This window comes from Gossypium hirsutum, chromosome A02 (genome assembly GCF_007990345.1).
Source record: "Gossypium hirsutum isolate 1008001.06 chromosome A02, Gossypium_hirsutum_v2.1, whole genome shotgun sequence".
In the NCBI taxonomy this organism is placed as follows: domain Eukaryota; kingdom Viridiplantae; phylum Streptophyta; class Magnoliopsida; order Malvales; family Malvaceae; genus Gossypium; species Gossypium hirsutum.
In genome coordinates this window covers 33052605-33124693 of record NC_053425.1, presented here as the reverse complement: position 1 = coordinate 33124693, position 72089 = coordinate 33052605, and the positions used below count along the sequence as shown (strand labels likewise).

At 37.6% G+C, this 72089-nt stretch overlaps 1 protein-coding gene across 1 annotated transcript; it reads right to left on the bottom strand.

Annotated features, from left to right (window-relative positions):
• Window positions 1-43956: 43956 nt before the first annotated feature.
• On the bottom strand, window positions 43957-46821 carry LOC107963318 (uncharacterized). The gene is made up of 6 exons (XM_016899870.1): window positions 46755-46821; window positions 45209-45531; window positions 44881-45145; window positions 44532-44797; window positions 44322-44483; window positions 43957-44208 (listed from the first exon to the last, which is right to left on the bottom strand). Exons 1-6 carry the CDS (start codon window positions 46819-46821, stop codon window positions 43957-43959), a joined length of 1335 nt encoding a protein of 444 aa, XP_016755359.1.
• Window positions 46822-72089: the final 25268 nt, after the last annotated feature.

Here is a 72089-nt window from a genome sequence, read left to right as displayed (position 1 = left end):
GAAGAATGAACCATAGCACAAAAGAGAAGATGGATTCAGAAAAGAAATCAAAAGTGGTGGAGAGAAAGTGACAGAATTTTGGCAAAGGGGGAGAAGAGAATGAATGTCAGTTTTTCTCGAAAAAGGAAAATTTTGAAAAAATAATAAAATTCAATTATCCCCAAATCCCCTAATTTTACTCCCACTAACACACTACTCAACCTCCTCAGAATTCTTGTTTGATCGGAACTCTCTCAATCAAACAAGTAAAAATAAACTCCCACGCTCGTGCAGGGATTCGAACACAGAACCTCCATACGACACACAGACTCCCTTATCATTTGAACCAGCAGGCTTATTCTAACATGGTACTACAGACAATTTAATATAAGCCACTTGAACAGGGATTGGGCTTAAATCTAAAAATAAAAAAAAAATTGCTACAGCTAAGGCTTGAACTTGGGACCCCTCACACACACCCAGAACCCTTAATCACTAAAGCAGATAATCATTGTGTTAAGATCTCACAGAAATAAAAATAGAAATATTGAGGCGTTACAACTCTACCCCCTAAAAGAAATTTCAACCTCGAAATTTACCTGATCAGATGAGGATACTGCTGATGTACTGAGTCCTCAGGTTCACACGTAGCCTCCTCAGTGCTACGATTGCACCACAGAACCTTTATTAATGGAATGGGCTTCTTCCTCAAAACCTTAACGTCTAGCTCCAGAATCTGAACTGGCTCCTCATCAAAGGTCAAATCCAGCCTAACCTTAATATCCTCATTCGAGACAATGTGAGATGAGTCAATGGGTACCATCTCAATATCAAAACGTGAAAAACATCATGGATACGGTCCAATTCAAGGGGCAATTCCAACTGATAGGCAACTGGTCCCACACATTTCAGAATCCAATACGGCCCAATAAACCTAGGGCTTAGCTTGCCCTTACGACCGAACCTCAGAACCTTCTTCCACGGAGAAACCTTAAGAAAGACAAAGTCCCCTACTGAGCACTCAGTCTCTCGCCTTGTAACAACTTGATCTTGGGCTTAGTCAGAACAGTGGTTTTGAGACCATAAATCTGAAGTTGGGAAAATTGTTTTATTAATTTTTTTGAGGTTATAGCATGATTATAAGGGTGTATGAAAAATTTGGTGAAGTAATTTTAGCGTTTGAGGGCTTAATTTCGAAAAAGGACTAAATCGCATAAAGTGCAAAAGTCCTATTTTAATAGCTAAAGGTGCCAAATAGCTAGGGAACCTAATTTTGGGGTTTTAAAAAATAATTAGACCCTATAGTACATGGTCGGCCATAGGAGACATTTTGGTCAAGAAGTCCAAGTTTGGTGGGTTTGGTGGCTAATTTGACTAAAATAGAAATAAAATAAGAAAAAGATGATATCATATTCTCATTTTCTTCACTACCACTGATTTTTTAGCAATTTTTAAGGGTTTTAAGCTTAAAAAATTTTAGCAACTTGTTTCCCTTGCAAGTAAGTGATTTACATACTTTTTGTTGATGATTTTTACATTTTTGGACCCCTTGAAGCATAAGCCTTCTATTAAGGGGACTATTTTATAGAATGGTTCAGAGTTTAGGGTTTTGTCATGAAATCATATGTGTAATTTTTTTTGAGATTTTATGGAAGAATATGAGTATTAAATGTATAATAAACAACTTTTGTGAAGGGATTTCTCATGAAAACCCTAATAGGGACTATTTTGAGTAAGTTGAAAAATTGATGATAAATGGGTGAAATAGTGGAAATTTTGGATTGCTATAAGAGTAAAAAGGCTTCGGCTAGGCTTATGATATGAAGAAATTCGATGAAAATTTATTTTTGAGCATAGGGGTAAAATGGTCATTTTGTGAAAGTCTAGGGGTAAAATGGTCATTTTGCCCAATATTGAATTTTAAAGTGTCTAGATTAAGGTGCTGACAAAATGAGTGAATTTTATTATTATTTATCATGAAATTCAAAATCCGAACCTAGATCGGGGGAAGGCCAAGCAAGTAGATTAGACCGACTAATCGCCATATCTTGTAATCCGAGATAGTTGTATGTAAATAATACAACTACATTGTTATTATATGTTTTTGGATTGCTATAGCATGAGTTGCCTGATTGTGGAATTGAGAATGCATGATGATAATTGAGATATGAGACTCTCTCATTTGAACGATAGGAAATAAATCGGATATTCATGCCATGACGTATGGGTTAATATGAGCTAGTGTAAGACCATGTTTGGGACATAGCATCGACATTGAGACGAGAGCTAGTGTAAGACATGTCTAGGACATTCATCGGCCTCGAGACGTAAGCCAGTGTAAGACATGTCTGGGACATGCATCGGCTACGAGATGTGTCAGTGTAAGACCATGTCTGAGACATGGCATCGGCACGGATATGTGAGAGCTAGTGTAAGACCATGTCAGGGACATGGCGTCGGCCTCGATGACGATAGTCAGTGTAAGACAATGTCTGGGACATGGCATCGACTTGAGATATGAGCTAATGTAAGACCATGTCTGGGACATGGCATCGGCATTCTAACCCATGTTTGAGGCTTATTGATTATCCAGTAGTGTTCCAAATGGTTCAACGGTGAGAGTTATGGTTTAAGCTAATGAGAAACGTATAACCTTGTTGTTAGTGGTAAGGTACCGATTTAGTATGTATGAGATGTGAGCTCAAAATATGCTATATGATTTGTAATGGATAGTAATGAGTAAGTTGTGCTTATACCTTCCCTTGTACTATGAGCATATTGATGAATGGTAGAATTGATGTTATATTTATTTGCATGCAACTTACTAAGCTCTGTACTTACTTCCTCTCCTTTCCATTTTCTTATAGTGCCACCTAAATAGCTCAAAGACCAACTGACGTCAGAGCCAACGATCACACTACCAGTTGAAGCACTCAGTATAGTTAGATTACTTGTTTTGAGTATGGCATGTATAGGGCTTAGGCTAAAACTCTTTATTTTGTACAAAGCCTTAAATGAGGGCTAATATTCATTTTGTTATATATACATAAAATATGTTATTTTCCTGGATGAGTATATTTCATATGTGAAATGTTGTCTATTATGGCTGTTTTAGTTATGTGTATCATTCTTGCATTGGTGTTGATTGATTTTGTGTAGGTTATATGAGTAAGGGTGATAAAGAGGCTTGGTAGATAGCCTTGTTGTTACCCATACGGGTAGACACACGGGCGTATGTCTAGGCCGTGTGTGACACATGGATTTCCCCAGGGCGTATGATCCGGCCGTGTGTCCCCTGCAAGTAGAATTTGCAAGTCAGTATGCATGGTAGTAAACACATGGGCAAAGACACGACCGTGTGTCCCAGCCGTGTGAAGGACACGGCCCAGAACACGGGCGTGTGCCTTGGCCGTGTGACCCTTAAGAATTGCTGACGTCAGAGACAGAATGTCCAGTTTCTGTACACGGGCTAAGACACGGGTGTGACAGCCCAAAGTTGACCCTAGTCGGGAAGTGGTTTCGGGACCGCTAAACCGAGTCACCGAAATGTTTGAATGTGATACTTATTATCTAGAATATGTAATTAAGAATGTGTGAAAATTTCAAGCTTCAATTTGGTTGATTTCATGTGAATTTAGTCAATAGGACTTATGTGAGAAAATTCTAAAATGTGATAGGTCAATGTGTGAGGACCTATTAGTGCATGTGGACAAAGGGGGGACTTGCATGTCAAATTCCCCCCTAATGAGTAGTGGCCGGCCATGACAAGGAATGATGGGCAAAACATGTCATGAAACATGTTTTGTTAATGGAAGAATAAAATAAGGAGTATGGGTAATAAAGAAATGGAAACAAAAGAAAAAAAATGTGTGGTTGCCCCCCCATTGCCGTGAGCTAAAGAGAAGAAAGGAGAAAAATTTGTGTTCATCCTTTCTCACCTTCATTTAGCCTAAATTAGAAAGAAAAACAAAGAAAAAAATTTCTCATCCTTTGGTTCATCCTTGGCCAAAAATTTTAAGGAGGAAAGAAGAAGAAAGGTGAAGAGATTCGGCCATGCATGTAGCTAGGCTAAGGTATGTTTGATGATGTTCCATGAGATGCATGCATGTTTTAGTTGTTAGCTTGAGTTCTACCTAGCCCATGGTCTAAATCTTGCTATGTGATGGAAATGGCACTTGACCATGGATGCATCATTCTTGGTTGATGTTTGATGTTGTGGTGATGAGGCATGAGGATGAGTTAAGATTCGGCCTAGGTGGAGGTTGTGTTAATGCCATTGCATGCAAAATATAAAGCTTGTTAATGATGCATGTGATGATGGCTTGATGATTCTTGAACCTCCTTTTTAGCATATTTGTGTGAGCACATATGTGCATTGGTTGCTAAATGGAGAAGAATCGGCTAGCAAGATGTGTGCTAAGGCCGAATGTAACTTTGCATGTTGATGAGCAATGCATGTGTTAAATCGATGAAAAGGGGGAGGATGCTTTACTAGTGTGTGTATATGTGTGTATTAAGTGTTGAGATCGACCCCAAAAATAGACATGCATATTCGGCCAAGGGGAAAGAAATTAGCTAATATGTTGTGTTGATGCATGATTTTTGCATGTATGAGACTTTAATGTCTAATGTATAAATATGGGCTAAGTGCCTTGTGCTCATCTTTTTGATGCCTAAATGATGAAATCAATTTATTTGTTTGATTAAGCTCAAGAGCAAAGGGGAAATAAATCCGATAAAGGGAAGGAAAAAGTGGTTGAATAGCTAGCGGAATCGTTCGACAACACCCGAGGTAAGTTCTTGAGTAAGAGAGCTTAAATTACGATGTGATTAAATCATGCTCTATGTAAGGCTATTGAGCCGAATGTGCAAGGATGATATGTGCCTTGTGTTTGAGTTTCGCAAATGAAAATGAAATATGAATGTGCCATGAATTATTGTTAGATGTGCATGATTAATTGAATGCTGTCCGGGCTAAGTCCCGAAGGCTTTGTGCTAAGTGAATATATCCGGACTAAGATCCGAAGGCCTTTGTGCGAGATATTAAATCCGGGTTAAGTCCCGAAGGCATTCGTGCGAGTTGTTAAATCCGGGTTAAGTCCCGAAGGCATTCGTGCGAGTTGTTAAATCCGGGTTATGTCCCGAAGGCATTGTGTGAGTTACTAAAACCGGGCTATGTCCCGAAGGCATTTGAACGAGGAGCTATATCCGGTTAAATCCCGAAGGTACGTGATTTGGTAATGAATGAGCTTGCTGTAAAATTCCAGCGAATACTCGAAAAACATCCCAATATGGGGATATGTTACGTATGTGTTGAATTTAATCGAGCCCTTACAAATAAATGTTCGCTCAGTTGATAAACGAGCTACCGGCCTTCGGCTAAGTTAGTCTATTGTGTATGTACATAAGGGTTGTTAATGTTGTGAAGCAAGTTTGATATCGGTAAATTGCGTATTATGAAATATTCCATTTAGCTAAATGTGTGTTATTCTTTGTTTATGCTGGAATTCCTTGCTCAAAACTTACTAAGCATAAATTGCTTACTCGTTACACTGCTCCTCTGTTTTATAGATTTTTGGTTCTCCAGCTATCGGACTCGGGATCTTGAAGTCGAAGTCGCCCACACTATCAAAGGCTCTTTTGGGTACTATTTTGGTTGAATCTTGATATGGCATGTATAGGACTACCCATTGTTGTTTTCGAGTACTTTATGAAATGTATAAGTGTACAGCCATGCGAAAATGGCTTGTAGAAGTGGAGTATGGCATTAGACCATTCGTGTTTATGAATGTATAGATGGTTTCATGATGTAACTATAGTTGGAATGGAAGTGTTGAGCAAATGATCAGCCACTGGAATGGCTAAGTATGATCATATGTGGGCTTATGTATGACAAGGCCCTAGTTGGTCCATGAAACCCCAAATTAGGTAAGGTTTACTTTGAAAACAGAAGCTGATAGCAGCAGTGGTGTGGATTGGAAAAATCACAAGAATTCGTAGGAGTGGAATTAAATAGTGAATAAATTATGTAATCGAATCTTGATGAATCTACTTTCATATGGAAGTAACGAAACAATCATAGGAACAGTACAGTAAGAGATATTCGGGTTCTTGTGGAACAGGGCCAGAACAGTTTCTGGATTCCCTGTTCCGACTTTGGAAATTCACTATAAATTGACCAGAGATAATTAGGGGTCATACCATATATGTATGGATTCCTCTCTGAGTCTAGTTTCCATAGAAACAAACGGCATCAGTATTGAAGGTCTGTGCAGAGAGATATCCAAGTCGTAATGGGAAAAGGTCAGTGTAGTCGACCCCTGTAACATGGGAGACTTTGACTAATAAACTGTTCTAATTGGCCCGACCAAAAATTCTAGAAAAAAATAAATAGGTGGGGACATGAGTCTAGTTTCAGGGAAAAATCACAAAACTGATTTTCGAGTTGTGAAACTCAAGATATGATTTTTGAAGCGACTAGTACTCAGACTGGGCAGTGTCTGGAAAATTTTTTTTTCAAAGTTTGTTAACATCTCGTGTCCGACTCCGGTGTCGGTCTCGGGTTCGGGGTGTTACATTTTATTGGTATCAGAGCTACAGTTTAGTCGATTCTAGGACTACCGTAATGTTTTGGGTCTAGCTATACATGCCATTTTATGTGATTTCTTGATAGTGTGGTGATTTCTGACAATTGTAAATGTGTTTATTTATAGTAATGGATCCCGATCGTGACCGAGAGGTAGCTGATGATCTTGAGAGTGTAGCGCCTGCTCCCGCACAAGGGACAGTGCCGGCAGACTCTCAACCTAATGCTAGTAATCCGAATGATGAAGCTAGACAAGCATTCTATAGCGTGATGAATGATTGGTTTAACCAATACATTCGAACTAATATGGCTGTTCCACAACCTCCATTCCCGACAAATACTACCCCCGCACCTACAATACCACCGGTAACGGACCAAATAAGGTCAAATAAGCCCCCAGTTGACAGAATCCGAAAACATGGGGCTACTGAATTTAAGGCTATGGATAGCGATGATGCCGAGCAAGCTGAATTTTGGCTGGACAACACTATCCGGGTACTCGATGAGCTATCTTGTACACCCGATGAATGCCTAAAGTGTGCTATCTCCTTGCTACGTGATTCTGCCTACTATTGGTGGAGTACTCTGACTTCTATTGTGCCCCGAGAGCAAGTAACTTGGGAGTTTTTCCAAACTGAGTTTCGGAAAAAGTATATCAGTCAGAGATTTGTTGATCAAAAACGGAAGGAATTTCTTGAGCTTAAGCAAGGCTCCATGTCGGTTACTGATTACGAGCGAAAATTTGTTAGACTTAGCAATACGCTCGGGAATGTGTTTCGTCCGAAGCTATTATGTGTAAACGCTTCGAGGATGGGCTGAATGAAGATATAAAAATGTTCGTTGGCGTTCTTGAAATACGAGAGTTCGTGGTACTTGTTGAACGAGCTTGTAAAGCCGAAGAGCTTAGAAAAGAAAAGCAAAGAGTTGATGAGGGAACTGGAGAGTTTCGTAAAAGATCCTCGGGAAGGTCTCTTCAATAGACATCGAAGAGATTTCGAGATGATGCGGGCCAGTTTAGAGGCACTTCGGGCCTTTTTGGATGAGATCGTGATCGACCCCCTGTGGGTACACGAGGCACTTCGGTCGCCAGTGTTTGGAATGAACGTCGAGACAGGACGAAATGCCGATATTGCGGTAAATGGCATTCGGGGAGTTGTAGATTTCCTGACCGCTCCTGTTACAAATGCGGATCAGTTGACCACTTCATTAAAGATTGCCCGAGGTTGTCGGGACAGAATGCAAATCAGAGTGGGAGACCGGGTGCTACCATTGCTCGAGGTAGACCATCTGGAAATATGGGCAATGCTAGTGGTGGTCAGAGAGGATCTAGAGATGATATAACCAGATCCGAAGCCCGTGCGCCTGCTAGAGCTTATGCTATACGTGCCCGCGAGGATGCTTCTTCGCCTGATGTTATTACCGGTACATTCACTCTCTGTGATACTAATGTAATTGCTTTGATTGACCCCGATTCTACTCATTCTTACATATGTGAAACCTTAGCATCCAGTAAGACTTTACCTATTGAGTCTACTGAGTTCGTAATTCGGGTGTCAAATCCCTTGGGTCGTTACGTGCTTGTCGACAAAGTGTGTAAGAAATGTCCCCTGGAAATTCGAGGTTCTTGTTTTCCGGCGGACTTGATGCTTTTGCCGTTTGATGAATTTGATGTTATCCTTGGTTTGGATTGGTTGACCGCGCATGATGCGATTGTGAATTGCAAGAGCAAGACTATTGATTTGAGGTGCGCAAATAACGAAGTAGTCCGAATTGAGTCTGCGGACTTGGAGGGGATGCCAGCTGTAATATCAGCAATGTTGGCACAGAAATATGTAAGAAAAGGGTGCGAAGCATACCTTCCGTATGTACTTGATGACGAAGAATTAGAAAAGAAACTCGAATCTGTGCCGGTGGTTTGTGAATACCCGGATGTTTTTCCGGAAGAATTACCGGGTTTACCACCTGTTCGGGAGGTAGAGTTTGGTATTGAGCTTGTACCTGGGACTATGCCGATTTCGATAGCTCCGTATCGTATGGCACCAACCGAGTTAAAGGAGTTGAAAGCTCAGTTGTAAGAACTGACGGATAGAGGTTTCGCTCGACCAAGTTTCTCACCTTGGGGTGCACCAGTATTGTTCGTGAAAAAGAAGGACAGAACCATGAGGTTGTGCATTGACTATCGTTAGCTGAATAAAGTGACGATAAAGAACAAATATCTGTTGCCGCGCATCGATGATTTGTTCGACCAACTGAAGGGAGCCTCAGTGTTCTCAAAAATAGATTTGAGATCGGGCTATTATCAGTTGCGAATCCGAGATTCAGATATTCCCAAAACTGCCTTCAGAACGAGATATGGTCACTACGAATTCTTAGTGATGCCGTTTGGGCTCACTAATGCCCCTGCAGTATTTATGGATTTGATGAATCGGATCTTCAGACCATATTTGGATCGGTTCGTAGTGGTGTTCATTGATGACATTTTGGTCTATTCAAGAGACGAGACCGAACATGCTGAGCATCTGAGGCTAGTGCTGCAAATTTTGCGGGATAAGCAGTTATATGCTAAGTTCAGTAAGTGTGAGTTCTGGTTAAGAGAGGTTAGCTTCTTGGGTCATGTGGTATCCGCGTCGGGTATTCGAGTTGACCCGAACAAAATTTCAGCCATACTTGACTGGAAACCTCCGAGAAATGTTACTGAAGTTCGGAGCTTTTTGGGGCTCGCCGGTTATTACCGACGATTTGTCAAAGGTTTCTCGATGATAGCCACACCAATGACGAAGCTACTTCAAAAGGATGTTAAGTTCGAGTGGACGGAGAAATGTCAGAAAAGTTTCAACCAACTGAAAACTCATTTGACTGAAGCTCCAATTTTGGTGCAACCCGAATCAGGTAAAGAGTTTGTCATTTATAGTGACGCATCCCTACTTGGGTTGGGTTGCGTATTGATGCAAGAAGGTCGAGTCGTGGCCTATGCGTCGAGACAATTGAAGCCTCACGAGAGGAATTATCCGACCCATGATCTCGAACTAGCTGCCATCGTGTTTGCTTTAAAAATATGGCGACATTATCTGTTTGGTGAGAAGTGCCATGTATTTTCGGATCACAAAAGTCTCAAATATTTGATGACTCAACGAGACTTGAATCTGCGACAAAGACGTTGGCTTGAGTTGTTGAAAGATTACGAGCTTGTCATTGATTATCACCCGGGAAAGGCTAACGTGGTTGCGGACGCCTTAAGTCGGAAGTCATTGTTTGCTTTACGAGCGATGAACGTGCATTTGTCTGTTCTACCAGACAGTGTGTTAGTAGCTGAATTAAAAGCTAAACCATTATTGACTCACCAAATTCGTGAAGCTCAGAAAGTCAATGATGAATTGGTTGCAAAACGGGCTAAGTGTTTTCCGAACGAGGAATCGGAGTTTCAAATTGATGATGATGATTGTTTGAGGTTCAGAAATCGTTTGTGTGTTCCAAGGAATTCGGAACTCATTTCGATGATTCTGAACGAAGCCCATTGTAGCCGAATGTCAATTCACCCGGGGAGTACGAAAATGTACAACGATTTGAAACGTCAATTTTGGTGGCATGGTATGAAACGGGACATCTCCGACTTTGTTTCGAGATGTTTAATATGTCAACAAGTGAAAGCGGAACATCAAGTGCCTTCAGGATTACTCCAGCCGATCATGATACCCGAGTGGAAATAGGATCGAGTCACAATGGACTTTGTGTCCGGACTGCCCTTGTCAGCAAGTAAGAAGGATGCGATATGGGTTGTTGTTGATAGACTGACTAAGTCGACTCATTTCATCCCCGTACGTACGGATTTTTCATTGGATAAACTAGCTGAATTGTACGTTTATCAAATTGTGAGATTACACGGGGTACCTGTTTCTATCGTGTCGGATAGAGATCCGAGATTCACCTTACGATTTTGGAAGAAATTGCAAGAAGCTCTGGGTACCAAGCTGCATTTTAGCACTGCTTTTCACCCCCAAACCGATGGTCAATCCGAGCGGATAATTCAGATACTTGAGGATATGTTGAGATGTTGCATCCTCGAGTTCAGTAGTTCATGGGAACGGTATTTACCTTTGATTGAATTCGCTTACAACAATAGTTTTCAATCAAGTATTAAGATGGCACCTTACGAGGCTTTGTACGGTCGTAAATGCCGTACACCATTGTTTTGGACCGAGCTCGGTGAAAGTAAAATTTTCGGAGTTGATTTGATTAGAGATGCTGAACAGAAAGTAAAGGTAATCCGTGAAAGTCTGAAGGTAGCCACGGATCGTCAGAAATCGTACGCAGATTTGAAACGAAAAGACATCGAGTATCAGGTGGGAGACAAAGTGTTCCTTAAGGTTTCACCTTGGAAAAAGATACTCAGGTTCGGCCGTAAGGGCAAGTTGAGCCCAAGATTCATTGGGCCGTACGAAATCTCCGAACGAGTTGGTCCTGTTGCGTATAGATTGATTTTGCCCCCGGAGCTTGAAAAGATTCATGACGTCTTTCATGTTTCGATGCTTCGACGCTATCGATCTGATCCATCGCACATAATTAGCCCATCAGAGGTTGAAATTCAAGTCGACATGAGCTATGAAGAAGAACCGATGCGTATCCTAGCTCGTGAAGTGAAGGAGTTGCGAAACAAAAGAGTTCCGCTAGTAAAGGTGTTATGGCTCAAACACGGGATCGAGGAAGCTACTTGGGAGACCGAGAGCTCGATGAAAGAACGATACCCAAACCTATTTACCGGTAAGATTTTCGGGGACGAAAATTTCTTAAGTGGGGGAGAGTTGTGACAGCCCAAAGTTGACCCTAGTCGGGAAGTGGTTTCGGGACCGCTAAACCGAGTCACCGAAATGTTTGAATGTGATACTTATTGTCTAGAATATGTAATTAAGAATGTGTGAAAATTTCAAGCTTCAATTTGGTTGATTTCATGTGAATTTAGTCAATAGGACTTATGTGAGAAAATTCTAAAATGTGATAGGTCAATGTGTGAGGACCTATTAGTGCATGTGGACAAAGGGGGGACTTGCATGTCAAATTCCCCCCCTAATGAGTAGTGGCCGGCCATGACAAGGAATGATGGGCAAAACATGTCATGAAACATGTTTTGTTAATGGAAGAATAAAATAAGGAGTATGGGTAATAAAGAAATGGAAACAAAAGAAAAAACAATGTGTGGTTGCCCCCCCCATTGCCGTGAGCTAAAGAGAAGAAAGGAGAAAAATTTGTGTTCATCCTTTCTCACCTTCATTTAGCCTAAATTAGAAAGAAAAACAAAGAAAAAAATTTCTCATCCTTTGGTTCATCCTTGGCCAAAAATTTTAAGGAGGAAAGAAGAAGAAAGGTGAAGAGATTCGGCCATGCATGTAGCTAGGCTAAGGTATGTTTGATGATGTTCCATGAGATGCATGCATGTTTTAGTTGTTAGCTTGAGTTCTACCTAGCCCATGGTCTAAATCTTGCTATGTGATGGAAATGACACTTGACCATGGATGCATCATTCTTGGTTGATGTTTGATGTTGTGGTGATGAGGCATGAGGATGAGTTAAGATTCGGCCTAGGTGGAGGTTGTGTTAATGCCATTGCATGCAAAATATGAAGCTTGTTAATGATGCATGTGATGATGGCTTGATGATTCTTGAACCTCCTTTTTAGCATTTTTGTGTGAGCACATATGTGCATTGGTTGCTAAATGGAGAAGAATCGGCTAGCAAGATGTGTGCTAAGGCCGAATGTAACTTTGCATGTTGATGAGCAATGCATGTGTTAAATCGATGAAAAGGGGGAGGATGCTTTACTAGTGTGTGTATATGTGTGTATTAAGTGTTGAGATCGACCCCAAAAATAGACATGCATATTCGGCCAAGGGGAAAGAAATTAGCTAATATGTTGTGTTGATGCATGATTTTTGCATGTATGAGACTTTAATGTCTAATGTATAAATATGGGCTAAGTGCCTTGTGCTCATCTTTTTGATGCCTAAATGATGAAATCAATTTATTTGTTTGATTAAGCTCAAGAGCAAAGGGGAAATAAATCCGATAAAGGGAAGGAAAAAGTGGTTGAATAGCTAGCGGAATCGTTCGACAACACCCGAGGTAAGTTCTTGAGTAAGAGAGCTTAAATTACGATGTGATTAAATCATGCTCTATGTAAGGCTATTGAGCCGAATGTGCAAGGATGATATGTGCCTTGTGTTTGAGTTTCGCAAATGAAAATGAAATATGAATGTGCCATGAATTATTGTTAGATGTGCATGATTAATTGAATGCTGTCCGGGCTAAGTCCCGAAGGCTTTGTGCTAAGTGAATATATCCGGACTAAGATCCGAAGGCCTTTGTGCGAGATATTAAATCCGGGTTAAGTCCCGAAGGCATTCGTGCGAGTTGTTAAATCCGGGTTAAGTCCCGAAGGCATTCGTGCGAGTTGTTAAATCCGGGTTATGTTCCGAAGGCATTGTGTGAGTTACTAAAACCGGGCTATGTCCCGAAGGCATTTGAACGAGGAGCTATATCCGGTTAAATCCCGAAGGTACGTGATTTGGTAATGAATGAGCTTGCTGTAAAATTCCAGCGAATACTCGAAAAACATCCCAATATGGGGATATGTTACGTATGTGTTGAATTTAATCGAGCCCTTACAAATAAATGTTCGCTCAGTTGATAAACGAGCTACCGGCCTTCGGCTAAGTTAGTCTATTGTGTATGTACATAAGGGTTGTTAATGTTGTGAAGCAAGTTTGATATCGGTAAATTGCGTATTATGAAATATTCCATTTAGCTAAATGTGTGTTATTCTTTGTTTATGCTGGAATTCCTTGCTCAAAACTTACTAAGCATAAATTGCTTACTCGTTACACTGCTCCTCTGTTTTATAGATTTTTGGTTCTCCAGCTATCGGACTCGGGATCTTGAAGTCGAAGTCGCCCACACTATCAAAGGCTCTTTTGGGTACTATTTTGGTTGAATCTTGATATGGCATGTATAGGACTACCCATTGTTGTTTTCGAGTACTTTATGAAATGTATAAGTGTACAGCCATGCGAAAATGGCTTGTAGAAGTGGAGTATGGCATTAGACCATTCGTGTTTATGAATGTATAGATGGTTTCATGATGTAACTATAGTTGGAATGGAAGTGTTGAGCAAATGATCAGCCACTGGAATGGCTAAGTATGATCATATGTGGGCTTATGTATGACAAGGCCCTAGTTGGTCCATGAAACCCCAAATTAGGTAAGGTTTACTTTGAAAACAGAAGCTGATAGCAGCAGTGGTGTGGATTGGAAAAATCACAAGAATTCGTAGGAGTGGAATTAAATAGTGAATAAATTATGTAATCGAACCTTGATGAATCTACTTTCATATGGAAGTAACGAAACAATCATAGGAACAGTACAGTAAGAGATATTCGGGTTCTTGTGGAACAGGGCCAGAATAGTTTCTGGATTCCCTGTTCCGACTTTGGAAATTCACTATAAATTGACCAGAGATAATTAGGGGTCATACCATATATGTATGGATTCCTCTCTGAGTCTAGTTTCCATAGAAACAAACGGCATCAGTATTGAAGGTCTGTGTAGAGAGATATCCAAGTCGTAATGGGAAAAGGTCAGTGTAGTCGACCCCTGTAACATGGGAGACTTTGACTAATAAACTGTACTAATTGGCCCGACCAAAAATTCTAGAAAAAAATAAATAGGTGGGGACATGAGTCTAGTTTCAGGGAAAAATCACAAAACTGATTTTCGAGTTGTGAAACTCAAGATATGATTTTTGAAGCGACTAGTACTCAGACTGGGCAGTGTCTGGAAAAATTTTTTTTCAAAGTTTGTTAACATCTCGTGTCCGACTCCGGTGTCGGTCTCGGGTTCGGGGTGTTACAACGGGCGTGTCATGTCGCGGGAAATGGACACAAGCGTGTACCAGGCTGTGTGAAAACCCCTGTAGGTTCAAAATTGAAGTTAATTCCACACGGGTAAAGGATACAGGCGTGTTGCCCCTCTCATACGGGCGTGCGCCCTTGTGTCTACTGTTCTTTTTCAGAGTTCGTTGAAGGACCCGAATTGGTCCCGATTGGTTTTTAAATGAATGTTTGGAGTCTCGTAGGCCATATTGAAGAAGTTTAGACAAAGTTTTAAATTTGACCAGGTCTTGATGATTCAGAAATGTAGTAATGCATGTGTTCAAGGTAGGTAAAGTCTCGTATTTTGTCCCGGCGTAGGGTACGGTTGTGGGGTGTTATACACCTCTTTAGATCTGCATAAGACTGATACCTATCAGAAGCCACCTTCATACGATCCCGAATCAGCCAAACCTTATCCTCAGTCTCAGAAACCAACTCAGAACCCAAAAGTTGACATTCACCCAACTCAGTCCAACACAAAGGAATACGACACCTACGACCATACAGAGTCTTGTAAGGTGCCATCTGAATACTAGCTTGGAAACTGTTGTTGTAGCTGAAGTCAGCTAGAGGTAGATAATCCTCCCAACTACCTCAGAAATCAATCACACAACTCTAAAGCATATCCTCCAGTATCTAAATCACCCTCTCAGATCGACCATTGGTCTGAGGATGGAGCACAGTACTGAAGTCGAACCTTGAACCCTAAGCCTCATGCAATTTCTTCCAAAACCGAGAAGTGAAGTGAGGATCTCTGTCAAAAATGATCGAGACAGGAACCCCATGCAGTCTTACAATCTCAGAAATGTACTACTTCATTAGCTTCTGCAAAGAGTAATCAGTTTGAACCGGAATGAAGTGAGTAGACTTGGTCAATCGATCCACGATGACCCAAACAGAATCCTTCTTAGTGGGTGTTAAAGGAAACCCACTAACAAAGTCTATCGTCACTCGTTCCCATTTCCACAGAGGAATCTTAACTGACTGTAACAAACCCAAAGACAACTGATGCTCAGTTTTACCCTACTGACAAGTCAAACAACGAGCAATGTAATCAATAACCTCACGCTTCAACCTCGGCCACTAGTACAATTCATGAATGTTGCGGTACATCTTATTACCCCCGAGATGCATAGCATAAGGGATACTATGCGCCTCCCTCAGAATAGACAGCCTTAGATCCAAATCTTTTGGCATACAAATCTGACCTCGAAAACACAAGACACAATCACTATTCAACCCAAAATCAGAAGTAGTACCACTCTCCACCTGATGGAACCATACACCCAGAGTCTCATCCACTAACTGTTTATCTCGAATCTACTCAATCCAAGTCAGCTTAACATGCAACTCGGCTAACAAAATCCTATCATCAAACAGACTAAGGCGAGCAAACATTGCCCTCAAATCAGACATTGCTCTTTGACTTAGAGCGCCATGTTATTAGGGTGATTGTGCTAGTTGCATTGTAAGTGTAGTAATTAGGTACCCTCTGGTTAGGGTAACCAAATATTGTCTATATTGGTTTATTATATATATTTGCATTTACAAGTGTAGACCATTAATAAAGGTATTTTTGAAAGAGCGTGACACGTGTCAAGTTTCCAATGGGCACTTAAGTTATATTTATACGTATTCAGGCTAAAGAAAATGGGAGCTTTCTTCTTCCTTTTTCAAAAAGTACTGCTAACTAAATCTTAAGGAGCCAACAGTATTTTTTTCTCCTTTGAGTTGGAATTTAAGATCAGATCTAGAGTAGGAGATTTCATTATATCCTAAGTGAGTATTTTAGTTATACATGAAGAATCCCGAAGAGTAACTCTGTTAACTCTAGTGAACAGTAAGATTAAAGAAAAAGGGGCTTTGTATGGGGTAGTCAATGTTAGAGAAGAAGATGGTAAAATGTATGTGAATGATTTTTTATAATGTTTCTATGTTCTTTGAGCAGTGATTGTTACTAATTGCAAGTTAGATGTTTGGATATGGCATTCAATCTACTGTAAGTGAGTTTCCAAGTGAGTCTTTGCTATGACTCTTGTAGTCATACTATTCATTTTAAAATATATCTATGAACATGATCAAAATGCAAATTGAAAATCATGAAAAGCACAAAAAGAAAGTAACATGTATAAGATTGTAAAAATAAAGTTAGGTTATGAATGATTGATTGATATTAATATAGTTATTTAGGTATAATTCGAGAACTAAAGGTAAGAAATTATCTGGTGTATTAACAAGTATGGGTAAGTGAACACCGTGGTTAAGTTATCCCTGTGGAGCCTTTGGTAGGACAATTATTGCTAACCAAACTGGCAAGTCACAACGTGAATGAAATGAGTGACCATGTGGTTTTGACCTATGGCATCCTATGACAGGAAAACACTCATGGCATATCCTTTAGTAAATTAAAGACTCAATTGGTCAATCGTGATACATGATCTGTAATCAAATCCATGAGGTTGAGTCCCATGGCAGCAAAGAATATGAAATGATATGATAGAAATTATTCATGGCGTAGCCTTCAACATGAGAATCGAAATGGCAGATCGTGATACATGAATGAATACGTAAGACCATGAGGTCATAACCCATGGAAGTATATGAAATGGTGTTATGAATGGACCATAAGTATATGACTTTTTTTATGAAATCACAAAGGCTTGTTTCGTATCAATTCGTGATGGCGCATTCATTACAATGCTTCCTGGCATATTCTATAGAACCTTTTATAGCGTATTTTGTCTACTACTCAATGGCGCATTTTGATTGAATCTTCTGGCAACTTTTGTGAAGTGTGCCGGGACAGCAAGCGAGAGTCCGTATGAAGCTTGTATGGTATGTTTTGTTTGGATTGAGTGGTGCGATCTTTCATGAATGTTTGGTAAAATTTATATACCTATATTTTGGGTAAGATATGAACAAGTCAAATAGTTATGTAATAAGTATAGCTGAGATAAAGTATTATTATGCTCAAGTTTAAGGGTTGAGTAAGATTTGTGAATTAATCGAATAAGTTATCGAAACAAACCATGTAGTTACAAGATGGTAAAGGTATTCACCAAGATGATCTGAGATGGTTAGATATATATTCGTAAATGTGTAAGATTTAAGGATCTGTCATTGAAAGTTGTTTATATTATGATGAATGGTTGACTCAAAGTCATTTAGAATCTATTAACTTACGACTATCTAGGGTTTAATGACCTCTCTTGAAATCATAGAAAATTTGGAAAATGAGTATTCTGAATATACGTATCCTTGAAGAAATGGATGTGAAGTTCATCTGAATGGTCCAAGCACTATCTTATCAATGTCAATATGTGTGGTATATAATCAGAATAATGTTGAGTGTCATTTTGAAGGCATTCAGTTCAACGAAAGTATTCGCTGAATACATATATATCTGCTCAAGTTAAATGTCAGTGAATAATTGTTTTAAAAAAAAGAGTATGGCATAAGTGGATATGTGTTATTAAGAAATTATTATTGTGATAGTAATTTATGAAAGGTTTGAAAGGATTTCTCAGTTAACTAGATAAGGAAGATTTAGTTGGATAATAGCATGATAACTGGCGTATAAGAGAAAGATAAGGTTGTGGTAGTAATCGTTGGAATTAATGATGCAGAATAATGGGCGGTATACAGGAGTTCATATAGGGTAGCTAGGTATCCATCAAGGTATTTTTATGATCTATATTCTTGTAATCATGAAGAGTATATAAAAGATTGAATAAGAGAGTATGGATGTTATATAAGAGATTAGATGAGTTTGAATTGCATATTAAGTTGTGTATAGGTATGTATTATGTTGAAGTACATCTACTTGAATGTGTCTAGTATATGAAGCATGAGTTCTAAGGGTTGTATGATTGGGGATTAAAAATGTCTAGTATGAATCATGTCAGTGTATGAAGGACTGGTATGTAGGTTTGTGTCTAATCACCAAGGTTGAAAATAATCGATAGGCCTTAGACGTGTATTCTAATGGATAACCCAAGTGGCAGGTTTTGTATATAGCTATGGTGTGTCCAGTTTGGATCTTAAATGTAAGCAATAAAATTAGAATGATTTAATATATCTATTGATTATATGGTAAGTGCAGGACCAAGTTAAGACAGGACTGGAGGTGATGATCTAAAAAGACGTAATGGGAATATCTGAGAACATGCTCTAAAAATAAGTTGAAATCTGAACATTAGAAGAGGGTCTGTCAATAAGTTGTAACTTTAAAGGTTAGCTTGGGTTGAACTTAAGTATACCAATTGAGTTTTGAATGCCTTGGTTTCCAAAGGATACTGATAAAGGACCAAATAACTTAAGGAACAATTGAAGAGATAGTGGGATGGATGAACTCATATTGAAAGAATAAATCTAAAAAGGTTGCGTCTGCTAACTTCAAGAAGGGCATAGGTCTATAGATAGTGAAAGTTAATATTAGGTATGAGAAGAAATTTCAAACATTGGTTTGCAAAAATACGAGCAAGGAGCCATGATCAATATGAGTTGAAAGAGATTCTTGAGAGAACTATGTTAGTGATACACGACGATATTGGATTCGAACTACAATATAGCAGATAGAAGGAATGAACATGTTGTGTGATTTTTGTGATGCTCATCGTGATAGACAATTAATGTTGAAAGAAGAGAAGCTGGCACTTTGTGGAAACCACGATGAAGGTATAAGTGATTAATTTTCACTTAGTTCTTACGAACTTACATGAGTTGTATTTATTATTTCAGGTTGAATGAGAATTTGCGCCAGGAGGGATGATAACAAGACTACACTAAGGAAATGGAAAATCGATCTACTATGCATATAGAACAAGTTGGGGGTGTGTTCCAATTCTGAATATTACCCAAATACCCATAATTTGAGGTAACTAAGTTAGATTAAGATTTCAATTTTTATATCTCTGTAAGTAAATTATCATGTGTTGCAGTTGTAATTGCTTATTTCATAGACATAAGTAATTTAGTTTGAGTCGGTGTGTGGTTAAGTTAAAATAAATTGTATAAGTAGAATAAGTTTTATATGTATTAGCATGGTAATACACAAGACTCAGATTCGAAAAAATTGGACCGGGTTGGGGGTGGAACATCCTAGGTCTTCGTATAAGTTTAATTATGTGGACAAAATTAACTCTGAAGGACTTGGGCTCCACGTCAAGCCTATGTCGCACTATAGACATTGCATAGAGTGACACGACAATAAAAATGTGGGTTCTTGAGTCTGTGTCATACTTTTGTAGCTCAAGAAGCTTGCTCCATACTCATCCCAAGTTCCTATGTCCATTGGGCCTGGAATTGAACCTCCTACACACTTAAATTCATAGATTAAAACTACCTAAGGCCTGTGTTAAAAACACTAAAAAATATGTTAAAAACACTTATTTTATTAATATTTAATACTAAAATATTAAGCACTGAAAGTGCGATAATCAAATATAAAAGTACGAGAAAACAAGCTCTTTAAGTGTGAAAATATACTAAAATTACTACTACATTTGACGGTAGGTCAACAGTGTTATAAATATTATTTGTCTTGTACTGTTTTAAAAATGAGGATTGTAATAATGAAAGTGTTGGTTAAATTTGAATATGGAGTGTAGCACCCTATAGTCTGGATCTGGTGATCGGGTTGGGTATGGGGTGTTACAATATTTATATCAACAGTTGTTATTTTAACAACACTTGAACTGTTGGTATAGAAATTTAGACCTATTCCGGTGGTTACAATTTTCAGTTTAAAAATTCTATACCGACATTACATGTACCAAGGATTATGCTTTCATCGAAATAATACTTTTGACCGTCGATATAGAGTTTCAAGATCTATATCAACAGAATTTTTATTTTTAGTAACAATTTTTGAGCTGTCACTATATTGTAGTTTGTTTGTAGTGCTCAAACATGGCTAAAAATTTAGTTATTAAGAAAAAAAAACACCTATTTTTTGAAGAAAGGGATTACATCAGTGTAATCACAAAAGGAGCATTGTTTATTTAATCAACATTTATTTGTTAAACACTTATCCTTTCCGTTAAACTAAATATCTTAAGCATACTCAAGTTATTATTCACTAAAATTGGCACATGGGTAAAAGTTAAAAAAAATATTTAAAATACTTTGAAATGAAAAAATAAATATTGACAGTTATTTTATAAAATATAGGTTTGGTAGTATATCTTGTTAATTGTACTGGACACCACAAATAGAACAACATAAAGTTAACTTGTACAACACAATTGGTAATGTAGTTCAATTTAACCTATGTCTACGAGGTTTTTAGAGAAGCAATCCTCTAAGATAATCATAATACAAAGAAAATTATTTAAGCTCAATCTCCACACTCTAAGAATTTTCTCAACCTACTCTCAAAATTAGCAATATGTAACTTAGTTACATAAGAATGGAAAAATACTTAAAATACTCTCCAAATAAGCATGAGAGTCATTAACAATATCACACAAGCGTGCATTCACACAAACGTGCATAAAATTTCAGAAATAGATTTAAATTTAGACATCCTCAGTGTTTTTAATCTGGTGGTAAACATATGAATTTTTGACATTTTGACTTTAAAAATTCTTTCATGGTCAGTATCCAAAATGTTATAGGTTTCTAACTTGAGACTCAAATGGAAATCCCTCTAACTCCTATGATCAACTCTATTAAAAATAGAATACAAGGATTTAAAGTCATAATTGGCAGTTTTATCTTCTTCTACTGTCTAGCCTGCTTCAGGCTTTGAGGTTCTTTCACTAGTTTGAGGTGGATCCCTATGTAACATAACTTTTAATGCCTTTTCATCAATTGATTTGATGAAAGCTCCTATTCAATCTTTCTAGTAAGAGTATTGGATCTATCTAGTAGTGGATGTGTGGCCGAGACTCCTTTATTGTCTCCTTTGTAACTTACCAAACACATGATCTTTACCAATTCAATTAGGTGTCCACTTTGATGCCTAGTGAAAGTAAGGTTGACAATATGTTGTGGTAATTGCAATCGGAATAAGAAAAATGGAAAAAAAATATAAAGCTAGCTTGCACAACATAATTAGCAATACAATTTTGACTCAACTTATGTTTGTGATTGTAACACCCCGAACCCGAGACCGTCACCGGAGTCGAACACGAGGTGTTAACAGACTTTAAACCACTTATAAAAAAAATTTCCCAGACACTGCCAATCTGCGTACTAGTCGCTTTAAAATTATATCTTGAGTTCAGAAACTCGAAATCCAGTTCTGTAAATTTTCCCTGAAACTAGACTCACATGCCCATCTACATATTTTTTTCTAGAATTTTTGGTTGGGCCAATTAGTACAGTTTATTAGTCAAAGTCTCCCATGTTACAGGGATCGACTACACTGACCTTTGTGCATTACGACTTGGATATCTCCCTGTACAGGGCTTCAATACTGATACCGTTTGCTTCTATAGAAACTAGACTCAGATAGGAATCTATACATATATGGCATGACTCCTAATTGTCTCTGGTTTATTTATAATGAATTTCCAAAGTCGGAACAGGAAATCCAGAGACTGTTCTGGCCCTGTCTCACGAGAACCTGAATATCTCTTAACATACTGTCCATATGATTGTTTCGTTACTTTCCTATGAAAATAGATTCATCAAGGTTCGTTTACATAATTTATTCACTATTTAATTCCATTCCTACTATTTTTAGTGATTTTCCAAATCTACATCACTGCTGCTGTCAGCATCTGCCTTTAAGGTAGACTTTACCTATTTCATAGTTTCCATGAATCAACTAGCCCTTTTAGCATAAATAGCACAATTTATGATAGTGATTAACCATTCCCATGGCCAATCCTTCTTAAGCATATCCACACCTCTCAATAACCATATGCATACCAAATGATTATAACATTATACTCAAACATATATAAGCCATTTTCGCATGGCTATCCAAAATTATACAAGTCCAAAGGGTCCATGACCCCCAACAAAAAGGGTAGTCCTATACATGTCATTTCGAAGTTCAACCAAAATTGTACCAAAAGGGGGGGCTTTGATAGTGTGGGCGACTTCGACTTCAAAATCCCGAGTCCGATAGCTGGAGAACCAAAATCTATAAAACAGAGAATCAAGGAGACGGAGTAAGCAATTTATGCTTAGTAAGTTTTGAGCAAGGGATTCCAGCACAACAAAAGTATAGTATTCATGTAGCTAAACGGATAATTTCATATGCACAATTTTTCAATATCATACTTACTTCACATTACCAACCCTTTTATTCATACACAAAGATCAACTTAGCCAAAGGCCGGTAGCTCATTTATCAACTGAGCGAATACTTATTTGTAAGGGCTCAACTAATTCAAGCACATACGAAACATACCTTAATGTTGGGATGTTTCAAGCGTATTAACTGAAATTTTACAGCAAGATCATTCATTCCCAAATCACGTACCTTCGGAATTTAACCGGATATAGCTACTCATTCAAATGCCTTCGGGACATAGCCCGGTTATAGTAACTCGCACAAATGCCTTCGGGACTTAACCCGGATTTAGTAACTCGCACAAATGCCTTCGGATCTTAGTCCGGATATTAGTATCTCGCACAAATGCCTTCGGGCTTAGCCCGGAATTAGTATCTCGCACAAATGCCTTCGGGCTTAGCCCAGAATTAGTATCTCGCACAAATGCCTTCGGATCTTAGTCCGAATATGGTCACTTAGCACAAAGCCTTCGGGACTTAGCCCGGACATCATTCAAATAACCATGCACATTTAACAATAAATCATGGCACATTCGTATTTCATTTTCGTTAGCAAAACTCAAACACAAGACACTTATCATTCTTGCAATTTCGGCTCAATAGCCACACACAAAGAGCATGATTTTAATTTGCTTAAAACATGATCTAATCAAATCATAATTTAAGCTCTTTTACTCAAGAACTTACCTCGGATGTTGTCGAACGATTCCGATAGCTATTCGACCACTTTTTCCTTCCCTTTATCGGATTTAGTTCCCCTTTGCTCTTGAGCTTAATTAAACAAATAAATTGATTTAATCATTTGAGCATCGAAATGAGGAACACAAGGCACTTAGCCCATATTTATACATTAGACATTAAAGTCACATATGTACGGAATCATGAATCAAACTCAACATTTTGGCTAATTTTCCCCCTTGGCCGAATTTTCTAAGCCAAGACAAAAGCATCAATATGCTTGCCTCTGACCGAATACATGCAACACCAATCTCCTTCCTATGGCCGAATATGCATGTCTATGTTGGGGCTGATTGCAACACTTAATACATTCTACAAGTATGGTCACTTGTATGGACTAAACACCATTTTGTTTCAAGTTCAAAACTTGGCTAATACACACATATATACACTAGTAAAGCATCCTCCCCCTTTCCATCAATTTAACACATGCATTACTCATTAATATACAAAAATTATATTCGGCCTTAGCACACAACTTGCTAGCCGATTCTTCTTTATCTAGCAACCAATGCACATATGTGCTCACTCAAAAATGCTAAAGAGAAGATTCAAGAATCATCAATCCACCATCACATGCATCATTAACAAGCTTCATATTTAGCATGCAATGGCATTAATACAAAATCCACCTAGGCCGAATATCATCCCCATGACATAGCAAAGATTTGAACCATGGGCTAATTAGAACTCAAGCTAGCAACAAAAAAAAACATGCATGAATCTCATGGCACAACCTCAAATATACCTTGATCTAGATACAAGTATGGCCAAACCTCCTCCTAATCCTCTTCCAAACCAAACATGAAGCAAGAACTCCTTCCTCCTTCCTTAGAATTTTCGGCCAAAAGAAGATGAAAAAAGATGAACAAAATTTTTCTTTTCTTTTCTTTAACTCACGGCAATGGGGGGGAAACAACCACACACTTTTTTTTTGTTTTCATCATATTCCCTTTCATTATTTTATGCCCATGCTCCTTATTTTATCACACTTCCCATGAAACACTAACTCAACATGTTTATGACATGTTCTTGCCCATCACACTTGGTCTACCATGCTTGTCATGGCCGGCCACTACTAATTAGGGGGGAATTTGACATGCAAGTCCCCCCTTTTTATTTCATGCACTAATAGGTCCTTATGCTTTGACCTATCACATTTCAAAATTTTCTCACATAAGTCCTATTTGATAAAATTCACTTACAATTAACAAAATTCAAACACGAAATTTTCACACATGCACATGTACATATAATGAGCATCAATTATGACGGTTAATTATTTTTATGACTCGGTTTAGTGGTCCCGAAACCACTTCCCGACTAGGGTCAATTTTGGGCTGTCACAGTGATGCCTTGTCACAGTGATGCCTTGTCCAAAGAAGCAATCATAGTGTAATGAAAATGTTTTAAGCTCAACCTCTACACTCTATTTGCTACCTCACCTTTGTAATTCAAAGTGAGTTCTCTCAACAAATAGTAGCCAACTTAATCATATAAGAATGACAAAAAAATTAAAAAAAATAGTTCCTCCAATGAATATATGAGCTCCTCCCTATTTGCTATGTCCATTCAAGTTAGTATATGAAAATATATAAATAGCTAACAATATTCGATAATAAGTTTGATCTTTTCAATTTCCCAAATGATAAGAATTCCTTCAGATATTATATTCATCAATGAATTATATTTTTAACCTTATTACAAATTCTCATCTTGATCAACATAATTTTCTTATCAATTGGGACTTTTTAGCCGAACTTAATCTTACCATGTAAAAAGATAACACATTCAATCCAAGTTTATAAATGACATTAAAACAACATCTGAAAAACTACCAACTAATGTAATAGGGCTAAAATCTTAGTTTGACAAACCAAGCGGTCTTAGGCGATTTCTTTACTTCAAGTCCACCTAAGTCAACTTTACTCTCCAAAAGGAGAATTCACAAAGGAATTTATCCAAGGCACAGAAATAAAGTAGAAGCAACTTGGAAAGACAAATGTTTGAATCAAACAGGAAAGTCACAAGAAAATAATAACATACCAAGTGTTTAAGTAAATGCTCTCAAATATATTCTTTAAATTTCAATGGGATATAAGGGATGATGTGATTAAAAATCAGGGGGGCTCATCCAACGGTACAGATTGAATTACATCAATGCCTGATATTAGTATCTATCTACAATATGAGAGTCCTAAGGGATTTAAACTCCATACAATCTTATCCCTTAGTATTTACATTAACCATGGTAACTCTAGTTTTACTTGAGTGTTTCACAGGGCCACCAAGGCTTCAAGTAGATGGGTTACACAAATTGGGCCTGTAATGATCTGGTTTCCAGTGGTATCAAAAAATGCAGTTTAGGAAAACCTCGTTTTCATAAACCAAGCTTGCAAATATAAAATAGGGATATTTATGTAGTGTATAGATGAAATGAAAATTGATTAAGTAATTTAGCTGAACTTGTGGTTAATTAAGGCCTATGGACTAAATTGTAAAGTCCAATTACTACATATTTTTTATTAGTAAATGACTTGGGACTTAAATTGCAATTACCCAAAGGTATAAAAAGGTAATTAAACCCTTTATAATTAGGAGACAGCGGAGGGTACTTGTTAATTAATTAAGTAAACCAAGGTTAATTAAGATAAAAACATAATTAATTAAACTAATTAAAACTTAATCTAGGTATACATATTAGTGGAAGAAGAGATGAAGTATCATCTTCTCCAAATGGCCAAAGCATAGAAATAAGGAGGACGCCATTTTTGGAGTTTAAGTTATTCAACCATCTAATTCAAATAAGTCCCTAGCCATTTTCTTTGATTTTTATGGAAACTGAATCATGGGAGCTTGATTTAACTAGCCCATATACCAATTTTCTAGAACTGTTAAAGTTTTTGAAAGATGTCATTATTCAGAAATGGATGAATTTGGTGTAAATTGATAGAAATTAAGCTTAAATTATGAAAAAGAACTAAATTGTATTGTTTAATTGATAGTTTAGTACATTGGGGAACAAATTGAATAAAATGCAAAATTATTATGAAATTTTTATAAACTAGAAAGTAGAAGGTCCCTAATGAGTGTATGTAAGCTTTAGATCAAAAGTTATACTTGTTATGAGTTTAGGGGCTAAATTGAATAAATTACAAAATATGTATGAATTTGTATTTAATTGTGATTTGATATGGAATTTGATATTATATTATTTTTGAATTATCACTTGTAGCTAAAAATGACGCAAAGCCGTCAATAAAGAAAGGACTAAATTATTAGCCGTCACAATTAAATAATATAATATCATAGCTATTTTTCATTATTAGCTACAAGTGATAATTCAAAAATAATATAATATCAATCTCAATCATAGCAATTCAATTCAAATAATCATTTGTAGCTATTTGTTCAATTATATTATTTTTGAATTATCACTTGTAGCTAAAAATGACGCAAAGCCGTCAATCTCAATCATAGCAATTCAATTCAAATAATCATTATTAGCTACCTCTATGTCACTAGTTTGATTGATTATCAATATAGAGGACTAAATTGAACAAAATGAAAAATAGCATAGTTTAATGATTTATGGTGTTTTGTATGAAATTGAGTTGAGATGTGTTGTATAATTTGATGAATTGATGAATTGATAATTAAATGAGATTGATAGAATGTGAATTAAGCTATATGGTAAATTGGATAATTGGTTACCGTATTAACTGTTCAGAGTAGAATATAGTTGGCATGTCATATGAAAGATTGAGTACAGGCTATATGTCGATGAGCTAGGTCAAATTTTCCTTTGGACTTTAAAATAAGTGTTGGGCACAATTTTTACTTTGGTTATCCCGATGAGCACTGGGCGCAATCTAATTACTTCGGACGTTTCGATGAGGCACTAGGTGCCGAATTGGTGTATTGGTTGCGATTAGTGTATCTGTTCTAGTCCAAGTCATGTTAATAGGGGATATAATATTTGAATTGATTGAATGATATTGGAAAATGGTTAAATGTTACGAAGTTTCACTAAAGATACTTATATACGATATTTGATTATCGATCACATGTGAAAGATTATGCAAATCTGTTAACGAGCCTATAGGCTGATATAGTAAAATAATGAATGAATTGATTCGATTTTGTGATGAAATGTGGTATGTTCAAATGTTGCATATTGAATAGATATGCAAATATCATTGGCATTGAAATGTTGGTATGATATTTCTATTTAGCTTGGCTAATTGAAGTCTTGTATAGGTGATTCATATAAAGCATTTGGTATATTTGTGGCATATGTATATATTGATGTATTGGATGAGATTTAGTATAAGATGTGTTTAAATTGGTTGACCTTAGAAATCAAATAGGTTGTATGCAATTAATTATAATCTATGTTATATTGATTTGGATCATGAAAATACCACTGAGTTTTATCGCTTAGTGTACAATTTGTTTCTTATGCATAGGTTGAGGTACATCTCAAGGTCCTGAGCAGTGACTCCAGCATCCAGTCAAAGATCCTAGACTCTTCAATGTTTGTAAAGTTTCTTTTTGTTCGTTATACAACATGTACCTAGATTGAGTCGATTTTTGCATTAGGTGTTAATATGTAAGTTTAGGTAATATAAAGGTATGTATGATAAGTTATGCTAAGATTGAACATTTGAGAATAGCATATGTGACTGAATCGGTGATTGACTATGATGAATTTGTTTCCTAAGTGAGGCAAGTAGGTGTCATTTTGGCCATTTTCAAAATGGTAAGTCATGTCGTGATAACATCCTCCCAATGTTGCAATGAGATGAAGCAAAGAATTGTATTGCAATGATGTACATTCAAGGTCATGACGAGACCGGGTCAGTATGTGGCGTCGTAACGAGGAACCCTTAACGTCACGATGTCAACCTGATATTTTGAATTCTTTACATTCTGGTCCTAATTCGACCTTGAGTTTGGAATAAAGCTTTCATAAGCTCATATAAAACATAAAAATAGGTATATATTGTATCGTATGCATGTATTGCTTACAAATAACTATTTAATGATATAAAACAAATGTAATTTAACAGTAGTTGCTTCGACAATGGATATGACACCTTGTGTAACACCCCTAACCCATATCCGTCGCTGGAATAGAGTTACGAGGCACTATTGGATAACACACCTAATTCACATATACTTAAGCATTCATAATCGAATTTCATTCAAAACATTCACAGTGTCTATTATAAGGTTCTACTAAACCTTAAAACATGCTTAGAAAGGGTTTGGGACAAAACTGATAACATTTAAAAACTTTAGGAAATATGGAAAATTTTCAAAGATATAAGGGCCACACACCCGTGTGAACAAGCCGTGTGCCTCACATGGCTACCAGACACACCCGTGTCACAAGTCGTGTGAAAACAGGGCATACATACTGACTTGCACCAAATGACCGAGGACATGATCGTGTGCCATGGCCGTGGAAAAATTAGGGAGGTTACTGACTTGGGTCACACAGCCAACCACATGCCCATGTGCCAGCCCGTGTACCACACACGACCAATAGACACGTCCGTGTGTCTAGGCCGTGTTAAAACTGTAGGATATACTGACTTTAAATTGTAAGGTACCTTAGGGGACACACGGCCGTGTACCAAGGCCATGTGTCACGCACAGTCAAGCCACACGCCCGTGTGCTCAACCTGTGGAGTAAAAATATGTAACGTCCCAAAAATCCCGAAATCCAAAAATCCCGAAATCTTGAATTTTTCTTTTTGTGCTTAATAATTCCAGTTAAGTGCTAATTATGCAAAGGTAGGTATTGGTCAAGGTTTGAGTTCGAATTAAGGGGTAGAAGAAATTATAAGTTAATTATTAAAAGAATCAGGGTTGGCAAGTAGTTGGGCTTTTAAATAAAGATAGGGGAAATAGCAGCAAAAAGCCTAGTAGAGGAGTGCCTAAGTGACACCACTTAAAGTGTAGGGAGGTGGCGTTAATAGCTAGCAAGGAGATGAGAAGGGAGAAGTGATAGAGCCGAATGGGGAATTGGGCATGGGAAAATTCGAATATAATGTGATAGCCCTAATTTGACCCTAGTCGGAAAGTGGTTTCGGGACCACAAAATCGAGTCATAAAAATAATTAACTGTTAAATTATGTGTTTATTATATGTGTAAATGCATGTGTGAAAGTTTCATGCTTTAATCTGGTCATTTGTATGTGAAATTTATAAGATAGGACTCATGTGATAAAACTTGAAAGTGTGATAGGTAAATTTTAAAGTACCAAATAATGCATGAAATGATGACATGAGGGATTTGCATGTCAAATGGACCAATTTTGTTTAGTGGCCTGCCATAAATGATGGTTGATGTATAGTATATGTTTTATTTTAGTATTATAATAAGTGATGGCTTTATTTTTGAAATAAATTAATTAGTAAAACAATAAAAGATGACAAAAAAAATAGATGTTCATCTTTTATCTTGATTGCCGAAATTGGGGAAAGAAAATATTGAAGAAAGAAAAGGGGGAAGACTTTCGGTCATTTGAAGGCTTTAGAAGGTTAGTATGTTGTGTTAAAGTTGTGAAATTTTAGCTTGTTTTAGGTTAATCATCATGGTTCTTACTTAGCCCATGCTAAATTTTAAATTTTGATGGATGGATGAGCATTCGGCTATGGTTATCAAAGAAGGAATTTGATTATTTCCTTTAAGTTTTGATGAAGAATGTGTTGAGGAAAGAAATTGATCTTGCTAAAAATATGAATTTTTAATGCTCATATATGTAATAGCTGAAAATAAAAAAAAATGCTTGATGTCTTGAACAAATGTTGTTTCGATGTGTTGAATTGAGTAAATTAGATGATTGAACACCTAAGGATTCGGCATTGTTCATGATTCTTTTATTTAGAATGTGATTTTGAATGTTATGAGTATTGGAATGTAAGTATATGTGTGCTCGGTCATAGGAGTTTGATATGAAGCTTTGTTAGGTTTGAGTGATGAATGGCCGAATGAGCTATAGGCTATGTAAGGATGAATTTTGTATATAAGTTGTGTGTATGGCTTTATTAGTTAATAGCATTCGGCATTATTATTATTATTATTTTATATATATGTACAATCGGTCTTTGGGGGTAATAAGATGAAGTTAAAATGTTAAAGAATGTTTCTAAGACTTGTTAAGTCGTTGTGATCATTGCCGAATGTATGTTTGGTTAAAGGAAATTTTCAAATCGTTTATGTATGTGTATGTGAACTAAATATTTAATGAATATTCGGCAAAATGGGGTTAAGGGTTAAGTCATAAGAATTTTGGGTGGTATTAATATTTGGACGTTAAGGTTATATGTACTTTGGCTATGTGAGTTAGGTCTTAAGTAACCTAATTATCTTGATATGCATATTACAAGGTAACTATGTTTAGTTAATAATATGAATGTAAAGAGTTGTGAATTAGTACATTGTAATAAATCTGCTTGAGACAGCAGCTGTAATGTGATTTTGGAAAATCACCATAAATTGAGGGAAATGAGTTAGAAGCTAAATAAATTATGTAATTCAATATTAATGAGTCTAGTTTCTTATAAAAGAAACCGTGTAAGTAAAAGAATTTTCGATAATGAGATATTTGAAGTGATGTGGGACAGGGTCAAAATGACTTCTAGATCCTCTATTCTGTTTTTACAGAATCATTATAAATTGTAAAAAAATGGTTATAATATGAAGTTTACATGCATAGACTCCTTAATGAGTCTAGTTTCAAATGAAATAAACGAGAACATATTTTGAATTCTGTACAATGAGAAATTTGATTCGTAGTGTAGAGTGGTCAGATTAGTCAAACAGTGAAAGAAGGGAAACTTTAAGAAAAATTTGGTATTGATTAGCCAAACCAAAAATTCTGAAAATTTTATGGATAGAATATATATGAGTCTATTTTCAGGGAAAATTAATGGCAATTTATTTTGAGTTTCGTAGCTCCAGTTATAAATGATTTAGTGACTGCTGCTCAGGAAGACAGCTTGCAGTGAAATTATAATTATGTAGTAAACATTAACAAAAATTTGTTAATGAGTTGCTTATTGATTTCTTATAAGCTTACTATGATCTGTATGTGTGAAAGTTGAATAATGACTAAGTTTAAAATTGTTGAATTTAAGGTCAAGAGCATAGAGGGGCAAATTCGGAAGGGAAAAGAGAAAGTAATCGAATAGCCGTTGTAATCGTTCGGCAACATTCAAGGTAAGTTCTTAAGTGTTTAAGCTTGATTCCTTTTTATATGCCCAAGAGTTAAATTAATATGGAAAAGGGAATGTAAAATGTATTTAGTTAATGTGCCGAATATGTAATGATTTAAGGCTATAAGCCGGTTATGGCTATTATGCTTAAGTTGAATTGGATTTGGAAATTTGATGCACTAAATGAGTGTTACAATGAATAAACTGTGCCGTATATGTGCTGGTGGAGATATCACGATTTGTGATTATTAAATACCTAAAGGAAACCATGATGTGTATAAAATTATTATTATTAGTCCTTTGTGGTAGCCGAATATGGCTTGGCACTAAAGTGATTAAATGTAAACTTCGATGAGGTAAACTATTAAAAGTGTGGTGCTATAAGACTATGGGCTAATACGATATGTGGATTTGTTCCGTAAAGTAAATTATTAAGGTATGTGATATGTACTTATGCATGCTAAATCGATTGGAATTGAATCATGAATGTGAATTGCGAAGCATAGGTAAAAATGCCTATGACATATATGTGAGTAAGGGTAAAACCATCGTAAATTATCGATAAGGATGGGCTATGTGCGGAACCATCTTATAATTGCTAATTTGAAAGGTTGTGTGTGAATTAGTGAGCAATATGTATATATTAGATGAATCGTGACCTTTTGGTTCTACTTGAATTAAGTTGTGCGATAAATAATTTATGTATATGACTTATAGTCGAATGGTCACTATGGGTTAAGTTTGAATGGTGAAATGGATATGTGATATTTATGAATGACTTTTGAACTGAAATGTAAACGATGGTGTTCATATGGAGCTTATACCCGAATGTTGCAAATGACTACGAATGTGATATGTTGAATGAGATGTATTAATATATGATTAAATATGCATGATATTTGATGTGTATTCAGGTTAAATCCCGCAAGCTTCGTGCTGGTATTATATCCGGGATAAATCCCGCAGGCCTAGTGCTGGTATTATATTCGGGCCTTCGTGCCTAGCAGGCTTAGTGCCAGTGATGTGTATTCGGGCCTTCGTTCCTAGCAGGCTTAGTGCCGGTGATGTGTATTCGGGCCTTCGTGCCTAGCAGGCTTCGTGTCGATGATGTGTATTCGGGCCTTCGTGCCTAGCAGGCTTCGTGCCGGTGATGTGTATTCGGGCCTTCGTGCCTAGCAGGCGTAATGCCGGTGAAATGATATGTTTTGTGAATTTGGTGTTCCTTGTAAGATAAGGGTTTAGCCGAATGTTAAAGATGAAATGATAGTGTATTGTATCATGCTTATATGGCCTAATGGCAAGTATAACATGTTGGTAAAAATGCAATATGCTTTTATAATCGAATGATAAGTTTGAAATGAACGTGAGTGAAATGTTATGCATAAGCTATCAAATGCTAAGTGTGAAAATGAGATGAAAGAAAAGTGTTTGAGATGTATAATTATATACGTTCGAATGATGTTAGTACTTAATTGATATGAATATGTTATATGGAACTTGTTGACTTGATTATTCAGGCCTTTGAGCTTAGCAAACTATAATGCCGGTGAGATACTATTCGGGCCTTCGAGCCTAACAGGCTATAATGTCGGTGAACTGATATCGGGCCTCGAGCCTAACAGGCGAAATGCCGATGATTTGAGAAAAGTCCATGACTAAGGTACCTCGTGTTAGGTTGACAAATGAATACATTCAGTACATTAAGTGGGCCAGGTATGCATTATGTACTCATATGTGAGTTTGATCTGCAACGAATCATAAGCGTGCATTGTGATACATACATGAATAAATGTTATAACTATATCTATGATCATGATACACCGGGTCAGGGTGTGAAAGTATGTGAAAGTATTCGATTTAATTATGTTATACGAATTCAGATTAAGTGTGATAAGAATGCTGAACGTGCATTATGTGTTTGTGTGTATTCGGCCAGATGGCAATATACCTAGAATATGGCCACTTAAGAAATTGAATAATCGAAGTATAATTGCGTTTATTTGTTTGCGTTGCTTAAGACTTACTAAGCTTATGAAAGCTTACTCTATTGTTACATTCCTATGTTTTATAGATTGTTGACTTCGGTTACCTGCTCGGGTTGGAGTTCGCCGGAGATATATCACACTGTCGAGCTCACGCTATTGGTGTAAGTAAATCCTAGTATTTCGAGTCTATGGCATGTATAGGGTTTTAATGTTGAGTATGTGATATTATAATTTAGCCAAAGGTGTTGGCTAGTGATGTTTTGGGCCTCGTAAGCCCATATATGGGACAGATAGCATGTGAAAAGAAAAGTTTTAAATTGATTGAAATTTTTCGGCACTGTTTTTGTGTGATTGACTGAGTTTAAGTCGGGCAACACCTCGAACCCTGTTCCGGCGAGGGATACGGGCGAGGGGTGTTACATATAAGGCTTATAAATAGGTGCCAAATGCTAGGGTATGAAGCTAATGCCGAATTTCCTTTACTCTGTTACCAGAAACTCTTTTCTCTAAAAGCCGAAAACCCTTTGCCTTTCTTTTCTTTTTCTTCTTCCTTGTGCCGAATCCTATTTTTCCTCTACCTCATTGCTAACTTTTCTTTCTTTTTCCTTGGAGTCGAATAACCCTCTTTTGATGTACAAAATCGTAAAGGGCCGAACCTCTTTGGTCGAATACCCTTGGTGCAATCACTACTCCTACTTCGGTCAAATCTAGTGTAAGTGTTGTTCTCCCAATCGGTTTTTTTGCTAAGTATCGAATATTGTCCCTTACTCTTTCTAATTAACTGTGGTAGGGAATTAGTATCGGATCTCGGATCTTAGCTCATTGTCGAATTGCCCCTTAGGTGTTACGGTTTTGGTAAGTATTCCTTATCCGTTGGCTAAGGTTGGCTGAATAGCCATAGTGAGGTAAAGGGACTTGTGTTGGATACGAGTCACCTATTATTCTGGTTTTAATAGTTACGATTGGTGTAGATCTAGGAGTTGATCGTGATTAGTGAAGGGGCTATTATACTTATCGCGCAAGGTAAGGTTAAGGTGAGATTCCGACTTTTGGTAAAGTATTCAATAAGTATGTGAGATTAATCTTTGAGTGATATCGATTGTAGGTTTAGGCTAAGGAAATCGCAGCACGCTTGCCTACCACGTGTGTACATACACTGCACACACACAACTAATCGGCAAGAGCCAAAATGCCAAAAAGTCGAAATGCCGAAATGCCGAAAAGCTAAAAGTTGGGCTACAGTAGTCACACAATGCACGAACACTCATGGAGAGGAAGTCGATAGGTTGCCTGAGCCCCACGGGTGATTCCGTGGACTTGGGTTGAGAATTGGCCAAATGGGCCAGAATAGGCTAAATGGGCCTGATGGGCTGTTAGGCAACAACCCATAATAGGCAAGGATTGATAAGTGATGCTATGTGTTAGGAAATTTGTATGTGGGCATGAATATATTATGATTCAGGCCTAATGGGCCATATGAATGTGAATTGGGCCTAGTGGGCCATAAGAATATGAATTGGGCCAGATGGGCCATTTGAATAAGATTGGGCCTATTGGGCCATATGCATCTATTTAGGGGTATTGGGCCTAATATATGATGACTACATAAAACTTAATTAATTAATTGAGACCCTGGACAAGTCATAAGGTTAAGGTTAAGGTGTGGCAACGGGTATATGCATGTCTACGATTATATCTAGGGAGAGCTTGGTACTTAAGCAGTCTTAATAGCCGACATCCTCTTCTCTGGAATCCTACCTGCTGCACAGTATTTGTTCATCTTAGCTCACGAGACTGGTTCATGGGCCAAGGTAAGTGAAAACCATAATTAAAAGAAAATTACCGAAATGCCCCTAAAGGCGAAAATGACCAAAATACCCCTAGGTGTTGAATGTATGTTTTATGGATGTGACATGCACACATATGATGTTCTGCTTAGGTTGCATTAAGGTAGGAACTATGGAACGGAGGAAGTATATGAGGATCACATGGTTGCCTAACAACAGTAGATCCACCGACGGCTTTTAAAGCCTAATGTAACACCCCAAACCCGGCCTAGACGTTATGGCCGAATCTGACGTGTCACATCATAGCATTTTTTAACAAATTGATCTTTTCGATAAGAATCCGTTACTGAATCTAAATCCTTTTATCAATATTTAACAAATGTTCTTGATATACGATCACCAATTTGTTTGCCTTTGGTATATTACTTCAATTTAAATCGCGGAAGCATTTTGAAAACTTTGTTGTTGAAAGCTTGTGTTCTTTAGATAAATCGTGCTATTTTGAAACCTCGTGTTTTCCTAGACTAGCAGTTTAGTTTAGGAAATCAAAATCAAAATTAAAACTTAAAACCCTCCAACGGCCTTATTACATAACATTTAACCCAAAACGAAATCTAATTGTAAATAAAAGAAATCGTAGCAGTAGTGTGGCCATCTCCGAGTCCCTCGTAGCTCCAAATCGTCTAAGGCGGTGGATTACCTACACGGTTAAAAGAAAGGGTGAGTTTACGAAAACTCAGTGTGTAATCCCTTCTCAGACAATAGGGAACTGTGTATGCAGTAGGAGTCTGGGCCTAAGCCCTGCTCAGTACCAGTGTTGTCTGGGCCTTAGCCCTAAACAGAAATAGTGTGGGCCTAAGCCCAATACAGAATCAGTACAGTGTAAATATGCAACCCATCCCAATCCAACCAGCACACCACTCCATCCCAACCAACACCATGTGGAGATAAAATTGACCCACCCAGCCAACACACCAATATTGCAGCAAAGTTGCCAGTAATAGTAAATGTGGCAAAGCCACCAGTATCAGTATATGTGGCAATGCCACCGGTAGCAGTAATTGTGGCAGAGCCACCAGTATAGTACTTCCTCCAAATCAAAATCCCAATACCCATGCAGTATATCATGTCATAAATATTACGTGTATGCAAAGTGTCATTCTCATTACAGTCATATAAATATCATACACTCATCAGTCAACCTACCTCTAGGGGTATAATGGTCATTTCCATCTATTAGGGGTAAAACAGTAATTTTATCCTTTAGGGGTATTTTGATAATCTTACTTATTTTGGGGTCTCAGTATAGATAACGACCTCTTCGAAGGTCTACAGTCACCTCGAGCGACTCAGATTACCCAATTGGTTGAAACGGTGTAATAGGCCCCCAGCCCCACATTTGGCCCAAGTGGGCCCACAGATCCGTATAGCCCTTTTAGCCCAAATTTAATCATGGCTATGCAAATTCCATAGCCCAGTCCAATATTTATCATCTTTCGTGAATTTTTATCTACTTGGGCCCACGAGCCCATTGGTCCCACACTGCCCATTTCGGCCCATCAAGGCCAATAACTGCCTAGGCCCACGAGAACACTCGTGGTGGCCTTTACAGTTTATCACTCATGATTTCTGGGCTCGGCTCACCACACGAGCGATCACACACTCGTGAGTCTTCAAATGCCGAAGTTTCAATTTTTCGGCTTTTGTCGATTCACAGTAAAGAGGGGTGTTAATACACACCTTTTGGCTTTTGGGTCAGTAACAGAAATGGTGTCCGGTTACACACCTTTTTGGGGAGAAAAACGTCGAACCCTGCGCGCTCAACCTAAATCCAAAATAACGATCCCATGTTAGTTCTCAAACATTTGGATTAACCACCCAACTATGTACTCACAAATTCCCAACAATATGCATCGCTTACCTTGCTAAGACAAGTAGGGCTTAAACCACCCTTATCCAACGATCACCCTCTTATAGACAACAACCAGCATTAACATCCCATCTATTCAGTAACTTAATAATATTTTATTAAAACCAAGTGCACTTCTTACCAAGACATGAACTAAAAACGAAAGGCAATAGCATTCGGCCCACCACCTTGGGTAACGTCACGACCCCCTAGCACCATTTGAGCTAGAAAGAAAACGTTAGATAAACCTATCCTCGCAACGGCCAAGAGGATTCGGCTAAAGAAATACCCAAATCAAACATGGAAAAACAAAAAGGAGCCTTCCACTATTCAGCTAGAGAAAACACTTACCCTCAATTAAAAAGATTAAGAATCGGTTAGGCCTCCACAACTTCAGTCACACCAGGAGAGAAGTAATCGGCTAACTTCAGGAGAGAAAGAAACAACGAAAAGGAACAAGGAGAAGTTGGGTTCGGTTTCTTCGACTTTAGAAATAAGAAAAGAGACGTTTCAGGCAACAAAAGGAAAAGGTTACCAATATTTAGCTAAAGAGGATTCGGCAATCTTGACTCAAAGAAGAAGAGAAAAAGAAATTGAAAAGAGGAAAGAGTCACCTACAATTCGGCACAAAAGGGTAACACAAAAAAAATAAAACCCAAAAGTTGGAGAGATGAATTCGGCACCTACTCCTAAACATCAAATGCCGAAATGCCTATCCCAAAACCCCTTGGCCGAATTTTGCACCAACAAATTACCTATTCGGCTACAACTCTCCCCCTCTCCAACTCCTTGAAACTCTCCTCAAAACTCTCCTTGATATCCTCCATAATCTTCTCCCAACAACTCAATACCAATTCAAACTTCCACCACTTAGAAGTCTACTGCAACTCCACCACTTGCCGTCCACAAGTGCAAAATAAATGCTCCTTGTTTACCATGGGATTCTAACCCTTGTTCACCCCAATAGCTATGTCACGCCACATCCACCAAGCCAAAAGGCTTTTTGTGACATAACACAACCACCATTATTTATAAGGTACAAGTGCCAGTAACCAGGTTTTTTGAAGAGCAAAACAAAAATGCTGCAAAAGCTGAAGCTTGACCCTAGGACTTCTCAGACCCCTCCCAAACACACCCAAATCACTTAACCAATCCACCAAACGAGCAATTAGTGCCAACATAAGCAAAAAAAATTCCAGACCCTAAATTTTGAGGCATTATAACTCTACCCCTCTAAAAGAAATTTCGGCATCGAAATTTACCTTATCAGAATAGGTAAGGGTATTGATGTTGCATTGCCTCTTCAAGTTCCCACGTGGCTTCTTCTACTCCATGATTACGCCAAAGTACTTTGACCAGTGGAACTAATTTCTTTCTTAGCACTTTAATATCACACTCCAATATTTGCATTGGTTCCTCCTATATGGTTAGATCAGGCCTAACTTCAATTTCCTTAACTGGCACGATGTGTAAGGGATCGGAGTGATACCGCCTAAGCATTGAAATGTGCAACACGTTGTGAATTCTTTCCAGCTCCGAAGGCAACTCAAGTTGTAATGTAACCGGTCCTACACGCTTAAGTATCCGATAAGGCCCAATAAATCTAGGGCTCAGCTTGCCCCTCCGTCCAAACCTCATAATTTTCTTCCACAGTGATACCTTAAGAAAGACATAATCCCTCACAGAGTACTCGATCTCCTTACGCTTTAAGTCTGCATAGGACTTCTGCCTATCAAACGCTTCTTTCAATCAATCTCGAATTAGATTCACCTTATCTTCTGTATCAGCAATTAGCTCCAGCCCTAGGATTCGTCGCTCACCCAGTTCAGTCCAACAAGTAGGAGTACGACACGTATGACCATATAACGCTTCGTACGGTTTCATTCGAATACTGGACTGATAATTTTTGTTATATGCAAATTCTGCCAATAACAGATAATCCTCCCAGTTGCCCCTGAAATTCAATACACAACTTCTTAACATGTCTTCCAATATCTGAATTACTCTCTCAGACTGTCCATCTGTCTGAGGATGAAACGTAGTACTAAAATCCAGTCGTGTACCCAACGCTTCGTGTAATTTCTTCTAGAATCGAGATGTGAACCTAGGATCTCTGTCTGATATGATCGAAACTGGTACACCATGCAATCTTACAATTTCAGCCACATACAACTTGGCCAACTTCTGTAATGAATAATCAGTGTGGACTGGTATAAAATGGGCAGACTTAGTCAGTCAGTCTACAATCACCCAAACCGAACCTTCTTAGAAGCCGTCAAGGGCAACTCACTCACAAAATCCATGGTTACCTTTTCCCACTTCCAGAGTGGAATCTTGACTTGCTGTAGTAATCTAGAGGGTAATTGATGCTCAGCCTTAACCTGCTGGCACGTCAAGCACTTACTCACATAATCTGTAATATCCTGAATTAGGGCTTAATCGGAATAGTGGTTTCGTGACCACAAATCTGAGATAGAAATAATTATTTTATAATTATTTTGATGATTATGATATGATTGCATGATTGTGTGAAAATTTCGTGATGAAATTCTATGTCTAAAGTGCTTAAATTGAAAGTAGGGACTAAATCGAATAAGTTGCAAAACTTGCATTCTAGAAGTTTTTAGTATGAAATTGTTTTGGAATATTAATGAGGAGGTCTTAAATAGCAATTTGACCAATTTTAAGTTCATGGACAAAATTAAGACATGGAAGGAATTTTTGGAAAGTTTAGTAGTAAGGGTATTTTGGTCATTTAGTTATTAAAATGAATTAAAAACAAAATTAAAAGCCAATTTTTGTCCATCTTCTTCATTAGGCCGAAATTTCAAGGGTTCTCCATAGCTAGGTTTGTTTCAAGCTTCCAAGCTCCATAATCAAGAGAAACGAGATTCAAGTCGCGATCGAGGAAGAGAAAATATTGTGGACTAAATTGCAAAATCTTTATATTTTGGTACCAAGGTAAGTTCATGTGTAAATAATGTAGCATAAATGTTATTTTTAAGTTATTAATGTTAATTATATGATATGCTGATTTTTAATCGTGAAATATTATGCTTTGTGGCTAATGTTGAGTAATATGCAAATTATGTTTACTACTTGATAAATATGAATTGCTACCGAGTATCGGTTCCGATATTCCATGGAAGACGGCAAATGTGAGATCGAGGAAAAAAAAGCCCGTTTGAACCTTAGGAATAGATTAGGATACAAGTGACATGTCACTAGGATGGTTGAGCATCCGAACTCGTTGAGTTGAGTCCGAGTTCACCTATGGATGCGAATGTCCGAACTTGTTGAGTTGAGTCCGAGTTCGTGAGATGTAACTAGGCATCCGAACTCGTTGAGTTGAGTCCGAGTTCATTTATGGATGAGAACACTCGAGCTCGTTGAGTTGAGTCCGAGTTCACTTAGGGGCGGGTTACATGATTTCTTGATTACATATGAGGCACTTATGTGCAAATTATCCGTGTATCCGAGTTGTATTCCGATGTGTTCAATGGGTGAAATTTCTAGTGAAATGGAAGAACACTTAAGATGCAACTGACGTTTTGGTAAGTGTTGTGAAATGGACACTTTGGACAGGTATGTTCTTAACCCTCGGGTTGAAAATAGATACAACAACGATAAGGTGGTAAGATGATGAATGATGTTTAGAAATGTGATATATGTTTTGGTGATACCATGCTAAAGTTGTTTGGTATATTTGTATTGTTATGTTACTTGTTATTTACATATGAACTTACTAAGCATTTATGCTTACTCCTTCCTTTTCATTCACTGTAGTTTTGAACAAGCCAGCTCAGGAATCGGAACAGGTCGAAAGTTCGATCACACTATCCAAAGGACTTTCATCTGGGTAAATGGCTTGTAAAACTTAAGTATGGCATGTATAGCAATATACTTATTTTGTGTAAATAATTTTATGATATGGCCATGTTTGGTTGAGAAAATGTTTGATATTGATAAGTCATGGTGATGGCTAATTTAGATCATGTTTGATATTATGGAAGTTTAATAGGTTATCTAGTTCATAAAAATTCATGGAAATATGAAACTTGCCTTAAAACAGAATATTGCTGCAGCAATGACATGAATTTGAAAAATCACTAAAAAAGTATAAATGGAAATAAATAATGAGTAAGTTATGAAATTTAAGCTTAATTAGTCTATTTTCATGTGGATTGAACAAAACAGGCTTATAAATTATATTTTATGAGATATTTAAACTTTTTTGAAACAGGGCTAGAGTGATTTCTGGATCCCCTGTTCTGACTTTAAAAATTCATAATAAATTTTAAAGAAATAATTAGAAGTTTTTATTTATATGTACAGATTCCTTATTGAGTCTAGTTTTAATAAAAACAAACCTTGTAGTCATTGAAATTCTTTATAGAGAGATATATGATTTGTAATACACAGATGTCAGAGCAGTCGAACCCTGAAATAGGGGTGATTTTAACTAATAAACTGTACTAATTGGCCTAACCAAAAATTCTAGAAAAAAATTAGTAAATAGATATATGAGTCTAGATTTAGGAAAAATTTACAGATCTTGATTTCGAGTTTTGTAACTCAAGATATGATTTTTCTTGTAACTGTGACGCGGGTAGTTAGAAAGCTGTGAATGTAGAAACAAATGATTTGAAGTTCTTAATTTGATAAATTATGTTCGGTAACCCCTCAAGCTCGACTCCGGTGACGGCTTTGGGTGTGGGGGCGTTACATAATTGGTAAGTTTGTGTTTTAATCCAGGCCACCAATACAACTCATGAAGATCTCGGTATAGCTTGTTCCCACCAGGATGCATGGCATAAGGACTACCATGTGCCTCTCATAGAATAGCTGCCTCTGAGCAAAATCCTTCGGTATACACACTCTTCCACGGAAACATAACACCCCTTCCCTATTCAATCCAAAATCTGAAGTCTCACAATTTTTCCCTTGTTGAAAGTGAGGAACTAGCGATTCATCCAACAACTGCATCTCCTTAATTTGATCAGTCCAAGTCGGTCTTACTTGTAGTTCAGCTAACAAACTACCATCATCAAACAGGCTAAGACGAGCAAACATTGCTCTTAAATCAGAGACAACTCTACGGCTTAGTGCGTAAGCTACTACATTAGCTTTGCCTAGATGGTACTCAATTGAACAATCATAATCTTTAAGCAACTCAATCCATCTTCGTTGCCTAAAGTTCAACTCCTTCTGAGTAAGGAGGTATTTGAGGCTTTTATGGTCTGAAAAAATAATCGTTCTTTCCCCATATAAATAATGCCTACAAATTTTTAGTGCAAACACCACTGCCGCCAATTCCATATCATGAGTGGGATAATTTGCCTCGTGAGGTTTAAGCTGCCGCGACGCATAAGCAACCACCTTTCCTTCTTGCATCAACACACACCCTAATCCAACATGTGACGCATCACTGTAAACAGTAAATTCCTTCCCAGACTCTGGCTGTATCAAATCAGGAGCCCCTATTAAAACTTTCTTCAATTTCTCAAAACTCTCTTGCTATTTATTGGACCAAACAAACGGCACCCCTTTTCGCAGCAATTTAGTCAAAGGTGTAGCTATCACTGAAAGCCCTCCCACAATACGTCTATAATATCCAGCCAAACCTAGAAAACTTTGAATCTCAGATACAGTCTTTGGTGGTTTCCACCCCAATACGGCTTCAATTTTTCGAGGATCAACCCTAATCCCCTCGGCAGACACCACGTGACCTAGAAATGTCACCTCTTGCAGCCAAAACTCACACTTGCTGAATTTCGCGTACAACTACTTCTGCCTCAGAATATGAAGAACAATCCGCAAATGTTCATCATGCTCCACCTCAGTTTTCAAATACACCAGAATATCGTCTATGAACACTACCACGAACCGATCCAAATAGGGTTGGAATACTCAGTTCATCATGTCCATAAAAGCAGCCAGTGCATTCGTTAACCCAAACGGCATTACCAGGAACTCGTAGTAACCATAACGAGTCCTAAACACTGTCTTATACACATCAGCTTCCTTAACCTTTAGATAATGGTACCCAAATCGAAGATCTATTTTGGAGAACACCGTAGCTCCTTGCAACTGATCAAACAGATCATCTGTCCTCGGTAAAGGGTACTTATTTTTTATGGTCAGCTTGCTCAGTTGACGATAGTCAATGCACATGCGCATGGACCCATCCTTCTTCTTCACAAACAATACTGGTGCTCCCCAAGGGGACATAGTCGGTTGAATGAATCCTCGATCCAACAGCTCTTGAATTTGAGCCTTTAGCTCCACTAGCACCTTTGGTACCATCCTATATGGGGCGATGGACACTGGAACTATTCCAGGTAAGAGCTCAATTCCAAATTCGACCTCACGATCTGGGGGCAAGCCAGAAAGCTCTTCTGGAAAAACATCTGGAAACTCCTTAACAGTTTTTACATCCTCAACAGAAAGACTCTTAATCCCTGAATTGCTAACATATTCCAGAAAAGCCTCACAACCCTTGCGAACCAACTTCTCGGCTCTTAACGCTGATATCACATTAGACAAGTAATCCCTTCGCTCCCCTATTATGGCCATCTATCCATCCTCTAAAGTCCTCAACACCAACCATTTAGCAGCACAATCCAACCTCACACGATGCTTCACTAGCCAATCTATGCCTAAAATAATATCAAATTCCCTGAATGGCAGTCCCATCAAATTCACAGGAAAAACCTCCCCTTGAACCTCTAAGGGCACATCCTTGAATAACTTATTCACTCTAACTGATTGTCCTAGTGGACTCAACACCGTTATTTCACTAACAGTGCTCTCAAACTTAATACCCAACTTCTCAGACACAGTACACGCAACATACGAATGCGTGGATCCAATATCAATTAAAGCAACAAATGGTGAATTATAAATCAAGAACGTACCTGTTATGACATCAAGGCCATCACCATCCTCTCGCGACGAGCAGCATAAACCAAGGCTGGTTGTCTCACCTCGGTGTTACCCGTACCTCTACCTGGTGCTCCACGACCTCGTTCAAACCCATTTCCACTTCTGGCTTGTCCACGACCTCTCAGTGGCTGACCACCTCTCACTGGCTGAACATGACCCTGTCATGTAGCTTGCATCTGAGTAGACCTTTGACGACAATTCCTAACCTGATAATCCATAGACCAACATCTGAAGCACGCCCTAATCTTTTTCCAGCACTTACCTAAATGAGATCTCCCACAATCAGCACAAGGTTGCGGTCTTGTAGCAACAATAGGATCTCCAGCTCGGACTGGCCTATCAACCTTGGCTCTCTTAATAGGCCTACCTGTAGAACCCAAGGATCTAAAATCCCTTTTTCCTCTGCCCCTATATTTCTCACAATTCTGGCTCTCCGAGTGCTTCACATCCTCGGCAATATTTGCTTTCTCCACTAAAGTAGCAAAGTCTCACTCCCTTTGTGGAGCAATTAGAACTCTCAACTTATCATGAAGGTCGTCCTCAAAACGCACACACGTTCATACTCAGTCGCTACTATTTCACGAGCATAACAACTCAACCGCAGAAACTCCACCTCATATGCCGCCACAGTCCTATTCCCCTGGGTCAAGTTCAGAAATTCTTTCCTTCGGGCGTTCACATAACTTGCACCCACATATTTCCCCTGAAAGGACGTCTTGAAGAAATCCCATGTCAGACGGTCAGCTTTTGTACCTTCCCTCACAGTAAGCCACCATTGGTAAGCCTCATCTCGCAGTAATGACACCGCCCCTTTCAATTTCTATTCCATAGTACAGTCAAGATCATCCATTATCCACTCTGTAGCCTCTAGCCAATATCCCACCACATTCGGGGCTACACCAGAAACACCTCTAAAAATTTTTGCCCCATTATATTGGAGTCGTTTAGAAGTTGACCCCCGGGCCACTGATCCCGTTCTCGCTCCAACAACCCTTTCAAGAACTCGCAACATCGCTTGAGACAAGGCATCATCCCCAATAGCTTGATCATGAGACCCAGTCTCAGTTACTGGTGAAACCAGTATCTCCCTAGCAGGCATGTGACCCGATGCTGAAGACCCAGCTCTAGCACCCCCTCGGCCTCTACCCCGGCCTCGTGTACCCCTTCCAAGAGCACATCTAGTGCTTATATTAAGATACACTTTATCTAAATTTAGAAGTTTTATGCTATCAGTTTATAATTCCAGTTGTTATTAAAAGATATGTTATGATAAACAGTATTTGGAGTTTTGTTTGCGTAGATCGAGATCCCACTACCATTATCAGTCTTCTACGATCTCAGTTTGCTCTAACTAGAAATTTCCAGTATAGTTCTACTTTCTATAACAGTTTTCCAGCACAACATTACAGTTTAAAGCAATAGATACTAACGGAGAACTTATAGATTTGGTGCCGGAGACTCGGCGTGCCACACTTCCAATTATTTCAAAAGCATGTCAAACTCAATTGGAACAAAAATTTCAAAAACCAAATTTAAAAAAAACCCCATTTTTGGAAAGAATAGAAAATAATTTTCTGCCACCAACACTGCAGCTGAGTTTTGTAACCTGGCTCTGATACCACTAAATGTAACACCCCAAACCCGGCCTAGACGATATGGCCGCATCTGGCATGTCACATCAAAGCATTTTTAAACAAATTAATCTTTTCGGTAAGAATCCGTTACTGAATCGAAATCTTTTTATCAATATTTAACAAATGTTCTCGATATACGATCACCAATTTGTTTACCTTTGGTATATTACTTCAGTTTAAACCGCGAAAGCATTTTGAAAACTTTGCTCTTGAAAGCTTGTGTTCTTTCAATAAATCGTGCTATTTTGAAACCTCGTGTTTTCCTAGACTAGCAGTTTAGTTTAAGAAATCAAAATCGAAATTAAAACTTAAAACCCACCAATGGCCTTATTACATAACATTTAACCCAAAACAAAATCTAATTGCAAAAAAAAGAAACTGTAGTAGTAGTGTGGCCATCTCCGAGTCCCTCGCAGATCCAAATCATCTAAGGCGGTGGATTACCTGCACAGTTAAAAGAAAGGGTGAGTTTACGAAAACTCAGTGTGTAATCCCTTCTCAGACAATAGGGAACCATGAATGCAGCAGCAGTCTGGGCCTGAGCCTTGCTCAATAACAGTGCTATCTGGGCCCTAGCCCTAAACAGAAATAGTGTGGGCCTAAGCCCAATATAGAATCAGTATAGTGCAAATATGCAACCTATCACAATCCAACCAACACACCACTGCGTGCCAACCAACACACCATATGGGGATAAAATCGACCCACCTAGCCAACACACCAATATTGCAGCAAAGCTGCCAGTAACAGTAAATACGGCAAAGCCACTAGTATCAGTATATGTGGCAAAGCCACCGGTAGCAGTAATTGTGGCAGAGCCACCAGTACAGTACTTCCTCCAAATCAGAATCCCAATCCCCATGCAGTATATCATGTCATAAATAGTACGTGTATGCAAAGTTTCATACTCAATACAGTCATATAAATATCATACACTCATCAGTCAACCTACCTCTAGGGGTATAATGGTCATTTCCAACTATTAGGGGTAAAATAGTAATTTTACCCTTTAGGGGTATTTTGATAATCTTACTTATTTTGGGGTCTCAGTATAGATAACGACCTCCTCAAAGGTCTACAGTCACTTCGAGCGACTCAAATAACCCAATTGGTTGAAACGGTGTATTAGGCCCTCAGCCCCACATTCGGGCCAAGTGGGCCCACAAGCCCGTATAGCCCTTTTGGCCCAAATTTAGTCATGGTATGCGAATTCCATAGCCCAGACCAATATTTATCATTTTTCATGAATTTTTATCCGCATGGGCCCACGAGCCCATTGGGCTCACACTGTCCATTTCGACCCATCAAGGCCCATAACGGCCTAGGCCCACGAGAACACTCGTGGTGGCCTCTATAGCTTATCACTCATGATTTGTGGGCTAAGCTCACCACACAAGTAATCGCACGCTCGTGAGGCCTCAAATGCTGAAGTTTTGCCTTTTCGGCTTTTGCCGATTCACAGTAAAGAGGGGTGTGAATACACACCTTTCGGCTTTTGGGTCAGTAACAGAAATGGTTTACGGTTACACACCTTTTTGGGGAGAAAAATGTCGAACCCTGCGCGCTCAACCTAAATCCAAAATAACGATCCCTTGTCAGTTCTCAAACATTTGGGTTAACCACCCAACTATGTACTCATAAATTCCCAACAATATGCATCGCTTACCTTGCTAAGACAAGTAAGGCTTAAACCACCCTTATCCAACGATTACCCTCCTATAGACAACAATCAGCATTAACATCTCATCCGCTCAGTAACTTAATAATATTTCATTAAAACCAAGTGCACTTCTTACCAAGACGTGAACTAAAAACGAAAGGCAATAGCATTCGGCCCACCCCTTTGGGTAACGTCACGGCCCCCTAGCACCATTTGAGCGAGAAAGAAAATGTTAGATAAACCTATCCTCACGACGGCCAAGAGGATTCGGCTCAATAAATACCCAAATTGAACATGGACAAACAAAAAGGAGCCTTCCACTATTCGGCTAGAGAAAACACTTACCCTCAATTAAAAAGATTAAGAATCGGTTAGGCCTCCACAACTTCAGTCACTCCAGGAAAGAAGTAATCGGCTAACTTTAGGAGAGAAAGAAACAATGAAAAGGAACAAGGAGAAGTTGGGTTCGGTTTCTTCGACTTTAGAAACAAGAAAAGAGACGTTTGAGAAAACAAAAGGAAAAGGTTACCAATATTCAGCTAAAGAGGATTTGACAATCTTGACTCAAAGAAGAAGAGAAAAAGAAATTGAAAAGAGGAAAGAGTCACCTACAATTCGGCATAAAAGGGTAACACAAAAAAAATAAAACCCAAAAGTTGGAGAGAAAAATTCAGCACCTATTCCTAAACACCAATTGCCGAAATGCCTATCCCAAAACCCCTTGGCCGAATTTTGCACCAACAAATTAACTATTCGGCTACAACTCTCCCCCCTCTCCAACTCCTTGAAACTCTCCTCAAAACCCTCCTTGATATCCTCCATAATCTTCTCCCAACAACTCAAGACCAATTCAAACTTCCACCATTTAGAAGTCTACTGCAACTCCGCCACTTGCCATCCACAAGTGCAAAATAAATGCTCCTTGTTTACCATGGGATTCTAACCCTTGTTCACCCCAATAGCTATGTCACGCCACTTCCACCAAGCCAAAAGGCTTTTTGTGACATAACACAACCACCATTATTTATAAGATACAAGTGCCAGTAACCAGGTTCTTTTAATAGCAAAATAAAAATGCTGCAAAAAATGAAGCTTGACCCCAGGACTTCTCAAACCCCCCCAAACACACTCAAATCACTTAACCAATCCACGAAACAAGCAACTAGTGCCAACATAAGCAAAAAATTTCCAGACCCTAAATTTTGGGGCGTTACACCCAATATGTAAATGAAGGTAGTTTCGTAACCGGGCTACCATTGGTGTGTGGGCTGGGTGGGTTGATATCTATATCCCCACATGGTGTGACGCTGATGTGTAGCGGATGGATAATTTGGATGGGATTGCATTGCATGTTTGATGATTTCTCTTTGAATGCTTGTTTTTCATCGAGGGTTGTACACAATGATTTTGCGAAAACTCATCCCCTCTTTTATTTTATTTTCAGGTGATGCTCAGTAGAAGGTTCGATGTTTGGAGGGACTCTGGGTGGCCGGCTAGCAAGATAATTCGGACTTGGTTTTTTTTTAAGCATTTAAGTTTTTATTTCTTTTTAAGTGTGTTCAGACCAGGTTGTAATAAGGTTTTCATTATGTTATTATTACTAGAATTATTATTATTTTCAATGTAATTACGAGAAGTTGAACATAAATTTCTTAAATTATAGTATGTTTTCTACGTTTTCGCAATTAAGTTTTTTTAAAAAATTAAATGTTTTAAACAAAATTTTCGTAACTAAAAGGTTTTTTTAGTTAATTACGGTTTCTTTTATTTTAAGAAGGGTTTTCAATAAAAACACGATTTTCATTAAAACACTTCAATGTGATATGCCGAATTCGGCCATAACATTCAGGCCAGGTTTGGAGTGTTACATTTAGTGGTATCAGAGCCCAGGTTGTAAAACACGGGATGTGAAGTGGCCCTTATTACTTGATTTCTTTTTGTGTTTAAAAATATTTATATTTGATTGAATTACAATATTTTGGAAAAAGGGAAGTCTTGCTGTGCGGCACACTAAGTCTCCGACGTCGAACCAAGTTCTTTTACTCTTAAATTTGTTTAAATTATTATACAGTAAATAGTTAGAGGGCTACTCTAGATGATTTTTTTAGAATGGAACCAAAGCCCGCAGGAACTTGAAACTGTAGAGGATTTTCGAAAATAATCTTCTCTTTAATTACTTCCATAAAACATCGGGTTAATTATTGAAACAAACTAAGACTTCATAAAATTTCTAATCTAGATAATACGCGAATCGACGATGAGTGCTAGAAGAGGTGCAAGGGACCGTGGCCGAGGCTGCGAAGTTTTAGGGCTGAACCGTCGGCATCAGGCCATGTGCCCGATGTTAGAGTAAAAGAAGCTCGGGCCACGAGAGAAGATGCATTGTCGCAGGCAATGCTAAGAATTTTGGAAAGGGTCGCTGGGCCAAATAATGGCAGCAAAAATCGAGGGTCCATTTCGGAGTGACTTCGTTCGAATGGGGCTAAGATCTTTAAAAGCGTGGCTGGCATGGCTCCTAATATGGCGGAATATTGGTTGGAGGCCACTGAAAGGATAATGGACGACCTGAATTGTCCACCTGAGCAAAAGTTGAAAGGAGTAGTGTCACTACTTAGGGAAGAAGCCTACTAGTGGTGGCTGACAGTGAAAGAAGTCACCCAATCGGAGTGGGTCACTTCGGAGTTTTTCAAAGCTGCATTCCAAGAGAAGTATGTGGGTGCAAGCTATGTGGATGCTAGAAGGAAGGAGTTCCTAAATTTGATCCAAGGGAACAAATCGGTGGCGGAGTATAAGGCGGAGTTTTTACACCTTAGTCGGTATGCGAGAGTAATGGTGGGAATAGAGTATGAATGTTGCGTGAGGTTTGAGGATGGACTTAAAGATAGCCTCAGGGTACTGATAGCTCCACAAAGGGAGCGAGTTTTCTCAGAGTTAGTGGAAAAAGCAAAGATAGCGGAGGAGGTAAAGCACACTGAGTGCTTAAATCGGGAGAAAGAAGGGGGTAGGAATAAGAGGGAGGCTGAGACTCCTGGTGTAGGACAAATACCTAGGGCTAGGGCCAGAGTTAAGGGGCCAGATAGAGTAGGGCCCCTAGCTGTTAATCCAGGGGTGCAACTTTGTGCTGACTGTGGGAAAGGTCATGTAGGCGAGTGTTGCAAGAGGACGGGAGCTTGTCTAGCTTGTGGATCTATGGAGCATAGGATCAGGAATTGCCCTAGAATGTCAGCTCAGGTGCCAGTCATGGACCGAGGTGGTGTACAGCCACCGAGAGGTGGTCAGCTATCGCCGAGAGGCCGTGACCAGGCTAGGGGTGGAAACAGTTTGGGTCGTGGAGCACCAGGCAGAGTTGCTGATCATGCTGAGGAGAGGCAGCCAGCTTTTGTCTATGCAACACGTCGTTAAGAGGATGGAGACGCTCCAGAGGTGAATAATGGTATGTACTTACCCATAGTGTGTTATTTACCTAAGTTGGAATTAGAATGCGCAGCGAAAGTGTGGTGTGGTAGTCTATGTTAGTAGTTGGAAATTTCGAGGATGAAATTTCTTTTAAGGGGTAGAGTTGTAACGCCCCAAAAATCTTGAAATCTAAAAATCCCGAAATCTTGAATTTTTCTTTTTGTGCTTAATAATTCCAGTTCAATGCTAATTACGTAAAGGTAGGTCTTGGTCAAGGTTTGAGTTCGAATTAAGGGGTAGAAGAAATTATAAGTTAATTGTTAAAAGAATCAGGGTTGGCAAGTAGTTGGGCTTTTAAATAATGATAGGGGAAAACAGCAGTAAAGAGCCTAGTTGAGGAGTGGCTAAGTGACGCCACTTAGAGTGTAGGGAGGTGGCATTAATAGCTAGCAAGGAGGTGAGAAGGGAGAAGTGATGGAGCCGTATAGGGAATTGGGTATGGGAAAATTCGGCTATAAGGCTTATAAATAGGTGCTGAATGCTAGGGTATGAACCTAATGCCGAATTTCTTTCACTCTGTTACCAGAAACTCTTTTCTCTAAAAGCCAAAAATCCTCTGCCTTTCTTTTCATTTTCTTCTTCCTTGTGCCGAATCTTATTCTTCCTCTACGTCATTGCTAATTTTTATTTTTTTTCTTGGAGCCGAATAACCCTCTTTTGCAGTTCAAAATCGTAAAGGGCCGAACCTCTTTGGCTGAATACCCTTGGTGCAATCACTACTCCTTCTACTTCGATCAAATCTAGTGTAAGTGTTGCTCTCCCAATCGGTTTCTTTGCTAAGTATCGAATATTGTCCCTCACTCTTTATAAACAAATGTGGTAGGGAATTAGTATCGGATCTCGGATCTTAGCTCATTTTCGAATTGCCCCTTAGGTGTTGCAGTTTTGGTAAGTATTCCTCATCCATTGGCTAAGGCTGGCCGAATAGCCATAGTGAGGTAAGGGGACTTGTGTTGGATACGAGTCACCTATTATTCTGGTTTTAATAGTTATGATTGGTGCAGATCTAGGAGTTGATCGTGGTTAGTGAAGGGGCTATTATACTTATGGAGCATAGGATCAGGAATTTCCCTAGAATGTCAGCTCAGGTGCCAGTCGTGGACCGAGGTGCTGTACAGCCACCGATGGGTGGTCAGCTACCGCCGAGAGGCCGTGACCAGGCCAGGGGTGGAAACAGTTTGGGTCGTAGAGCACCAAGAAGAGTTACTGATCATGCTGAGGAGAGGCAGCCAGCTTTGGTCTATGCAACACGTCGTCAAGAGGATGGAGACGCTCTAGAGGTGAATAATGGTACGTACTTACCCATAGTGTGTTATTTACCTAAGTTGGAATTAGAGTGTGCAGCGAAAGTGTGGTGTGGTAGTCTGTGTTAGTAGTTGGAAATTTCGAGGATGAAATTTCTTTTAGGGGGTAGAGTTGTAACGCCCCAAAAAATCTTGAAATCCAAAAATCCCAAATCTTGAATTTTTCTTTTTGTGCTTAATAATTCCCGTTAAATGCTAATTACGTGAAGGTAGGTCTTGGTCATGGTTTGAGTTTGAATTAAGGGGTAGAAGAAACTATAAGTTAATTGTTAAAAGAATCAGGGTTGGCAAGTAGTTGGGCTTTTAAATAATGATAAGGGCAAAGAGCGGCAAAGAGCCTAGTAGAGGAGTGGCTAAGTGACGCCACTTAGAGTGTAGAGAGGTGGCATTAATAGCTAGCAAGGAGGTGAGAAGGGAGAAGTGATGGAGCCGAATAGGGAATTGGGTATGGGAAAATTCGGCTATAAGGCTTATAAATAGGTGCCGAATGCTAGGTATGAAGTTACTGCCGAATTTCTTTCACTCTGTTACCAGAAATTCTTTTCACTAAAAGCCGAAAACCTTATGCCTTTCTTTTCTTCTTCTTCCTTGTGCCAAATCTTATTCTTCCTCTACCTCATTGCTAATTTTTCTTTCTTTTTTCTTGAAGCTGAATAACCCTCTTTTGCAGTACAAAATCGTAAAGGGCCGAACCTCTTTGGCTGAATACCCTTGGTGCAATCACTACTTCTTCTACTTCGGTCAAATCTAGTGTAAGTGTTGTTCTCCCAATCGGTTTCTTTGCTAAGTATCGAATATTTTCCCTTACTCTTTCTAATCAAATGTGGTACGGAATTAGTATCAGATCTTGGATCTTAGCTCATTGTCGAATTGCCCCTTAAGTGTTGCGGTTTTGGTAAGTATTCCTCATCCATTGGCTAAGGTTGGCCGAATAGCCATAGTGAGGTAAGGGGACTTGTGTTGGATACGAGTCACCTATTATTCTGGTTTTAATAGTTACGATTGGTGCAGATCTACGAGTTGATCGTGGTTAGTGAAAAGGCTATTATACTTGTTGCGTAAGGTAAGGTTAAGGTGAGATTCTGGCTTTTGGTAAAGTATTCGATAAGTATGTGAGATTAATCTTTGAGTGATATCGATTGTAGGTTTGGGCTAAGGAAATCACAGAACGCTTGCCTACCAGGTGTGTACATACACTACACACACACAATGAATCGGCAAAAGCCGAAATGCCAAAAATTTGAAATGTCGAAATGCCGAAAAGCCGAAAGTTGGGCTACAGTAGCCACACGAGTGTGCAAACACTTGTGGAGGGGAAACCGATAGGTTGCCTGAGCCCCACGGGAGATTCCGTGGACTTGGGTTGAGAATTGGCCAAATGGGCCAGAATGGGCTAAATGGGCCTGATGGGTTGTTGGGCAATAGCCCATAATAGGCAAGGATTGATAAGTGATGCTATGTGTTAGGAAATTTGTATGTGAGAATGAATATATTATGATTCTAGCCTAATGGGCCATATGAATGTGAATTGGGCCTAGTGGGCCATAAGAATATGAACAGGGCCAGATGGGCCATTTGAAAAAGATTGGGCCTATTGGGCCATATGCATGTATGTAGGGGTACTGGGCTCAGTATATCATGACTACATAAAACTTAATTAATTAATTGAGATTGTGGACAAGTCATAGGGTTAAGGTGTGGCAACGGGTATATACATATCTAGGATTGGATCTAGGGAGAGCTTGGTACTTAAGCGGTCTTAATGGTCGACCTCCTCTTCTCTAGAATCCTACTTGGTGCATAGTATTTGTTCATCTTAGCTCATGGGACTGGTTCATGGGCCAAGGTAAGTGAAAACCATAATTAAGGGAAAATTACTAAAATGCCCCTAAGGGCAAAAATGACCAAAATACCCCTAGGTGTTGAATGTAAGTTTTATGGATGTGACATGCACACATATGATGTTCTGCTTAGGTTGCACATGGGGTGGGAACTATGGAATGGAGGAAGTATATGAGGATCGCATGGTTGCCTGACAACCGTAGATCCACCAATGACTTTTAAAGCCCAATATGTAAATGAAGGTAGTTTCGCAACCAGGCTACCATTGGTTTGTGGGCTGGGTGGGTCGATATCTATATCCCCACATGGTGTGATGCTGGTGTGTAGCGGATGGATAATTTGGATGGGATCGCATGTTTGATGATTTCTCTTTGAATGCTTGTTTTTCATCGAGGGTTGTACACACTGAGTTTGCAAAAACTCACTTCCTATTTTATTTTATTTTCAGGTGATGCTCAGTAGAAGGTTCGATGTTTGGAGGGACTCTAGGTGGCTGGCTAGCAAGATAATATGGACTTGGTTTTTTTTTTAAGGATTTAAGTTTTTATTTCTTTTTAAGTGTGTTCAGACCAGGTTGTAATAAGGTTTTCATTATGTTATTATTACTTGAATTATTATTATTTTCAATGAAATTACGAGAAGTTGAACATGGATTTCTTAAATTATAGTATGTTTTCTACGTTTCCGCAACTAAGTTTTTTTTTAAAAAATCAAATGTTTTAAACAAGGCTTTTGTAACTGAAAGGTTTTTTTAGTTAATTAGGGTTTCTTTTATTTTAAGAAGGGTTTTCAATGAAAACACGGTTTTTGCTAAAACACTTCAATGTGACACGCCGAATTCGGCCATAACGTCCGGGCTGGGTTTGGGGTGTTAAAAATAGACATGGTTTAAATCACATTTCTCACCCTCCTCAAGCTTGCCTAAACCACATCAAATTGCATCATTTCTAAACATATATATATGCAGCCAAAACATCCCAATTCACCACATATTATACCATCTAATATCAACCATTTGAATTACTCAATTCCACAACCAAAACATGCCATTTCACTATGCCAAAAACATCAAACTTACATAACTACTAAATGTATTTATCCATCAACTTATTACCTATTTTATAATTCAACATATACCATATGGTCATCTCAAATCAAACCACAATATGCTAGCTTTCAAGCATAAGCACATCAATTAACAACTAATCAAACTAACCAACATATAATCACATCAAATAAGCCAACATATAACCATTATATATATCATATATTTAACTTATCAAACACATAACTTAAGCCAAATTAAATGGCCAAATTCACATCTACAATTACAAGCCAAATCACATGGCTAAAACCACAACTCAAAACGTATCAAGATGACAGTAGCCTATACATGTCATATACCATATATACAAAGCTTTAAAAATACCAACAAGTAGTCGATAGTGTGATAATGGTTCTAAATGATTCCCAATGTCCGAGCTAGCTTCAATGATCTATAAAACAATGAAAAACACAAACAAAGTAAGCTTTCTAAAGCTTAGTAACCCTTATACAAATAAACTTAACATATACGATAACTATAAGCCAATTTATCCATGGAATCCATATCAAATCACATACACAAGTTTCATAATTCACATCTCACTTGTTTTTAATGCACTTGCATTTAACCACCATTCATTCTTATGAAATTCACATGTCATTATTTATACACATACTCACATTTCATTCTTAAATAACATATACATTTCATACATATCTGAATCAGATACTCATTCACATTTTCATTCCATTCTTGATATTGCCCATTGAACTGTTCGGAATTGATAAGTATACTCGGATAGCTCGTAAACTCGTATAATGCCATATCTCAGATATGGTCTTACATTTTATCAAATATCGATGCCACTATCTCAGGCAGGGTCTTACACGAAATCATATACAATGCCAATTTCCCAGACATGGTCTTACACGATATCACATCTCGGAATCCTAATGTCATTGCACTCGTATCCTATACTATTCCTATGGTTCGTAAGGGACTTTCAAATATCGTAACTTCATTGATTCTTGCTCATAATTGTTCGTTCAACATTTATAAAATTTTAATGGTAAATATGCAGATATAATTCAGTTTAAATGCATTCATTTGTATATGAACTTACCTCATACAGAGAAGAACGGACCAGAACGACTAATCGACAACTTTTGATTTACCCCGATCCAAATCCGATTTCCTCTTTTCTTGATCCAAATTAATACAAATTTGACTTGTTTAATCATATATTCATTCAAATTCATCCATAAACACATAATGGGCAAATTACACTTTTTCCCCAAACATTTCACTTTTTTTACAATTTAGTCCCTATTTCACAAAACACAAAATATTCAAAATTTCATCACACCCAAGCATAGCCAAATTTTACTAAGGTCCCTAGCAGCCCAATTCTTTCATTTATTTCATGTTTTGACCTTTAGATTTTCAAATTTCACAATTTAATCCTTAATACACATTTTTACCAAAAATCACTTAATTAAACATGATAATCTAACAACATATATTTAATTTTCATCATCAAACAAAAAAACCACAAGCTATCATCAATGGAAAATCATGAATACATCAACAAATTCAAAAATTCAAACATGGGCTAGCTAGTATTCCAAGCAACGATCTTAAAAACATAAAAATTATTAAAAACCGAGCTAAACACATACCTTAATCACGCTCGAACATGGCCGAACCCTAGAAACTCATTTTCTTCTTCTTTTTCTCTTAATATTCAGCTAAATGGATGATGATAACACCAAATTTTTATTTTGGTTTTATTAATGTTAACATGATAGGCATTTTACAATTTTAACCCTTAAAAAACATTATAATTCACATAACATAAGGCCATTAATGTCCATGCATATTTCTAATGGTTAAATTACATCATAAGGACCCCACATTATAAAAGCCATAACAATGTAGTACTTTAACAAATATCTAGCCACTTTTACATTTTACACGATTAATTCCTTTTATAAAATTGAGCATACAAATGATAAAATTTTCACACAAAATTTTCACACATATCACATATCATGTTGTAAACACGGAAAATAATATTAAATATTTTCCTGACTTAAATTTGTGGTCCCAAAACCAATGTTCTAACTTGGGTCTAAACCGAGCTGTTACAACTCTCCCCCTTAGGGATTTTCGTCCTCGAAAATCTTACCAGCAAATAAGTTTGGGTACCATTCTCTCATAACATCCTTGGGTTCCCACGTAGCTTCTTCAATCACGTGCCGATGCCATAAGACTTTCACTAAAGAGATTTTCTTATTTCTCAAATCTTTAACCTTGCGATCTAAAATCCAGATCAGTTTCTCTTCACATGTCATATCAGACTTAATTTCAATCTCAAACGGAGTGATCACATGCGAAGGATCAGATCGATAACATCGAAGCATTGATATATGAAATATATTATGAATCTTTTCTAGCTCAGATGGCAACAACAATCTATAAGCAACCGGCCCAATACACTCAATAATCTCATACGGCCTAATAAATCTCGGACTCAATTTGCCTTTACGACCGAATCAGAGTATTTTCTTCCACGGTGAGACTTTCAAAAACACTTTGTCTCCAATATAAAACTCAATATCTTTCCGTTTCAAGTCTGCATGTGATTTCTGACGATCTAACGATCTGACGATCTGACGCTGCTTTCAGGCTATCGCGAATCACTTTCACTTTTTGTTCAGTTTCTTTGATCAAATTAACCTCGTGTATCTTATTCTCACTGAGCTCAGTCCAATACAAAGGTGTTCAACATTTGTGATCATACAAAGCTTCGTAAAGTGCCATTTTTATACTTGATTGAAAGTTATTATTATATGCAAATTCAATCAATGGCAAGTATCATTCCCACATACCTTCGAACTCAAGAATGCAACATCTCAACATATCCTCGAGTATCTGAATAATCCGCTCAGATTGACCGTCTGTTTGTGGATGAAAAGCAGTACAAAAATATAGCTTCGTACCTAATGCATCTTACAGCTTCTTCCAAAATGTAGATGTAAATCTCGGATCTTTATATGAAATAATAGAAATAGGTACTTCGTGCAATCTCACAACCTCGAACATATACAACTCAGCAAGCTTATCGAGCGAATAAACCGTGTGTACTGGAATGAAATGGGAAAATTTAGTCAGTTTATCAACCACTACCCAAGTTGCATCTTTTTTACTCGATGACAAAGGCAAACCCGATACAAAATCCATCGTGATTCTGTCCCATTTTCACTTAGGAATCATAATCGGTTGTAGTAACCCAGACTGTACCTGATGATCAACTTTAACTTGTTGACAAATTAAACATTTTAAAACAAATTCAGAGATATCTCACTTCATACCAAGCCACCATTAAAATTGTCTCAGATCATTGTACATTTTCGTACTTCCCAGGTGAACCAATAACCGACTACTGTGAGCTTCATTTACAATCATTTGAATCAACTCTAAATTTCTCGGAACATAAATTCGTTCTCTGAACCTCAAACAACCCTCAGCATCAATTCGAATGTCTAAATCAGTATTCAAATCACATTGAACCCGTTTTGCTAACAATTCATTATCAACTTTCTGAGCTTCGCAAATCTGCTGCATAAATAAGGGCCTCGCTTTCAACTCTGTTACAATCGGGCCATCATTAGATAAAGCCAAATGCGTATTCATTGCACGAAGAGCAAACAAAGATTTTCGACTTAAAGCATCAGCAACAACATTAGCCTTTCCCGGATGGTGGTCAATTACTAGCTTGTAATCTTTTAACAAATCTAACCATCTTCGCTGTCGTGGATTCAGATTTTTCTGACTCATCAAATATTTTAAGCTTTTGTGATCGAAATAAATGTGACATTTCTCACCAAACAGATAGTGGTGCCAAATCTTCAATGCAAACACAATAGTTTCCAATTCCATATCGTGTGTCGGATAGTTCTTTTCATGCAGCTTTAACTGTCTAGAGGCATAAGCTATGACTTTGCCTTCCTGCATCAAAGCACACCCCAGTCCATTCAACAATGCATCACTATAGATTAAGAATTCCTTACCCGATTCTAGCTGAATTAACACTAAAGCTTCAGTCAACAAAGCTTTCAAATGGTCAAAACTCTTCTAGCACTTGTCCGACCACTCGAATTTAACATCTTTCTAAAGTAGTCTCGTCAACAGGGTTGCAATCATAGAGAAACCCTTTACAAACTGTTTGTAATAACCAGCGAGTCCCAGAAAACTTCAAACTTCGGATACATTTCTTGGAGGCTTCCAGTCTAGTATAGCCGAAATCTTGCTCGGATCAATCCGAATACCTGATGCTGATACAATATGTCCCAGAAAACTAACTTCTCATAACCAAAACTCATATTTACTGAACTTCGCATACAATTTCTTATCACGCAAAGTTTGTAACACAACTCTCAGATGTTCAGCATGCTCGGATTCATCACGAGAATAGATCAAAATGTCATCTATAAACACAACTACAAATCAATCCAAATATGGTCTAAAGATCAAATTCATAAGATCCATAAAAGCAGCAGGTGCATTTGTTAGTCCGAAAGGCATAACCAAAAACTCATAATGTCCGTACCTCGTTTAGAAAGCAATTTTCGGCACATCAGAGTCATTCACTCGTAACTGATAGTAACCCGATCTCAAATCAATCTTTGATAACATTGTAGCCCCTTTCAACTGATCGAACAAACCATCTATACGTGGCAGAGGAAATTTATTCTTTATAGTCACTTTATTGAGTTTTCGATAATTGATGCACATTCTCATAGTCCTATCTTTCTTTTTCACAAACAAAATTGGTGCACCTCAGAGAGAAAAACTCGGTTGTGCAAAACCTCTATCTGACAATTATTGCAACTAAACTTTCAATTCTTTTAATTCAATCAGTGCTATTATGTACGAAGCTATCGATATCGAAGTCGTCCCCAGTACTAACTCAATACCAAACTCTACCTCTCGGATCGACGGCAAACCCGGTAATTCTTTAGGAAACACATCTGAATACTCACACACAACTGGTACTGATTCAATCTTCTTTTCAGTCACTTTAGAATCGAGCACATAGGCAAAGTAAGCTTCACAACCCTTTTTCACATATTTCTGAGCTAACATCGAAAATATCACTACCGGCAAACTATTCAGATCATTAGACTCAATCCAAATAATCTCATCATTCTGGCATTACAAATCAATAGTCTTCCATTTACAATTCACAACTGCATCATGTAACGTTAGCCAATCCATACCCAAAATTATATCAAACTAGCCAAATGGCAACAACATCAAGTCGGCTGGAAAACATGAATCTCGAATCATCAATGGACAATTCTTACATACTTTATCAACCAAAACACGTTGGCCTAAGGGGTTCGATACTCTAATCACAAATTTAGTAGACTCTACAAGTTTCACATACATAAGAATGAGTCGGTCCAGGATCAATCAATGCAACAACACTAGTATCATATAGAGTGAAAGTACCGGTAAATAACATATGCGGACGAAGCCTCTTCACGAGCTCGAATAGCATAAGCTCTGGTAGGTGTGCGAGCCTCAGATCTAACAATTGTTCTTTAGTTCCCATCTAGCTGTCACTCACATTACCCGTGTTTCTGGGTGGTTTACTTCGAGCTGACATATTACTCGGTCTCGTATTCAGCACTATGTTTTGCTCAGCTAACTTAGGGCATTCACGAATGAAGTGATCCATCGATCCACATTTAAGAAAAGTCTGATCATTCAATCTACAATTTTTGGGATGTCATTTACCCCAATGTTTGCATTCAGGTTGACTTGATCTGACGTTGCCAACACTAGCTATAGAGGTAGCTTTCGAACTCACAGGTGGTCTGTCTCGATCACGTATAGAATAACCAACAATAGCCTTTGAACGACTAAAGTCATCTTGAAACTTCTTGGATGTCGAATGGAATGACTTACTCGATGATCTTTTTTCATATATCTCTAGCTTCAAAATCAAATTTTCTTTTCTCTTTCCCAAGTTCTTTAGCTCTGAATGCTCGCTCGACGAGTATTACAAATTCTTTTATTTCCAGAATCCTGACTAACAGCTTGAATGTCTTCATTCAAACCGTCTTCAAATCTTTTACACATTATAACTTCAGTTGAAACACATTATCTTGCATATTGGCTCAATCTCACAAATTCTCTTTCGTATTCTATAAAAGGCATATGACCCTGTTTCTGCTCAAGAAACTCTTTGCGTTTGTGACAGCCCTAATTTGGCCCTAGTCGGAAAGTGGTTTCGGGATCACAAAAATAATTAAATGTCATATTCTGTGTTTATTATATGTGAAAGTGCATGTGTGAAAATTTCATGCTTTGATTTTGTCATTTGAGAGTAAAATTATGAAATAGGACCTATGTAAAAATTTCTGAAAATGCTATAGGCCAAATTGTAGTGGCCAAATAATTTGTAGTGTAAAATAAGAGGATTTGCATGTCAAACCTCCCATTTTACATGTAGTGGCCGGCCATCATGTTGGTGGTAGACAACATGTGCAAATTTTTTTTATTGAAATTATGGCATGAGTATGGCACAAATATTATATGCCATTTTGTGTCATAAGTTGTTGGGTAATTAGAATAATAAGAGTAACAAAAGGAAGTGAAGGAAAACTTTTGTCCATCCTTGTTCATGGTAGCCGAAAATGGAAGAGAAAGGAGAGGAAAAGAGCTCTTGAATGTTTGGTCACTTGGGGAAGAAAATCCAAGGTAAGTTCATGGTGCTTTGCTTCTATTTTGATGTTCATGGGTTTTTCTTGTTTCTACCTTAACCCATGAAGCATATTTTTTATATTTGGTTGTGTTGTGAGAATTCGGTCATGAATGGAAATGAGAGAAATGGTTGTTGTTTCATGTTCTTTTGATGAAAAATGGAGAATAGATGAAGTTGAGCCAAGCAAATGAGCATGCATGTGCCTTAGATGCTAAGGGGAAAAATCGGCTAACATGTTGTGTGTATTATGGCCGATTGTGAACTTGGATAATATTGAGTAATGTTGTGCTTTAAAATGATGAAAGGAAGATTATGCTTAAGTGAAGTTATAGGTATGTGATGATTGATTTGTGATATGCATGTTTAAATAACATGCATGCAAGGTATGTGTGAAAGAGTGAATTGGTAATAAATCTGCTTGGGACAGCAGCAGTAACGTGATTTTGGAAAATCACCATAAATTGTGGGATATGATTTAGAAGCTTAATAAATTATGTAATTAAATCTTAATGAGTCTAGTTTCTTATAAAAGAAACCGTGTAAGCAAAATAATTGCCGATGATGAGATATTTGAAGTGATGTGGGACAGGGTCAGAATGACTTCTAGATCCTCTATTCTGTTTTTATAAAATCATTATAAATTGTAAAAAAATGGTTCTAAGATGAATTGTATATTCTTAGACTCCTTAATGAGTCTAGTTTCAAATGAAATAAACGAGAACATATTTTGAATTTTTTACAATGAGAAATTTGATTCGTAGTGAAGAGTGGTCAGATTAGTCAAACAGTGAAATAAGGGAAACTTTAAGAAAAATCTGGTATTGATTGGACAAACCAAAAATCTTGAAAATTTTATGGATAAAATATATATGGGTCTATTTTCAGATAAAATTAACGGAACTTGATTTGGAGTTTTGTAGCTCCAGTTATAAATGATTTAGTGAATGTTGCTCAGGAAGACAGCTTGCAGTGAACTTATGATTATGTGGTAAACATTGACAAAAATTTGTTAATGAGTTGGTTATTGATTTCTTATAAGCTTACTATGATCAGTAGGTGTGAAAGTTGAATATATATATATTATATTTTGAAAGTGATGCTTGAATAGTCGAATAATGACTAGTTTAAAATCTTTAAATTTTAAGCTCAAGAGCATAGAGGGGCAAATTCGGATAAGAGAAAAGAGAAAGTAATCGAATAGCCGTTGTAATCATTCGGCAACATTCGAGGTAAGTTCTTAAGTGTTTAAGCTTGATTCCTTTTTATATGCCAAGAGTTAAATTAATATGGTAAAGGGAATGTAAATTTTATTTAGTTAATGTGCCGAATATGTAATGATTTAAGGCTATAAGCCGATTATGGCTATTATGCTTAAGTTGAATTGGATTTGGAAATTTGATGCACTAAATGAGTGTTACAATGAATAAACTATGCCGTATATGTGCTGGTGGAGATATCACGATTTGTGATTATTAAATACCTAAAGGAACCATGATGTGTATAAAATTATTATTATTAGTCCTTTGTGATAGCCGAATATGGCTTGACACTAAAGTGATTAAATGTGAACTTCGATGAGGTAAACCATTAAAAGTGTGGTGCTATAAGACTATGGGCTAATACGATATGTGGATTCGTTCCGTAAAGTAAATTATTTAGGTGTGCGATATGTACTTAGGCATGTTAAATCGATTGGAATTGAATCATGAATGTGAATTGAGAAGCATAGGTAAAAATGCCTATGACATATATGTGAGTAAGGGTAAAACCATCGTAAATTATTGATAAGGATGGGCTATGTGCGGAACCATCTTATAATTGCTAATTTGAAAGGTTGTGTGCGAATCAGTGAGCAATATGTATATATTAGATGAATCGTGACCTTTTGGTTCTACTTGAACTAAGTTGCGCGATAAATAATTTATGCATATGACTTATAGTCAAATGGTCACTATGGGTTAAGTTTGAATGGTGAAATGGAAATGTGATATGTTGAATGAGATGTGTTAATATATAATTAAATATGCATGATATTTGATGTGTATCCGGGCTTAAAGACCCGCAGGCTTCGTGCTGTTAAAATATCCGGGTTAAATCCCGCAGGCTTCGTGCTGGTATTATATCCGAGATAAATCCCACAGGCCTAGTGCTGGTATTATATTCGAGCCTTCGTGCCTAGTAGGCTTCGTGCCGGTGATGTGTATTTGGGCCTTCGTGCCTAGCAGGCTTCGTGCCGGTGATGTGTATTCGGGCCTTCGTGCCTAACAGGCTTCGTGCCGGTAATGTGTATTCAAGCCTTCGTGCCTAGCAGGCGTAATGCCGGTGAAATGATATGTTATGTGAATTCGGTGTTCCTTGTAAGATAAGGGTTTAGACAAAGGTTAATGATGAAATGATAGTGTATTGTATCATGCTTATATGGCCTAATGGCAAGTATAACATGTTGGTAAATATGCAATGTACTTTTATAATCGAATGGTAAGTTTGAAATGAATGTGAGTGAAATGTTATGCATAAGCTACCAAATGTTAAGTGTGAAAATGAGATGAGAGAAAAGTGTTTGAGATGTATAATTATATATACGTTCGAATGATGTTAGTACTCAATTGATATGAATATGTTATATGGAACTTGTTGATTTGATTATTCTGGCCTTTGAGCTTAGCAGACTATAATGTCGGTAAGATACTATTCGGGCTTTTGAGCCTAGCAGGCTATAAAGCCGATGAAATGATATCGGGCCTCGAGCCTAGCAGGCGAAATGCCAATGATTTGAGAAAAGCCTATGACTAAGGTACCTCGTGCTAGATTGTCAAATGAATACATTTAATACGTAAAGTGGGCCAGGTACATAGTATGTACTCATATTTGAGTTTGATTTGAAGTGAATCATAAGGGAGTAATGTAATACATACGTGAATAAATGTTAAAACTATACCTATGATCATCATACACCTAGTCAGGGTGTGAAAGTATGTGAGGGTATTTGATAAAAATATGTTATATGAATTCAGATTAAGTGTGATAAGAATGCTGAACGTGCATTATGTGCTTGTGTATATTCGGCCAGATGGCAATATCCCTAGAATTTGGCCTCTTAAGAAATTGAATAATCGAAGTATAATTGCGTTTATTTGTTTGCATTGCTTAAGACTTACTAAGCTTATGAAAGCTTACTCCGTTGTTACATTTCTCTGTTTTATAGATTGTTGACTTCAGTTACCTACTCGGGTTAGAGTTCGCCGGAGATATTATCATACTGTCGAGCTCACGTTATCGGTGTAAGTAAATCCTAGTATTTCGAGTCTATGGCATGTATAGGATTTTAATGTTTTGGACCTCGTAAGCTCATATATGGGATAGATTGCATATGAAAAGAAAAGTTTTAAATTGATTGAAATTTTTCAGCATGGTTTTTGTGTGATTGACTGAGTTTAAGTCGGGTAACACCTCGAACCCTGTTCCGGTGAGGGATACGGGCGAGGGGTGTTACATTTAGTGGTATCAGAGCTATGGTTTAGTCGGTTCTCAAACTAACATAGCAAGTATAAGAGTCTAGCTATACATGCCGTAAGTAAAGCGTGATAGTGTGATATCTCCCAACTCTTATAAATTGTTTTGCTCAGGTAATGATGTGTTCCAACCGAGCTATTGAACTGATTGTGATATATTGTGATATGACAGAATTGAAAGGGAATGAGTACGATCGTTCACTAATGAATTGACGGAAAAGACCATGGCTGGACCATGGCAATACATGAGACAGATGAACTAGTGTAAGACCCATCAGGGACGTGGCATCAGCTCGACTTGTGCTAAGCGTAAGACCTATTTGGGATAGGCATCGGCACAGCCCAGTGAGTGCTAGTGTAAGACCTATCGGGAATAGGCATCAGCACAGGCAGAGCAGAGCTAGTATAAGACCATAGTTGGACTATGGCATCAAGTAAGCGATGTACTCAAAACCGTAAGACGTTTTTCGATTTGATAAATATTGACAAGTGATCAATACTAAATGTGGAAACTTGATAAGACATTATTGGTAATTTGAGTAAGAGAAATGAAAGTGTGAATTGTGATAACTTCACTTATGTTTTGCTAATATTCACTTGAAATAAAGTTGCGTGTATTACTGAGATATGTGAAATTGTATCTGTAACGAATTGGAAATTTGAAATGTTTGAATCAATGTGCGTAATATTATGATGAGTGATAAAGTTATCTGTGCATACAAATATGAAGGTTCCTTCGAGGCTTAACGACCCCACCCCTTATCAGTGTTATTATTATAAGATTTCATTGTAGTATGATCGGAATAAATTCGAGGATAAATTCATACGATGTTATTCTTCTGTTTCTATTAAATGGTATTCCATCTTATAAAAGTATATGAAATGTGATAGTTCAAAATGAGTTCAGAGTAACAGTTATTTGATTTTGGATATCTGGACATATAAGATTTCTGTTGATGTTATTATTGTTCTGATATGGAATAAGTATACAGATGGGTTAAAGGTTATGTAAAGGATATTTATATGAACTCCGATTGTGAAATGTTTATTTATCTGAGTTGTAATAGATTATACAAGTATATGGAATAAAAGAAATCAGTGGTATTATAAAAGTGGTTGTGAGATAGAATTTCTATCCAAATTGAATAAAAAATTTTATTATTTTCTAAGAGAGAAATCTTATTGGATTATGATTTATCATCTGACGAGAAAAGATCGGTAAGATGGGGTTTGTATGTGCAAGGTTTTATTTGATGAAGTGACTAAAGTATCTATGATGTGATCTGTTGGTGTAGACCAAAGTTCTGGATTTTTGGTAAACAGAGATGCATGTGAAGAATTGTAACACCCCAAACTCATGGCCGTTATCGGAAATCGAACACGAGGTGTTACCGGCTTACTTCATTTATTTCCCCCTATATTTTTTTTTGTTCCAGGCAAGCTGGCTACTGTATCGTGGTCGCTTTAAAAATAATATTTTGAGTTCTGAAACTCAAAATCCAATTCCGTAAATTTTCCCCGAAACTAGACTCATATATCTATATGGTGGAATTTTTGTAGAATTTTTTGTTGGGCCAATTAGTACAGTTTATTTGTTAAAGTTTCCCCTGTTTCAAGGTTCGACTACACTGACCTCTGTACATTACGATTTAAATATCTCCATGTAAAGGGATACAATGCCTATGCCGTTTGTCTCTAATGAAACTAGACTCGATTACAAATCTGTAAATATAAGGCACGACCTCTAATTATCTCGATAAAATTTACGGTGAATTTTCTAAGTCATAACAGGGGATCCAGAAATCGCTCTGGCACTATTTCACAAGAATTTAATTATCTCCTAACATAAAGTTCATATGGTCGTTTCGTTTCTTCCATATGAAAATAGACTCATCAAGCTTCGATTACCTAATTTATTCAATATTTAATTCCATTTCTACTATTTTTAGTGATTTTTCAATCTCACAACACTGCTGCTGTCAGCATCTGTTACTAAAGCAGACTATGCCTATTTTGTGATTTTTCCTTGATCTAACTAATAATTCATCATACATGTCACAATTTATGACCATGACTAGCCATGCCAAAGACTAATCATCACCGAGCATCTCCCCACTACACTATTACCAAATCATGAATTTAACACCTAAAATAAATTAGCCATGACATATGGCGTAATAATCGAGTAGACCTCAACCAATACTCAACCACAACCGAATTACCAAGACTTGTGACCAAGCATCATAGAACCAAATCCAAACGAACATTTATGCCATTTTCGCATGGCTAAAAGTTTACATACCAAATTTCAAACAAAACATAATAGCCTATACATGCCGAAATGTTCTCCTAGACCAACTAAAAAGAAAGTACCAAAAGTTGCTAAGTACTCCATCCATACCGAACTATACCATAGTTCCTTAAACACTACGGTTCAATCTCATACCAAGTCCTACATTGACCTTTCATACATCATTTTATTTTCGTTACAATCATACAATTAAACGACCTTTCACCTATTCCACGATGAACCTTATGTACGTGACTTCAACTATAATCATCACATAGGTTCAAAACTTACCAAGCTCAACTCCAAATATACACATAGCGCCTATTAGCCATGAACTCAAGGTACTTACCTTTTCCGCTGTCCAAAATCGACTCGGTAAAGTCGCACCCTTAATGTAAATAATTTATAGAAAATATATAGTGGGTTCACACACATAGTGCTTAATAATCAACCGCGCACACTTAGTGCCATGTACTTTAAACTCGCACACTTAGTGCCATGCATTTCAAGTTCGCACACCTAGTGCCAATCTCACAACCGTGAACACTTATTGCCCGCACACTTAGTGTCGAAAACCAGCCACTCTATATGCTTCACTTCCTTTTTACATTCGACAATTTCATCTCTACATACATATACATTTGTATACATTTCATCTCATTAAACACAATTGCATAGGTATTACGATCATTTAAATCAATACCAAAGATATGCTTAATGACTTACCTTGTGTTAGGTAAAATAGTTCCAAATCGGCTACTCGATGACCTTCGATTTTCCCTTGTTGGACGCCTCTCCTTTAGGATCTTGTGCTTAAACAAATAAATTAACTCATTTAACCGCTTTGCTACATATATTGGTATCCACATTTTAATGATTTTATGACATACGAAACGACATGGTAAAATTTTCATCTTGCTACCTTATGTTCTTAGCTATTCGGCTAATAACCTTATGCAATTACCATACTATCAATAATCTAATCACACATGCATATGCATACTTGGACATTCGGTAATCACCTTTGCTAATTTTAAACCTCAACATCACATAAGCTCCCAAGTGATGGCCGAATATGTATATCTATACTATCACCTATAATTCATCTAATCACAAAATTTCATCTCATGAACACTTGACCCATTTTTTTTACCCCATATGGCCGAATGGTTCATTTGTTACCCAACTAACCATTCAACAACTTCAACCTCATTACCACCCTTTTATGCCTAATTATCTAAGTCAAGATAAAATCATCAACATGCCTAACTATAGCCGAATGTGCAACATTAATCTATCATTTCCATTTCATTTAACACTTAACATTTACCACATATCGATTCACCAAACTCTTCATCTATTCATGCTCTCATATTCGGTCACCCATACCTATACTAACCATATAACTAATTAATCCTAGGGTTAAACACAAGTACAATATTTAAGCACCATGGCCGAACCTTCATGAAGTTGCTAAGACCCATCATTTCTACTCCTCACACACTCTCACATCCAATCCTTTTTATTAAACACTCAAGCTCAATCATCTTCATGCCTCATCACCACAACATCAAAACACCAACCAAGAAAGACAACACCCATGGTCGAATATCATCTCCATCAATAGCAAAAATTTAAACCATGGGCTAGGTAGAACTTAAACTAACAACTAAAAACATGCATGAATTTCAAAAAAATAACATCAAACATACCTCAACCTAGGTACAAGCATGGCCGAACTTCTTCACCTTTCTTTCCCTCACTCACGGCAATTGCAACAAGGAAAATGATGAACACTCCTTCTTCCTCCCTTATTTTATTCATCTTTTTCCTTTTTAATTCCTTTCTTTAATTTATTTTATCTCCAATAACCCAATTTCTTATTATAATATCTAATTCAAACAAATATATTGCCCATCATCAATCTATCTTGGCCGGCCACTATAAGGGAATTGGGCAATTTGACATGCAAGTCCACCCTTGTGTTGACATGCACTAATAAGCCCTTTAAAATTAGCCTATCATATTTCACCATGTCTCATGTTGATCCCTATTTAATAATTCCTCATGCAATTGGCAAAATTAGGGAATGAAACTTCCACATATGCATGTACACACATAATAAGCATAGAATATAACAATTAATTATTTTTATGACTCGGTTTTGTGGTCCCGAAACCACTTTCCGACTAGGGTCACATTAGGGCTGTCACAAGAATGGAAAAATTGTGATTCCAAGAATTTGGCGAAAATGTTTTTAGAGTGGAAACTATTTCTTCTGGTAAGATTTTCGGGGACGAAAATTCCTAAGGGGGGAGAGTTGTGACAGCCCTAATTTGGCCCTAGTCGGAAAGTGGTTTCGGGATCACAAAAACAATTAAATGTTATATTCTGTGTTTATTATATGTGAAAGTGCATATGTGAAAATTTCATGCTTTGATTTTGTCATTTGAGAGTAAAATTATGAAATAGGACCTATGTGAAAATTTCTGAAAATGCTATAGGCCAAATTGTAGTGGCCAAATAATTTGTAGTGTAAAATAAGAGGATTTGCATGTCAAACCTCCCATTTTACATGTAGTGGCCGGCCATCATGTTGGTGGTAGACAACATGTGCAAATTTTTTTTATTGAAATTATGGCATGAGTATGGCACAAATATTATATGCCATTTTGTGTCATAAATTGTTGGGTAATTAGAATAATAAGAGTAACAAAAGGAAGTGAAGGAAAACTTTTTTCCATCCTTGTTCATGGTAGCCAAAAATGGAAGAGAAAGGAGAGGAAAAAAGCTCTTGAATGTTCGGTCACTTGGGGAAGAAAATCCAAGGTAAGTTCATGGTGCTTTGCTTCTATTTTGATGTTCATGGGTTTTTCTTGTTTCTACCTTAACCCATGAAAAATATTTTTTATATTTGGTTGTGTTGTGAGAATACGGTCATGAATGGAAATGAGAGAAATGGTTGTTGTTTCATGTTCTTTTGATGAAAAATGGAGAATAGATGAAGTTGAGCCAAGCAAATGAGCATGCAGGTGCCTTAGATGCTAAGGGGAAAAATCCGCTAACATGTTGTGTGTATTATGGCCGAATGTGAACTTGGATAATATTGAGTAATGTTGTGCTTTAAAATGGTGAAAGGAAGATTATGCTTAAGTGAAGTTATAGGTATGTGATGATTGATTTGTGATATGCATGTTTAAATAACATGCATGCCAGGTATGTGTGAAAGAGTGAATTGGTAATAAATCTGCTTGGGACAGCAGCAGTAATGTGATTTTGGAAAATCACCATAAATTTTGGGAGATGATTTAGAAGCTGAATAAATTATGTAATTAAAGCTTAATGAGTCTAGTTTCTTATAAAATAAACCGTGTAAGCAAAGTAATTTTCGATGATGAGATATTTGAAGTGATATGAGACAGGGTCAGAATGACTTCTAGATCCTCTATTCTGTTTTTATAAAATCATTATAAATTGTAAAATAATGGTTCTAAGATGAAGTTTATATTCTTAGACTCCTTAATGAGTCTAGTTTCAAATCAAATAAATTAGAACATATTTTGAATTTTGTACAATGAGAAATTTGATTCGTAGTGAAGAGTGGTCAGATTAGTCAAACAGTGAAATAAGGGAAATTTTAAGAAACATCTGGTATTGATTGGACAAACCAAAAATCCTTAAAATTTTATGGGTAAAATATATATGGGTCTATTTTCAGATAAAATTAACGGAACTTGATGTGGAGTTTCGTAGCTCCAGTTATAAATGATTTAGTGACTGTTATTCAGGAAGACAGCTTGCAGTGAAATTATGATTATGTGGTAAACATTGACAAAAATTTGTTAATGAGTTGCTTATTGATTTCTTATAAGCTTACTATGATCAGTAGGTGTGAAAGTTGAATATAATATTATATTTTGAAAGTGATGCTTGAATAGTCGAATAATGACTAGTTTAAAATCTTTAAATTTTAAGCTCAAGAGCATAGAGGGGCAAATTCGGATAAGAGAAAAGAGAAAGTAATCGAATAGCCGTTGTAATCATTCGGCAACATTCGAGGTAAGTTATTAAGTGTTTAAGCTTGATTCCTTTTTATATGCCCAAGAGTTAAATTAATATGGTAAAGGGAATGTAAATTTTATTTAGTTAATGTGCCGAATATGTAATAATTTAAGGATATAAGCCGATTATGGCTATTATGCTTAAGTTGAATTGGATTTGGAAATTTGATGCACTAAATGAGTGT

Bases quoted from the DNA above. Each gene is read 5' to 3' on its own strand.
- LOC107963318 (XM_016899870.1), bottom strand. From the start codon at position 46,821: ATGGGGATTGGGATTCTGATTTGGAGGAAGTACTGTACTGGTGGCTCT. The intron at 45,146-45,208 runs GTGGGATATTGG...ACTATGGAATAG, and splicing joins CTGGTGTAGCCCCGAATGTG to AAATTGAAAGGGGCGGTGTC. The intron at 44,484-44,531 runs GTTAGGAATTGT...GCTACATGACAG, and splicing joins GTTGGTCTATGGATTATCAG to GGTCATGTTCAGCCAGTGAG.